General features: G+C 44.4%; 2 protein-coding genes across 5 annotated transcripts; both read left to right on the forward strand.

Annotated features, from left to right (window-relative positions):
- The first annotated feature begins 11,727 nt into the window (after window positions 1-11,727).
- Window positions 11,728-15,703, forward strand: LOC146059796 (uncharacterized). 2 transcript variants are annotated; one of them, XM_083172329.1, is made up of 3 exons: window positions 11,728-12,295; window positions 12,403-13,779; window positions 14,490-15,703. In XM_083172329.1, exons 2-3 carry the CDS (start codon window positions 13,288-13,290, stop codon window positions 15,138-15,140), a joined length of 1,143 nt encoding a protein of 380 aa, XP_083028455.1. In that variant the 5' UTR covers window positions 11,728-12,295; window positions 12,403-13,287; the 3' UTR covers window positions 15,141-15,703. The 2 variants fall into 2 exon arrangements, with proteins under 2 accessions (XP_083028455.1, XP_083028454.1); XM_083172328.1 differs by having other exon boundaries at window positions 11,728-13,779.
- A 2,736-nt stretch (window positions 15,704-18,439) lies between these two features.
- On the forward strand, window positions 18,440-56,377 carry NUFIP2 (nuclear FMR1 interacting protein 2). Of its 3 annotated transcripts, none has more exons than XM_083172330.1 (4): window positions 18,440-18,978; window positions 48,736-50,421; window positions 53,600-53,632; window positions 54,933-56,377. In XM_083172330.1, the coding sequence occupies exons 1-4, from the start codon at window positions 18,753-18,755 to the stop codon at window positions 54,983-54,985; spliced, it is 1,998 nt and encodes a 665-aa protein (XP_083028456.1). In that variant the 5' UTR covers window positions 18,440-18,752; the 3' UTR covers window positions 54,986-56,377. The 3 variants fall into 3 exon arrangements, with proteins under 3 accessions (XP_083028456.1, XP_083028457.1, XP_083028458.1); XM_083172331.1 differs by having other exon boundaries at window positions 18,441-18,945; XM_083172332.1 differs by lacking the exon at window positions 18,440-18,978 and adding an exon at window positions 19,505-19,556.
- The last annotated feature ends 4,571 nt before the right edge of the window (window positions 56,378-60,948 follow it).

Genomic DNA, 60,948 nt, shown 5'->3' on the forward strand with positions numbered 1-60,948 from the left:
GTATTCACATTACACCACATGTAGTGCATTTGTACCCTTTACACACAATAGTGCCCCTTATAAATAATTTCCAGAGTAATGCAGGTTACACCTAATGCCCACAGTAGTGCTGCCTACACATAATGCACAGGAATTTTACTTTCATACAATGCCCAGGCTAGTGCTGCTTACACAAAATACCCAGAATAGTGTCCTTTTACATAATGTCAAGAGTAGCGCCGCTACACATCATGCCAACAATAGCAGTGCTTATGCATAATGTCCACAGTAACACAGCTTTCAATAATGCCCAGAGTAGTGAGTTATGCATAATGCCCAGAGTAGTGAGCTACGCATACTGCCCAGAGTAGTGAGTTACGCATAATGCACAGAGTAGTGAGTTACGCATACTGCCCAGATTAGTGAGTTACGCATAATGCCCAGAGTAGTGAGTTACGCATAATGCCCAGAGTAGTGAGTTACGCATACTGCCCAGAGTAGTGAGTTACGCATACTGCCCAGAGTAGTGAGTTACGCATACTGCCCAGAGTAGTGAGTTACGCATACTGCCCAGAGTAGTGAGTTACGCATACTGCCCAGAGTAGTGAGTTACGCATACTGCCCAGAGTAGCATTACTTAGCCATAATCTCAACCATACTGTAGTGTTGTTTGCATATAATGCTCAGAGTTGTGCCCATACAATGCCATCCCTATAATATGCAAGTGTCTCTTCATGCGCTTAATTTTGAGAGTGCCACTGCCAAGCTTGTGTTAATACAGATGTGCCTCTGACTTCATGTCAGGGGAATGCCCTGTGTGTGTCTTTCATAGTGGCGCACCATACTGGATCTGGGTAATTGCCCCTTTTATTTACAGTGTCACACACCTTTGTTACACACTGTCACACAAACTACCAGCGTTTCCTCCTTAACTGTGTACCGGCTCCCTCTGTGTGTCCTGACTCCTGCGCCTCTCCAAATTATGCTGCTGAGCTGCTCCAAACAAAACCGTCCGATGGCTCTTCCTCCCTGCAGGGATGCGTGCGTGGTGACAGCGTCATGATGTCACCTGCCCGTCTTTACTGGGGAAACAAATCCCGATGTCCCTCCAGCACTGTGACTCAACAAGGTACAGTCCGCCGGACAGGAGGCGAGCAGCGGTACTCAGCAACGCGGGACTGGGACAGCTTCTTCCCGGCTGCCTGTCATATACTTTGACAGGCACCGGCTGTAGCTGGCAGCTACATTGTTAAAGGAGGGGAAGAAGCGCCTCTAAGGTCCGGTGCCTACCTGCTTTGCAGGCTGTGCTGAGCGGGTAGCGCCGGCCCTGGCAGGGCATAAAGTGGTCATGCAGAGGTGGGGGAACTCATTTCTCTATGCCACCTAATTACACCCCCTCCCCTCCCTTCCCCCCATTAGGCAGAGACAGTACCAGTGGTAGGGTTTTTGGCCTCCCCCTGCAAACTAGAATGCTTTTCTGTGATATTTACTGTGCAGGGCCAATGTGGAGGTTAAAATGTTCCACCTCACCACTAGAGGTGGTGGAACTCAGTTCCACCCTGTTCCCCCTCACTTTAATCCCTGCTGTTGGGGCACCTGTATGTGTTGCTTTAACCTGCAGCAACCAGGCTCCAGGCACATTGCCCTTTATACTTCCACGCTGCCTCTCCAGATACCACCTACAAGTCACCCCAAGTGCTTTTTATCACAGATGGGACACCTACGGCCCATCCCGAACCCCTATCTCCATCCAGGCACGGCACAACACATTGGAGGAAAGCCACCTCTTTAAAGACCTGCCTCAGAGATCAAGTATTAATGTAATGTATTAATAAATGTACATTGTATAATGGCATTGTACATGGTATTACTTTTATATTATACAGGGGGAGCAGCCTGTGGTGTCATGGCATTATTATTATACAGAGGGAGCAGCCTGTGGTGTCATGGCATAATGCCATGACACCACAGGCTGCTCCCCCTGTACAATAATAATTATGACACCACAGGCTACTCCCCCTGTATAATATAAAAGTAATGCCATGACACCACAGGCTGCTCCCCTGTATAATATAATAATAGTAATGCCATGACACAAATTATTATACAGGGGGAGCAGCCTGTGGTGTCATTGCATTATTATTATACAGGAAACAGCAGAAATATTGTTTTTTTATTTGTGAGTTTAATGCTCACTTACTGTATTTTCTCCCTCCTGTCCTGCTGCTGCTGCGGCTCCCAGAATTTCACTTCTACTTTCTGCAGCAGTGCGGCCTGTCCTACTCCGCCCCCCCGACTCGTCCAGCCTGCGGCCTGCCTTCCTTCCTCTGCAGACGCGTGGGTGGGAGGCATCATCGTCATGACGTCCACACCCAGCGTCTGCCACTGCCGACGGGGAATAGAGGGAAACAGGCGGCCGGACCCTCCTCCACGTAGTCGTGGAGGCCGACGGCCATGTTCCTGTGGCCGCAGACATCTTTTAAAAGACTACAGGAACATGACCGCCGTCAGTGCAAAAAAAATGGTAAGGCGGCCGCGGACACGGCCGCGGCCTGCAGCACACCTGCCAGAGCGGCCTGGGGGGCAGATGGCACCCTGCCCCCTGGCCTAGCCCGCCCCTGGCGCTGGGCGGTGCTGCAGCTGGCAAATAGGAGACGGCCTGAACGGAGGAAGCTGCATACGGGCCTTCTCCATGCATAAAGTGCCCCGGGTCGGGTCATTATCTATTCTGGGAGCTGTTTAGCATTCTGTGGGGCATTATCTACTCTGAGAGCTGTGGGGGCATTATCTATTCTGGGAGCTGTGGAGGCATAATATATTCTGGGAGTTATTTAGAATTCTGTGGGCCATTATCTATTCTGGGAGCTGTGGAGGCACTATCTATTCTGGGAGCTGCTTAGCATTCTGTATGGGCATTACCTCTTCTGGGAGTGGTTAAGCATTCTGTAGGGGCATTATCTATTCTGGGAGCTGTTATGCATTCTGTGGGGCATTACCTATTCTGGGAGCTGCTTAGCATTCTGTGGGGGCATTATCTATTCTGGGAGCTGCTTAGCATTCTGCATTGGCATTATCTATTCTGGGAGCTGCTTTGCATTCTGCATGGGCATTATCTATTCTGGGATCTGAATATGAAAGAGGTTTTTTGACTCTGAAACAAATTAAAACATATTTAAGGAATCGCATGAAGCAGAGCACACTAAATAACCTGATGCTGATATTCACTAGAAGGATCAGATCCTACAGACTTCAATTTTTACGAAAAAGCTGCAGATGACTGGGGGGGGGGGGGGGGATTTAGTAAGATCAGCCAATCCCTGTACGATCGCGTATGACCAGGATTGTCTGTGATTGGCCCAAAAATACAACCTGAGAATACGGATAATTTACTAAGCATCCGTATTCTCAGGATTAGTATTTTCCAATGGTGAAGTAATTTCACAGAGTTTACCGGAAGCCAAATACGGACAAGCATGAAGCATTGCAGGGATCAGTCAGATCTGTACAATGCTTCCCTGTGTAAAAGATAGAAGAAATTAATAATTAAATAAAACAAACGGCGTGCGGTCCCCCCCTCATGGCTATAACCAGCTTCTGGCTCTTAGAGATGGTCCTGGTTACAGAAACCCAGGGTAACAAAATATGTGGGGTCCCCCTGTATTTCTTAAACCAGCAACGGGGATTCCCTCATTTTTGAGGAGAGAATGCAAGTGTCAACAAACTTGCAGCTCTCTCAGTCCACTGGATACAGGATTCGTTTTTGTTTTTTTTAACCCTGGATGCTACTTGGACCGAAGAGGATGGAAGAGGAATGGTGAGTATTCACAGGTACTGATGTGGATTCTACTGGACAAGAGGACAGGTCTACGTTTGACCCTATAGGTAAGTATGTATTAATGTATATATTAAAATGTTATTTTTACAGGTGTGTGTGTATGTTTGTTCTTGGGGTATTGGTTCTGTAGAAGAACTACAAGTCCCAGTGGGTCCAATTAAGGCCCCGCATGCTGGGACTTGTGGTTCTCCAAGAATAAGCATGTGGGGGAGGCTTTCTAGGCCCTGAAGTACGCAGCGCTGGTTATACTCAGGAGAGGGACCCCACAATATTTTTTTTTTTTTTTATGTTTCTATTTTTTACACAGTGAAGCCTGCATGGATCTTACTGATGCATGCAGTCTTCAGCCAAATATATATGGAAAATGAGGAGCATCATTTTCTGCTGAATTACTGGCTGAATTCAACAATACGAATGATAATAAATGAGCACACCACCTTAGAAATCATGGCCATATACGGCGAGTTGTAAATATGGCAAACCAGGCGAATTTGGCTGATAGTAAATCAGCTGATTCTAATTTACCAACTGGATTTTCCATCAAATGGGTACGAATACGGGCATTCGTACCCATTCAATCTAAGTAAATTTCCTCCTGGGCCTCTAAACTGAAGATAATAATTAATATATGACATTTTAATCTCATGTTTAAATACAAAGTCATAATTTAAATACTTTGTTATTGTGCAGACTCCCACCCAGCTACTTCTTCATGCCACCCAGCTGTAAAAACAAATTCAAGGGAGAACACTGAGGTTGTATTTGAAAAGTTCACTTTATCACTCTCCAAGGTTTACTACATCTCCTACATAGACTATTAGAAATGTGTTGAGAATTGTACATTTGCATTAATAGACAGTTTCCAAAAAGGGCACAAACCCATAAAGCAATAAAGTTATTTAGCCAGCTATGTTCATTTATTAGCAAATCCATAGGGATTAATATGGGGCTACCATTAGCAATGAATTAGCAATACAGGTTTAACTGGTCCCCTTCTAATATAGGGCAGTATTCAATGCAGGTACGAGCATCCGGTGAGGAAGTTAAACGGCGCGGATCGCAGAAAACTAGTGATCCTCGCTGTTTAACCCCTGCGCCGGCCGCTCTCCGTATTCAACGTTCTGGGGGAATCCTTGCTGTCACAGGATGGCGAGGATCACCCCAAACAGTGAAGCTCGTGGCTAATGCAGGGAACCCGCTGCATTTAGCCGCGAGTCTCGCTGCTTCTGCGGCAAAATACGATTGTGGGTGGTCAAATGAATACGGATGGGGTGAGCCGTGACAGTGAGCTGGCAGCACTGTTTGATGTTACCGCTCACCCCCGGCATTGAATGGGTGTGGTATGGGACTCAGACAGTCGGGATCCCGACAGTCATTATCCTGACATCGGGATCCTGACTGCCCAGAGTCAGACAGCATGGCGAGCGCAAAAAAGCCCCTTGCGGGGTCGCTACGCTAGCCACGTTGCGGGCACGGCAGCGATCACCTTGAAAAAGCTGACACAGCTCAGTGAAACGCATTGGTGGCTACCTGAGCAGACCTCTAACAAATATTTGGCATTACTCCATCCTCTGCTGACAATAAGAGCCTTTGGTCGAGACTGGATACCCAGCACAGCTTTACAAAACTTCACCACCAAATCGATTGGAAAGCCCCACAAGGTCTGAGAACTTCCTCCAGCGGTCTAATACCATCAAAGCACAGCCGCATCCATAGTGAGGACAACTGGACCCCATCTGGAAAAATCCCTTTCAAAAATTGGTGAGACTCAAACATCTTGCTATTAGCTGTGGCTCCACACATTGCTCCATAACCCTCAGAGGACTGTCCAACTTGCCAACAATATCCATATGAGGCTGCTCACATGAATGTTTAAAATTTTATTTTAATAAATGTAAAACTTTTTTCAGACAATCCCTACTGTACATGTTTAATTTGTTTAAAGATACAGCGCTGCTTTAATATATAGATGTATATGTTATTTTTCTCCTGGCTCGCTACGCGAGCCACCTATTCTATTCTCCCTCTATGGGGGTCGTGGGTCGGCATTTTGACAGTCGAGATCCTGACATCAGGTAAACGACTGTCGGGATCCCAACTATCGGGAACCCGTCCGGCACCCCATTGAATTCACCCCATAGTCTGGCATGCTGGAGTCCAGGCTATGGCACGAAGATCTATTAGGAGTTAACAGCAAAATGCATCAGCAGTCTGCACTGGTTGCTGACCTTATTACTAGGAATTCAGGGAACTAAAGTGTCAAGTTTGGTAAATTGTAAATTTGGAAAAGTGTACAAAAAATTTAGTGCTGAGATTTAGAAACCACAGATTAGGGTTGAAACAAGCTAAAATAAGTTACAAACTATCTTTACTCCGTGTTTCATACTTATATAGTTATTTTGTGGTTTAGTTTAGAGCTGCAATCTCCTGTCTTGTTCTAAAAATGCACACTGGGTCAGGCAGAATTACATAAAGTTACTTAAAAAGAATTCTGAAAATGTGAAATTATTTGTTTTTCCATATCCTTATGCTCACAATTACATATTTGTAGTTGCATGTATAATTTTATTTGGGAGTAAGTTGTTATGATTTCCTATTCACTCAATAATGCCCCTTTCAGACCGCACTTTTAAAACGGTAAATTGCCGTTTTTTTACCGTTTTAAAACGGTAATGTGTGCGGTCTGAAAGGTCCAGTCCCACTTAACCGGTTAGAAAATGCCGTTTTTTCTAACCGGTTAAAATGCAGGGTCCTACCCGTTTCTGAACCGGTATTTTAGCGCAAAAATCGGCTCAGAAACGGTATTTAGGACCCAGCCAATGAGCTGGGTCCTAAATTCAGCACAGTGAATACTTAATGAGCGCTCATTAAGTATTCACAGCACTGGAGACCCCCCCGCGCGTGTCGACACCCCCCGCGCGCGTGTCGACGCCCCCCCGCGTGTCGACCCCCCGCGCGTGTCGGCGCCCCCCCCCCGTGTCGACTTACCCCGTGCCGGTATCTCCGTTGTGGTTCCCGGCACTGCAGCTCAGTATGCTCGGAAAGCACTTATGAAAAAAGTGTCTTTCAGAAAATGGCTGCCCCCCATACGGAAGACAGTTTTTTTAAACAGGGTTTCCTATGGGGCAGCCATTTTCTGGAAGACACTTTTTTCATAAGTGCTTTCCGAGCATACTGAGCTGCAGTCCACAACGGAGGTACCGGCACGGGGTAAGTCGACACGGGGGGGGGGGGGGGCGCCGACACGCGGGGTGGGGTGGGGGGGGGCGTCGACACGCGCGGGGGCGTCGACATGCGCGGGGGGCGTCGACATGCTCTCGGTCGACACGCGAGGGGGGGGGGAGCTGCACGGAGGGGAGGGCTGAATGCTGCACTGGCTTTGACCCTGTATTTGGAAAGTTTCCAAAAACGGGTCTGCCAGTGTCAAAAAATCGGCACTTAAACGGTAATATACCGTTTAAGTGCTGCGGTGTGAAAGGGGTTTTATCTGGCAGACCCGTTTTTGGAAACGTTTCCAAATACAGGGTCAAAGCCAGTTATGCGGTCTGAAAGCAGCATAACAGGTTCCATATTAAAAAATAAACAGCATATACTGAAATGCTAACGCCACATTTCTGAATCCTAATAATTAGACCGTGGGGTCACTTGTAAATACACAGAATACCATCCTGATTGCCTTAAATATGGCCGCACAGTGGGAGCAAGAATGGGAGGGTGGCAAAACATACTTGAATTTTTCTTCAGACATGCTTGACTACTCTGGAAGAATCGTGTAGCCTTCAATGCCAACGGAAGAGTGGCCAGATCTCACGTATTCTACTTGCTATTAAAGTGAGCAGGATGAGGAGATTATAACTGGTATTTGTGGGTCTGTATAGAGGGGAGAGGCTAAATTATGCAAGTTTTGTCATTTAGCCCGAAACCTATAAATTGTGGCATTCTGATGCAACGGGGTCGAGGCCTAGTGATGTGACAGTCCAGACTGGCCATCCAAAGTTCCCCACTTGTTATATATGTGTGAAGGTCATTATAGCGTCTACTGACTAAAGGGTAGATTAAAAAAAAAAAGTACTTGTGTAGTTTCACGGCGCCAGTTACGTAGTTAGTATAGCGTCCCTTCCAGAATCGGGTTAGCATAGCTCTGCTGCCGGCGCTATGATGATAACGTAGCATCCCTGTAGTCGCGTAAGCATCCCTGTCAAAACCGGCATAGTGTTCCCGCGACTATAACGTAGCGTCCCTGTAGTCCCGTAAGCGTCCCTGTGAAAACCGGCATAGTGTTCCCGCGACTAGCGTAGTCAGTCATAAATAGCGTGCTGTCTACCAGTTTAGTCAGCGTAGATGTATGATATGGCAGATGTGATTGTGTTCCTAAAACACCCCCACTATCCACGCCAGCCCGAAGCATGGTGAGCGAAGCGAGCCCCGCAAGGGGACACGGTACGTGTCCTACCGACCTTTTCATACCCCCACTATCCATGTCGGCATGGAGTTGACCTTATAAAGTGTGGCGAGAGCAGCGAGCCACCGAGCCCGAAGCGTGGTGAGCCCCGCGAGGGGACGCAGAATACATAGGAAGTTACCCACGTCCCCTCGTGGGGCTCGTTGCGCTCGCCTCGATGCGCTCTCCACACTTTATCAAATCAACTCCACGCTGACGTGGATAGTCGGGGTATGAAAAGGTCAGTATGGCGCGTACCATGTCCCCTCCCGGGGCTCACTGCGCTCGCCACGCTTCAGACTGGCGTGGATAGTGGAATAAACAAGGTTGACAGCGGTTTGCAGAGCATATAAATTTAGACGCTAGGGCGTCTAAATTTTAGACGCGCCCTTTTGTTAGCGGTTTGCCAGGGTGTCTATTTCTCTGTGGAATTACAAGTGCCACAATGACCTGTCAGCGCTGGGCTGCCGCAGAGTCACTACGCTGACAACGTAATTCAAGCTGCCACCGTGAAACTACACAAGTAAGGCAGACTATGAGCTACGCTGATAACGTATTCTTTCTGTAGAAAATGACAGAAAGAATCTGATTGTAGCTATCGGCAACATCTTCACTTGTCTGTTTTTGAAACTTTAGTAAATATATACCTAAATGAGCAATGCAGTAATGCCAGCCACATGATCTAACTGTATTTGATTGAGCCCCTGGCTGGTTAGGTTATCTCGCTAAACACAAATATGTTTTTATTCTAATGAATGATCTCGCTTTCATAATATGTGCTCCTCTGTGGAGCAGTCTTCAGAGAGGGAATTTTTTAATCTTACCAAAACGACAGTGTTATTCCTGGATCAGTTCTTATTTCCATTAAGAAAGAGATGTTTAAGGAATATTTAAATTTGTGACTGAAGCAGGAGAAAACGAATTGTGTGAATGGATCCACCAGCATGGGGGTGCGGTCGGCAGGTCGACACCATTAAGGTCATATGTCAACACATGAAAAAGATTGACATAGCTTAGGTTAACACGGTCCAAAGGTCGACACAAGCAATAGGTCCCACCCAAGCCTGCCCAGCTCAGATGTGATACAATAGATCGCTTCTGCAGACCGAGCATCGCATCGGACATTATGTCAATCATGACATTTTCATGCGATCGATCGCCAAAATGGGAATCACCTAGTCGTGTATGGGCACCTTAAAGCCTAAACTAACAGGCTGGGTTTTATAAATATTCCTGCTTAAGCACAGATGTAATAAGTTCCTCTGTTAGTTTTATTATATACCATCTGAGGACAAGCATAGGTTTCCTTAAAACATGTTATTTTAGGGTACATTGAGGACAGAGGGGTGCCGGATGGCCCCCCACGACAGTCGGGGTTCCGACAGTCATAACTCCGACGTCGGAATCCCGACTGCTCCCTCGTGGGGGTCCACGACCCCCATAGAGGGAGAATAAAATAGGTGGCGAGCACAGCGAGCCCGCAAGGGGCTTCATTGCGCTCCCCCCCGCTGTACAGTCGGGATTCCGACTTCTATGTAATGACTGTCGGAATCCTGACCACACCCGGACAGAGTTTGAGAGCCACTTCTCTAGGACACTATATTGACAGCATGGTCCGTACTAACAACTAGATCGGATGACATATGATATCATCTATTGCACAGGTTCTCTCAAAGTCAGTCCTCAGGACCCCACACAGTGCTTGTTTTTCAGGTTTCCTCACATAATCAAGGGAAATAAGTAGCTCCACCTGTGGATCCTTTAAAACATGTCAGTCAGTAATGAGGGCACCTGTGGGGTGACCTGGAAACCGTGAACTGTGTGGGGTCCTGAGGACCGAGTTTGAGAACCACTAATCTATTGTGTACCCCATATACCATCTAATAGCTTTCATTTACCAGAATACCAATAGAGGGAATCCTGACAGGGGTACTGGTAAGTATACTTACCTTCCCCTCCCTATGCCTTCCTTCCCTGCAGCCTAAACGTACACCTCCCCCCAAGCTTAACCCTCCCTGCTAGTACCTAAACCTAAAGCTGGGTACACATATGTACAATCGTCGGGCCGTTCTTCCGATCTGCGGACGAACGGCCGTTCGATTGTATATATGTGTACGCTGTCCCGATCCCTTCGTTGCGATCGATAAACGGCCAAAAACGCTTTTGGCCGTCCACGGTCGGTCGGTCGCAGGTTCTTTGCTGCTTAATATTCTTCCGACAGGACGGCTCCATATCGAAAGAAAAGTGACATGTGTACGCACGTTCGATCGATATGCAGCCCGTTCCTGCGATCATTCCTCCCAAACGCAGCACGCCCATGTGGGTGTTGACTAGCTGCGTCATCCCTCCATCAGCGCAGCAAGTAAACAACAGGAAGTCTTCTCCCCCGTACTTTCCGCCCCATGCTGTTAAAGAATATTCGTTGTGTGTGCATTCGTTTTGAAATAAATAATCGTTGTGTGTGCATTCTAGAAGTTATAGAAGATAGATAGATAGAGATAGATAGATAGATAGATAGATAGATAGATATGTGATGTTCATTGTTCTGCATAAACACTTAACATTTATTAAGAAATACTGACAAAAATTACTGTGAACACATTGTTTATTTGGGTGGTCGGACCTGAACAGAGTATCACATACAGGTGCTTGCGTGAAGGTGTAGCAGGAACGGACACCCACCCACCCAAAAAACATAAAACCACATTTGAACATGGTGGTGTATGTAGTGGGAAGCGGTCCCACGGCAGCAACGCATCACATGGGAACATCCCGGCCTGCTCACATGTGATGCATTGCTGCCGTGGGACTGCTTGCCATGACATAAGTGCCACGTGTGAAGGTTTAGCAGGAAAGCCCACCCACCCACCCAAAAAACATGAAAACACATTTGAACATGGTGGTGTATGTAGTGGCAAGCGGTCCCACGGCAGCAACGCATCACATGGGAACATCCCGGCCTGCTCACATGTGATGCATTGCTGCCGTGGGACTGCTTGCCATGACATAAGTGCCACGTGTGAAGGTTTAGCAGGAAAGCCCACCCACCCAAAAAAACATGAAAACACATTTGAACATGGTGGTGTATGTAGTGGCAAGCGGTCCCACGGCAGCAACGCATCACATGGGAACATCCCGGCCTGCTCACATGTGATGCATTGCTGCCGTGGGACTGCTTGCCATGACATAAGTGCCACGTGTGAAGGTTTAGCAGGAAAGCCCACCCACCCAAAAAACATGAAAACACATTTGAACATGGTGGTGTATGTAGTGGCAAGCGGTCCCACGGCAGCAACGCATCACATGGGAACATCCCCGCCTGCTCACATGTGATGCATTGCTGCCGTGGGACTGCTTGCCATGACATAAGTGCCACGTGTGAAGGTTTAGCAGGAAAGCCCACCCACCCAAAAAACATGAAAACACATTTGAACATGGTGGTGTATGTAGTGGCAAGCGGTCCCACGGCAGCAACGCATCACATGGGAACATCCCGGCCTGCTCACATGTGATGCATTGCTGCCGTGGGACTGCTTGCCATGACATGCACCATTTTAAGGTGCATGCTGCTGGCCTCCAAATAAACAAGAAGGAGAACCAAGTAAAATAAAGTACACAAACTATTTTTTGACTTTATAATGCAAACCGTTATAAATTTTTTCATATAAAGAGTGTACTACTGCTACGCCTTTTTGGATTTTCGTAATTTTTTGGGCTACGGTATGGACTTTCCCGCTTAGTTCTTGTAGACATTTATGGACTTGTGTCATGTTTTCTTGCATTGTGCTTTCGTCGCTGGACGTGTCAGGTGATGGTGTGTTCTTCTCCCCCTCTGCACTGACATCTGAAATCTCGATGATATCTATAATAAGTACAGATAAAGAAATGTTTACCTTTCCACAAATGATACGTCACTATCCCATAAAGATGATTTGCAGTATACACTCACCATCTACACTGCTGGTGATCGCAATCACTTGGTGGCCCTCTGTGGTCCCTTCCATCGGCTGCGCAGCCTGGATATCATCTATAGTGACAAGGTAAAGTGACATATTACTACCCCTTGTTGTGTGTATAAAACATGTGTTGTTCTGTTGGTGTGCTGGTACAAAACCTTACCTGTTGTACTCTCCTTCTTTATTTTTAGGTTGGAGGCCCTGTCTCTGCCTTCCTCATGCCTTCTCCTGGATTGGATTTCCTCTGAGTAAATAAAAACAAGCAACATGTCAGCAAAACACTCAAAATGTAATGGATCATGACAGTATATTAATAAAGCCACCTAGGGCATTGGACTCACTTCTTTTAATAATTCCACGAATTTTCTTCAGCTTGGCCTGCTCCTTGTGCTTCAGGTCCGACCACCGTTTTTGGAGCTGGTATTTGGACCTTCTTTTCCCAAACTTCTCCTTTATCTCCTTGCATACACGCTGCATAATAATTTCTTTTCTGTAATTTGTCTTGGGGTATGTTTTTCTCGAACAATCGTAGTCCCTTCTATCCAGCATTTTGACCATCAGTTCCACCTCTGCAGATGACATGGCGGATGCGCGCGTCACTTTTTTCTCCTTGTTGTCCTGTCTGTCAGCGATTTCTTTATCTGTGGTTATCACTGATTTGGAAATCAAAGGTTCTGTACTGGCCTCCCCCATATGCGGTGGCGCCAGACCCTCCGACATGGCTCCTCGATGTCCCGTGTCTGTGTGACGCGAAGCACGTGAGTGGGGCGGAGATTCCTGTGCTCATCCAATCACTGTGTTTCAAGCCACGTTCTGCACGAAAGAATATTCCGTCGTTGCTGTTGGATTGATCGGAGCAGCGCAGCGAATTTTCCGGACTGTATCGACATTTATTTCGGTGAGTATTAAAACAAAATGTGTAGTTTTCTATGACAGGGACTTCAATCTGTGGGCCAGGGGTATGCTGGGGCTTGTAGTGACCGTGTATCCTATGTTCCACAGACTTTCAACTCCTGTACTATAGCTACAGTATATCTAGTGGCCCACAGACTGAACACCTGTACATTAAATGGTTTATGGTGTGCTTTTTGTATCAAGAAAATAATATGCCTTTTTATTTTATTTTTTGGCACAGAAATTCAACCATGGCAGAAAAAAATGTCGAATTTATGAAGGATTTCATTGAGGCCTACAGGGATCAGAATTGTTTATGGAACACCAAATCCAGAGACCATTCGAATAGGCAGAAGAGGCTATCTGCTCTGGAGGAGCTGGTGAGGGTGAGCCAGACATACTACCCCATAGCAAATGTGGAGTGGGTCCGGACTCGCATTGCTAATATGAGGACCGTATTTAAAAAGGAATTAAATAAGGTTGAGTCCTCAAAGCGGTCTGGGGCAGGGGCAGACCAAGTGTATGTGCCCAGGCTGTGGTACTATGACCTGCTGGCCTTCACGGTGGACCAGGAGCTGCCCAGGGATTCGGTCGGCAACACTTCAAGGAACCAGCCTGCACCCTCCACCTCCGCGTGCACCCAAGAGGTTTCAGATGACACCATTTGCGGCACAGTAAGTAGACGGATTTTTTTTGAAAAATTTTTTGCACACAAGATAAATATAACAGCAAGTACAGTATAAAAATTGTGAACATGTAAAATTAAAAGGGGGGGGTATCGCCCCCTGCAACTGACCTCTCTGTTGGGCACAACAGAGAGGTCAGTTGCAGGGGGCGATACCCCACCCTTTTGGTTCTACATCGTCAATTTGACCTTCTCTGTGGCCCTAATTCTGGTTCTTCTCAGTGGTGGAGCTATACTCTTATCCGCCTGGGAAGACAGTGATCAATATTCAGACATCGCAAGTGCATTTCCCACATTTTTTGTATTTGGAAGTTTTGGTTGCCATTGGTAATCCCTGGTATCTACACTGTTGTAGTCTTTCTGGCGCGGATTATTGTAATATTTTTTTGTGGTGTAAAATTAACGAAATAATATCATTCTGCCAATCCACAGCGCCAACACCAATAAAATACTGCATGTATTCATACCTGGTTAATTTAGCACGCATAGATGCATTTCTGGTGTTTAAATTAGTATTTGTTATGTCTGGTATCTAAATAATTAGTTTCCAGAGATGCCAATCATAACGCCTCTTCAACTAGCTCACTTTCATCCATGGCAGCAACATGGTGGTGTGTGGGCTGCGTTCTTCTGCGTAGATATAAAAATATATGGAAGTCTTAAAAATCTATAGTGATACATCATCTTGTTTTGTTACAGCCATCGCTATTTGAGGAGGAGTCTTCGGCATCGCTGGAGGTGGCATCACAGCTGCCTTCACCGACCCTCTGCTCCACCCCCACACCAACCGCCACGACCAGCGGTGAACCTCCATCAAGCGCTCAAAGTGCAGCAGAAGCACCATCAAGAAGAGGGCGCAAAAGGCCGAGGCAGACTCCAGATGCTGCGGACGTGGCAACCACCAAGATCCTGGAGTCTGCCAACAGATTGATGAGCATGGATGAGGATGATGCGGACCGGGTGGGGAGCGTATTAGCGGACAATTTGCGAAAGTTGGACCCGGCTACAAGGGTGGAGGTAGAGCGCATATTTTATGAGACGCTGTACCGGGCCCGTGTGGGGACTCTGACCCGGCACACACGTCTCACCGATGAGACCCCTCTGCCTAGGGTTGAATTTCAACCCATCAGCCCAGCTCCTATACCCCAACAAGCTGTATTTCACCCGGTGCAATATCCCCAGTATCACCATTTACAGCCACCAACTGGGCAAAGGCAGCACCAACCGGCAACGGCGGCTAATACGCTCCCACCAGGTCCACCTGGTGGCCCCTTCCAAACTCCATCTCCCTCCCAACCACCGATGGATACAGGGGATTATGGGGTGGGCCAAGTTTACCACCAGATGTAAATATTTTATATAGTTGATTTAATTGCATTTTTGTTTTAATAATATAGTTTAAATATTTTTATGTTTAAGTATTTCTTTATTATTTATTTCCTTGTTATTTATGTTATATTTTTTATAAGTTTATAAGTTAATAATTTATACAAAAATTAAAAATTCTGTAATCTAGTTGGTGTCCGTGTGAAAATATCATTTACCATGCAGGGTGACTATAGGGCACAGATATACATATGGGGTACATGCATGTTGTTTCAATATTTACCTTCATGTATTGCTCCTGGAGACTGTACAAAAGTACCAGGAGAAATTGGCATAGAAATAGGTGTGGTGGAGCAACTACTTGCTAGTACATAAACACCAGTACTGGGTACAGTCTGCACTCCAGGTGCCGTGGCATTGTGCCCTCCAGGAATGCCTGGCACCTGAGTACTACCACTCACTTGCCGTGATTCGGCCTCCACCTCCCCCTCCTTGCTGCAATAAGACGCAGAGGACAACTTGTGCGGAACTGTGAGTATACAAATTTTATTGGCAAAATATTGATTAGTACACACCAAAAAACAATATATTTACATTGACAAAAACGTACATTTTTAAGCAATCATGTCATTCTGCCACTCCACAGCCCCAACACCATTGAAATAATCCAAGTACTCGTCTCTTGACAACTTTGCTTGCGTTGATGCATTTCTGGTGTTTAAATTATTTGCCAAAGCTGTCAGACCAATAGGCTCGTCAACAACTTGGCTGTCGTCCACTGTAGCCCCCAGTTGTTGTGTGTGCACCGCTTTTCTGCGCATGTAGTTGTGCAGCACACAGCAGGCCTGCACCACTTTGTCAATCTTATCTAGGCGCAGATTGATGGCACTGTGAAAAATTCTGAATTTATTACTCAGAATCCCAAACGCATTTTCAACCACTCGCCTGGCACGTGACAGGCGATAGTTAAAAATGCGCCGTTCCCTGTTCAGTGCCCTTTGTGGGTAGGGTTTAAGGACATTAGGGTGCAATGCAAAGGCCTCATCCGCCACAAAAACAAAGTTCAAACCGTGCTCATTTTCAGTCCGCTCTGGCAGATTCAGTAGATTTTTTTTCAGTTGGTCGTGGAAAAAGGTATACTCCAGGGCTCCTCCATCTGAAACTCTACCATTTTTCCCAATGTCCACAAATACAAACTCGTATCGAGCATTAGCGATGGCCATTAGAACAATGCTGAAGAACCCCTTATAGTTATAATAAAAAGAGCCACTCTTTGCAGGGGGCATGATTCTGACGTGTTTGCCATCGATAGCTCCACCACAATTAGGGAAATTCCAAAGATCACGGAAATCACGTGCAATATTTTGCCACTCCTCCTTGGTCGATGGAAACTGCAATATAAAAGTATATGCGTATTATTAATCTGTTGGGTTGATTTTAGACACATCAGCCCTCCCCCATTGCAGCCTCAAAGCTATTACCCGCCTTATCAAAATGACCCCCCACCCACTGGTGTAAAGATTACATTAACAGGCATTGTAATGATATACATATAGGGTACAGGTATGTGCACAGCTATACATATGGGGGACATGTATGTAATTTCTATATTTACCTTCATGTATTTCTCCTGTAGAACTTGGACGATGGCATCACAGGTGTCTGGTATTATCAACCCCAGCGCTTGAGATGATATTGCGGTTGTGAATCTCAGGTCGGCAAGGGTCCTGCCTGTTGCCAGATAACGCAGCGTTGCCACCAGTCTCTGCTCTGCAGAAATAGGCCTCCTGAAATAGGTGTCCTCTCTCTCTATTAAAGGGGTAACCAGTGTCAGCAGCTCCATGAAGGTAGCGTCATCCATACGGAGATAATTCCTGAAATCATCAGGATTGTTCTCCCGTATCTCCTGTAGCAATGGCATGTGGGAGAAGGTGTCTCTCCTCAGAAGCCAGTCTCTGGTCCAGCAGCTCCGATTCTTGGTCCTTTTTCTTTTTTTAATAGCCCGCAATCTGATGGCCATAGCAGCCAAAATGCACGCACGAGCCTTCCTTCTCCTCAAGCTCATGATTAAAAAGGCCCAAATGCACCGATAGACGAACGTACGTACGTATATCCAGTACAGCTAGCAATGGATATGAATAGTCACGGCTCTATTCACTGTACTACACGAACGATTCTTTGTTCCGTGATCACGCCTCGTTTTGCTATGCTCTTTTAATCCAGCCCATTATGATAATGTTGTGTACATTTTTATCGTTCGAATAGCCAGAACGGGAGAGTGTGTACGGTGGTACAATCTTTTTCTTGCGATTGTTTGGACGGGAGTACATCGGACGTCGCCAGTAAAATTGTACATATGTGTACGCGCAGATCGGTCGTATGTTTCGGACGGCCGAACGTGTATACGGTCGATCGAACGGTCGCAAGAAAAATGAAATTGTACATATGTGTACCCAGCTTTACCCTCTGGCCCCACAGCCTAACCTCCTCCTAAGTACCTAACCCTCTCTCACTCTGCAGCTTATCCCAAAGTCCCCCACTAAACCTACACTCTCCCAGCCTAAAGCTAACCTCCCCCATATACTTACATTCGGGATGCCATTGTCGGCATCCTTATCGATGTTGAGATTCCGGCGGTGGTCTTGTGTCTGCCAGTCGTGATTCTGCTGTTAGTATTCTGAGTGGCAGCCTACCGCCTTCCGGGATGTTAACCACATTCCCATACCTCCCAACATGACCCTTTCCAGGAGGGACAGAATGCTCTATTCCAGGAATGACCTCTTTATTTATGATTACCAGCACCTGTGGTGAAGCGCCTTTCTTATCAATTAAACTGTTCAAAACAGGCGATACCAATAATAACTGAAGAGAAAAGTCCAGAAACAGCATTGTGTCCCTCCTCCTGGAGAGGGTCATGTTGTGAGGTATGCATTCCATATAACAATCCAGTAACAGAATTATATTTACAGTGATAGGTTGCTTCCACAGTCTGCTTATGTGTTACTAGCAAAAGCTTTGAAAGCTAGTCTGCTACCTTCTGTGTTTGTGCATGTGTGAGAAAGAGATGTAGTTTCACTCTCTGCCAGCAGATGGCAGTGTTCTGGAGACTCACGGACACTAGACATATATAATCCTACAAGTATATTAACAGATAAAAGTCAGTTGTATGCCAAAATATTTATTTGATTCAAAATTTGGGGACTTTAAAGGAGTCAGTCTCTAATCTAGAGTATATGTGTCCACTCAGCATAGTTAAGGAAATAGGGGGAGGGGGTGGAGACTGGAGGGAAAGGGGAAGGGAATGGAAAGGGGAGGGCTGGAGTAGTTGAACAGTGCATGCAGCAGCAGGAATCTAGTCACCACTCTAGCTTTTTTTTTTTTTTTCTCTTCCTTCCAGACTGCACAAAGAAAATCATACAGGGACTTTCATTTTGTAAGATCTGGCATATAAAGCGTCTGTTGTAGTGTTTCAACCAAAAAGGATGTTGAGATTTTGACCAGGAAAAACCAGGTCTCACCAGGGAATTCCGAGATTTTAAAGTGGAAACAGTGAGTGTAACACATCATCTGCACACTCCCAGCTACAGAGGGGCACTGTGCTCTACATCCAGCACAGGGGGAGCCCAGACGCCTTCAATGGAGGAGCAGCCTGGCCAGCAGCACAACCACCACCACCACCTCCACTCGTCGGCTTCGCACAGCAGCTACTACTACTATTCCCCAAGTTTGCAGAATGGAGCAGAGGGCAGCGCAAAATCTTATCCAAAGCCGTTAAAACATGACCACAAACACGCCCTACAGCAGCAGGAAACACACCAGAAGAAAACAGGTCCGGTAGAGGGAGAGGACGGGATCAAAGGGGGTAATGGGGTCTATTCTTGTGATCACAGTAGAGTGTGGCCTGTGTAGCATGGACGGCCAGTATTGATATGATAGATGCCGGGCATTAGCACTGTCTGGCAGGGTGGGCATTGGTCCTTTGCCATTACTTGGTAATGCATCGGGGTGATGAGAAATGACATGCAGCAGGGCACTGTATTTTAAGTTTATAGTCAGTGTAGGCATAAGACTGGTATACAGTATACTATAGTTCTACTCATCCTGCAACTCTAGTGCAGGGGCATTAAGCATGTGGCCCTCCTGCTGCTGTGGAACTACACATCCCAGCATGCCCTGTCACGGGTTTTAGCATGTCCTAATACCAAAACTGTGACAGTGCATGCTGGGCTGTGTAGTTTCACAGCAGTTAGTTGAAGGGTGCTGCATGTTGATTGCCCCTGGTCTAGTTATGGTCGCAGCAATAGTTTCATTGTATTTGTACTATTCAGTGTGTCCCCTGTATGTGTGTTAGATATCATGCAGTGTGTGTCTTATATGTTCCTTGTATGCCAGTAATGATGATCATGAACACCAGGCTGGTGATGTGTCCTAAAAGGTTAGGTATGTAGAAGGGGAATATGAAGGTTTGGCAGATGCTGTTGCATGGATCTGGTTATAGATGGTCACATATGGATAATAAGTTCTGGATGGACACTTTGGGCCCTGGGTGACGGCTACCGGCACTACACGCTCCTAGCTATACATATACATGTGTATTCATGGTGCCGGGTAGTTGTGTAATGCCGGGTTATAGGGCCTGGAGCCGGGTAGTTGTGTAATGCCGGGTTATAGGGCCAGGCTGCTTGCTGCAGGGGGTTAATTGAATTCTCCGAGCCGGCTACGTTTATTCTCCTCCCCCTCAACTCAGCTGCTCGATGTGGCCTAGTCCCAAGATCTGCAGCCGGGGACTCGATTGGGAACGTTTACCGAGACTAGATGGTCCTGGGCCGCCTGCAGGCGATGCAGCTTGGCCCGTTTAAATCCACTGTTGCCTGATTGTGGCCGGTATGTGTGAAACAGACACTTCCAGGCCGAACAGCTGCTTGTTAGGGCCAGATGTACTAAGCTTGAAAAGTGATAAAAAGGAGAGTGATAAACCAACAGCCAATCGGCTCTTACCTGCCATGTCACAGGCTGTGTTTGAAAAATGACAGGTAGGAGCTGATTGGTAGGTGGTTTATCACTCTCTTTTTTATCACTTTTCAAGCTTGGTACATCTCACCCTTAGTATGTCACAGGAACTCCCTTACATGAATATTCTAGAATAATCTGGCAACATGGGCCTTTTTGTTCTCATTATATAACGTGCCTTGACTGGTTTTCATTTTTTTTTGTAATAGACCAGATCATAAAACTTTACAGGCAATAAATTAGTGTGTAACATTGTTATTTTATACCCAAATAATATAATTTTAATGTTTTTTTGTGTGGTATGTTCTTTTTGTAGTATTTATAACTAATCTAGATTAAAGAGTAGCACATACAAACACATTGGCAGACATAAAAAGAAGAGGACGTAAGCGTTCCCTGCCCCCAAGAATTTTAATCTTTATGGGAAAACAACCAGTAGGTGACAATCTAGTACAAATATCAACCTGGAACGTGGGGTCAAAGTGTGGAGCAGAGGTGAAAGGTTTGTTTGGATTGCTTTGCTCTGCAAGACTTGGTTAAGGGGACTTTTGAATGAGGGGGTTTGAAAAGGTATTAAGTTTGAGAGTTTTCAGTATGACTTTATAAATATTGTGATAAAGCAATACTTGATGGTATGAAGATGGTCAGCAATGGAAAGGATGTGCAGAACGCAATTTAAGTATAAAACTGGACATCTTGCCATATTGGCCTAATATGTGTTTTCTTAAATTGATGAAATACAGATTGTATTGACTGTAAATGAGGTGTGTGTGTGTGTGTGTGTGTATATCTATCTATCTATCTATCTACCTGCCTGCCTGCCTGCCTGCCTGCCAGTGTTTGTGAGATCCTGTTACAAGAGTCCTCTGCTTTGACAGTGCTGAATCACATCTAGAATCACTAGCAGATATTATTAGATTGATCATAAAATGCAGTTTTTGGCCTGAATATAGTGTAACTGCCAAGGAGGTTTGTGTGAAGGAGCATAATATTTATTTACAGTTTATTATATAGTGCAGCAGATTCCGTTGCTCTTTACAATAGTAGACAGTGATAAAACAAACTGGATAACAGACAGACTTGGAGGTAGGAGGGCCGGGTGTGGTACGGGACCCCGACAGTCATTATCCCGACTGCCCGGAGTCAGACAGCATGGCGAGCGCAAAAAAAGTCCCTATTCTATTCTCCCTCTATGGGGGTCGTGGACTCCCATGAGGGAAAATAGCGGGTGGCTGTTGGCGTTTTGACAGTCGGGATCCCGACGTCGGGTAAACGACCGTCGGGATCCCGTCCGGCACCCGGAGGGCCCTGCTGCAAGATTACAATCCATAGGGACATAGAAGAGAAACACAAGGACAGGCACCAGTAATGGTAGATGCTAAAGGACCTTCCACACCCAGGGGGAGGAGCAAGGCCGGGGGGCTTGCTCGTTCACTATCCATGCCACCACTGGTTGCCTTTAGTAACAAGGTGGCGAGCCACCGTGCCCGAAGCGTGGCGAGCAAAGCAAGCCCGCGAGGGTCCGTTTGGGACCCTTTTTCCGACCTTGCTCCTCCTCTCTCCGCCCCCTCTCCTCCCTGAGGTCCTTTAGCCCACTTGAAAGTTTGGAAGCTAGTGGAGAGTCTTATTGTGGGTGGAAGGGCATTCCATAGGATGGGAGCAGCCCGATGAAAGTAATAGTGAATGAGAGCTAGTGATCCGTGCAGAAGAGAGACGCAGATCTAGTGCAGAGCGTAGTGGTCGAGATTAAGCCGGAGCGGGTGATGTCACCAGGAGGCGGAGCGGTGCTGGGAGATGACAGCATCTCCCAGTGGCGCCTTTATAGTACAGTGATCGGAACACGGGTAGCAAACGGGACCCGTTCATACTGCCCCTGGACCCACGATGGTCCGGGTCCAACCATGGTCAAGACCGCGTTTGAAATACAAGGAAGCTGGGGTAAGGACCATTTTTTTAGGATTCTTTCACACTGACCAATTTCCTGGGTTTTTGCATGTTCGTGTGCAATAACCCGGGAAATATTTGTCAGTGTGAAAGGGGTATTACGGATGGTGTAATGGTTAGCATTACTGCCTCACAGCGCTGAGGTCATGGGTTCAATCCCCACCATGGCTCTAACTGTCCTGAGTTTGTATATTCTCCCCGTGCTTGCGTGGGTTTACTCCGGGTACTCCTGTTTCCTCCCACAATCCAAAAATATACAGATAGGTTAATTGGCTTCCAACAAAAATAAACCCTAGAATGTCTGTGTGTGCGTGTACATGTGGTAGGGAATATAGATTGTAAGCTCCACTGGGGCAGGGACTGATGTGAATGTTCAAATATTCTCTGTAAAGCGCTGTGTAATATGTGTGCGCTATATAAGAAACTGTTAATAAATAAATAATATTACTGGGGCCATTTAACATATTTTGACAGTGGACACCCCTGTAGTTAACACCACCTTTATATAGTGAAAGGGAGTTTTACCCTATTGATATGCAGCAGTCTTTTGGCCGGGCTTTTGCAGTAATATCAGGCCGGGTATGTCATGAAATGAAGTCTCATATGTTTGCGGTGAAAGGCTTCAATGGGACAGTTCTTTTAGAAATGTTGTACCACAAAGAAAATGCTTGTAAATAGTTCAGGAACATTGGAGTTATTCATATATTAATTGGTAAAACAAAATAGGATCCTAAGGCTAGTCTCCTATTAGGTCAGGCATGGCCAAACTGTGGCCCTCCAGCTGTTGTGAAACCACATCCCAGCATGCCTTGTCATAGTTTTAGCATTCTCTAACAGTAAAACTGTGGTAAGGCATGGATGGGACTTGTATTTTTACAACAGCTGGAGGGCCATAGTTTTGGCAATGCCTGTATTACTGTAGGTGCACTAGTTTTTCAACCAATAAATATGGCCTGACATTGCCATTTTTGACTGATGGTCATTATCATGCTATCCAATTATACTCCATTTTTGTCAGCCAAAATACAATAACACAAGTAGTTCGTCATAAGTTCCCAATCCCATCTTTTATCATGGATTCGGTGACTGTTCATTACAAATTTATGCGGTACTTGTGTATTATCACGGCGCCCCCTGATGCAATGCGATTTTAGCCCCCTATGCGATGAAAATGGGTGCTTACAATGTTAAATTCACCCCCACGCCACCCCCCAGTATAAACGTGAACCCGAAGTGTGGCGAACGGCGGCGGTACGCGTCCTACGACCTTTTCATACCCCCACTATCCACGTCGGCGTGGAGTTGATTTTATAAAGTGCTGTGCTTGCCACACTTTATAAAATCAACTCCACGACGACATGGATAGTGGGGGTATGAAAAGGTCATAGGACGCGTACCGCCGCCCCTCGCGGGCTCGCTACGCTTCGGGTTCACGTTTATACTGGGGGGGTGGCGTGGGGGTGCATTTAACATTGTAAGCACCCATTAGGGTGCTTATACAAGTTATAATCACATCCCATCACATTGTATGCCATATACAATGCCATACAATTTTAAAATTGTATGACATTGTAGAACATTGCGCGATATCGCATACCTTATGGTATGCGATGGGCACCGTGATAATACACAAGTACCATTTATGCTTCGGGCCTCAGGCATATTGGGGCTAATTGGCTAGACGTAATTTACCGCAGCTATGTTATTTGTTGGGGTTATACAATTAGCCCCATTACCCAGCACATATTTAGGATTACGCTTTGTGTGACTCTGGCAACAAAGTATAATATTCGATAAGCAGCCCTCATGATAAAACATGGGATCCAGATACTTTTTTTTCCCAAAAGAACAAACAAACCAAACAGGCAGACACGTCAATATGTAAGTGGAATGCATCAAGTTAGTGATATAGTACAGCGTAAAAAGCAGATACCAATTACAGGTTTTACAGAGCACTTCTTATAGATGTTATAGTAAAGTAAATACCCGAAGGTGCCGTTCGGGTAGGTATCCAGCAGACAGGAACAGCCCTAACAATGGCCAGTATTCAATGAGAAAAATTCGCTGTGATTTCTGGAGAGTTTGTGCTTTTCACGCGGTGGAGAGAGTTTTTTTTTCTCCAAAGGCGAGCCACCCTATTCAATGTGAAATATTCTCCGTCTTTCTAAGTGATTCTCGCCGTCTCTCTCCGTGTAGAAATTCTCCATCTTTTGATGGAGAGCAGGAATGTGAACTTTTAAACTAAAAGGGTGTTTTTTTTAATTTTGGTGTCAAAAAATCAGGTTTTTTTTCCTGTGAAGGGCCATGTTATTTTTATTCATGTGCCTATAGCACATGAATATATATTTAATGTAAAAAAAAATATTTTTTTACAATTTTTTTTTTTTTTTTACACAGTGCAGCCAGCAGGGGGCCGGAGCGCTCGAGCCGCTCATTAGATATTCATATATTCACTGCACCCGAAGCACGTTTGGGTACAGTGAATACTGGGTCCCCCGCTGGCTATAGGGGGGGCAGCCTGTGCTGCCTGGGTCCCGGGGAGCCCTGCTCCCCTCCCCATATCCCCTGCAGCAGCCAAGAGAGACTTTAATCTCTCTTGGCTGCTACGTCCCCCGGCTCCCTGACAGCTCCCTGCCGCGGACGCTCGTCCGCTGCAGGGGTTAAGACTCGCCGCGAGTGGCGGCGAGTCTTTAACACGTTGAATAGTGGGAGCAGGAGGCTCCGGAACACGGAGAGTGCATGGCGAGAGAAAAAATCTCTCGCCATGCACGGAGAACATTTCTCATTGAATACTGGCCATAGTTAAATGTACAAAATCACGCATCATGAATTTCAAACCGAATAGCCACATATCAAATCAGAGTGGAATATCAAAGTGAAGTACTGGTAGTAACGTGTCAAGCGCAAAACAAAAATTAAAAACCCCTTTCAAAACAACCCCCCCCCCCCCAACCCCACACCTTTCTAACCTACCCTCAACCTAGGCATACTTGAATCCTGAAAATTCTAAACCCCACACACACACACATCACACGAACTATACCCCCACCCATATACAGGGAGAAAAGACAATGATCTCAAATTAGGACGGCACTGGTTCTCCCATCAAATACATGCATAGCAGGATATAATAATGTACATCAGCAGAGAAATTAAACAAATAAGCGCAAAGCAGGATAAGGTAATGTACAGCAATAGACAAATGAAAAACAAGTGCGCGCATTTGGAAAGAGCTTCCTCGTTAGTTAAATGAAGGGTGCCTTACTTGTGTAGTTTCACGGCGGCAGCCTAAGCTCGTTATCAGCGTAGGCTGCCGCCATGAAACTACACAAGTAACTACCGTACTGTTGCCTGGAACTGCATCTCTGTCCCTGGCAAGACTAGTCAGCGCCTCTCACACCGCCGATGCCAGCATGATCCCCCTCTCTTAGATGGAGCGCCTCTCCGCCAGTTTGAGATGCAGGAGCATCTCGGACTCTCCAGCAATTAGACGCTCTAGCGTCTGAGTAGCTATTGCGGCAGGGTACAGCAACCCTGCTGACAGGGTTAGGGGTTCTGTAGTGCGTGCGTCTACTGTCCAAAGAGGAGGTGCGGACGCAAGTACGCCTCATTCACAATGAAGGAGGCATTTGCCAGTGCTCCATGGTACATACTGGCAAATGCCTCCATTTGAAACCCCCACTATCCACGGCAGCCCAATGCATGGGAGGTATTTGCCAGTGCTCCATGTTACATACTGGCAAATGCCTTCTTTTCAAACCTCCACTATCCACGGCAGCCCGAAGCGTGGCGAGCGGACGCTTTACGTGTCCTCCCGACCTTTTCATACCCCACTATCGGCATGGAGTTGATTTTATGCTGAAGCATGGTGAGGGATCGCGGATTACATGTAAGATCATCTGCGTCCCCTTGCGGGGCTCGCTGCGCTCGCCACACTATATAAAATCAACTCCACGGCGACGTAGATAGTGGGGGTATGAAAAGGTCGGGAGGACACGTAACGCGTCCCCATATGGGTCTCGCTGCGCTCGCCACGCTTTGGGCTACTGTGGATAGTGGGGTTGTTTCAGGAACACATTCACACCTGCCATATCATACATCTGAGACAGTCATGACGACATGTGTTAACTTGTAACTGGATTTTAGTTAAGAAGAAGAATTAAAGCAACTTAACACATCACTGACTACGCTAACTATGTCGGCTGCGGGAACAATACGCTACTTCTGACTGACTACGCTGGCCGCGGGAACACTACGCTGATTCTAACAGGGACGCTACGCTGATGGCGTAACTGCCGCCGTGAAACTACACAAATACCAAATGAAGTATAATATCAGTCTGGCCACCTGCAAGCGTTTTGGTATGTGGTAAATATAGTACAGGTCCCATCCCCATATAGTCCAGAAAATTTATCATTTATCTGTATATTTGGATAGTAGAGGTTTCAAAATATCCAACAAAAACAAGGGTAGTATCATTGGAAACAATGCGGCCATCCCATAGTATTTAAATGCGGAGTAGCAGGAAAACCCCATACACACTGAGTGGCTTTCAGCAAAATCGCCCAGTTTGTATGGACCTTAAGCCTGGAATCCAGGTAGAGTCATGGAAAGAAGCTGGTTCTTATCGTACTTAGGCACAGGCTTAATATGAATTGCAGGTAGATACAGTAATCACATCAGCATCGGATGCCTCAAGGGTGCATATAAGGAAAGGTGTATCCATATACAAGGCTGTAGGATTTGCAGGAAACACCGGAGTTCAGTAATAGAAGAGAGAATTTCCATCCCTGCCTTCCCCTTTCACAGAAGTGTAGGAAACAGAAGTTGTTTCCTTCTGTATTTTTTTAAGGATATATAGGATTTGCGAAGTATAACAGATAGGTAGTATCCATAACCCCTCATCAACTTTGTCAGGGGCAGAGGAAAGCGAAATTTATCCAAGTGTATTACTTCAAGTTTATGAAGGAGTTTCTGGGTCAAGGTTTCAAAAATTTGAGGAGATGAGCGATATCCAATGGCTGTGGTATAAAACATGTAGTAAGTTGTCACACAGAGGGAGTAAAACCAATATATGGGACAGTGTCTAGCACTATAATGGCAATTCACAGCCTGGTGCACAGATGAGGTAGATGGCAGCAGGAGCACAGACCTCAAAATATATAAGAAGGACCAGTCTGACTCACCGCCCCAGGTACACCACATGCTCCTACAGAAACATTGAGCCAGGAGGCTCTAAGATGGCCGCGGACACACCCTGATCACCGAGTCACTTCAGGTGAACGGCAAGGGAGCAGCCTGGAAAAGAATCCAGCAGCTCCGCCCAGCGCCCGGTGATGGCTGACGACGCAGCCCGGAGCACCATGTTGAAGGGCCCACCTCTGAGAATACTGGGCCGCAATGAAGAGGGACACAAGGAAGACTCCACTGGGATGCATGAGAGGCTCCCCAATACTTATAACCTGAATGCAGGGGGTAACACTGCCTAAAAAGGATTCAAATACAGGATTTTAGGTTAGGAGAGCCAGCAGGCATGTATACTCCTAGTCACTCCAGGACACACCCCCTCAGGATCCAGATACTTAGCCAAAACCATATACAGTATGTTATTGCACAAAAATAGGACATTTTTCTCCCTAAAATAACCAGATCTAATTGTCAAGCAAGATAAAGACAATCCAGGTTGGGTGGGGGGAATAATTGGGATTCATTAAATACCCCCCCCCCCCCCCCCCCCCCCATCACCCTTAAGACACCCATACATTAGGTTGACTTGAGCTCTCCTGGCACTTGATGTGCCTTTTTTATTATGTGATTTATCACATGTACGCCTGGGGAGTTGCCTACCTGGGGTTGTCCGAACTCAAAAATCCTATTCAAATGACTGATTGGCTGACAGAGCTCTCTAAGCAGCTGATCATCGGCTGCCCAGTCCTTTGAATGGGATTTTTGCATTCTCCCCGCCTGCTGCATGGTATCGGATATATGTGCAGCCCGTCCAACTCAGCGCATTGGATCTGTTCAGATGCCATACACTTGCGAATTGGGTCGGGAGATCCGCCAGAATCTGGTAAAATCGGGCCAAAATTGCATCGTTTTTGGCTGCCTTTAGACATCAATTATGCGGAACAGGCCATTACTGTATAGTTAACATAGAGGGTTATTTCGATCACTGATGTGTGAATTCGTGGGTGGGTTTTCACTGGATGGCACCTACCCATTCGCAGTCATCTGCAAATTTGGAGTGCAGCTATTCTAGATGGTGCTAAATACAAAAGGTAGAATCTGATTGGTTGCTGTGAGCAATATCTCATCTTCAAGATAACTTTGATTTGTGCTGGCAGCCAATACATGCTCCCAACAGAGCTATTTAATTGTTGCTTTGTTCGGTGTTGGCATCTCAGCTTGCACCCCCTGGGACTTTTTGCATTGCACCCATTATATTGGTCGTATTTAGATGCTATGTGTGGTTATAAAAAGATTAACTGAATATTGCCCTGCAATCTTCCATAACTTTTAGATGGGAGATCGGGTGCGATATAACATTTGATTACCGCTCTTAGAGCCTGATTCAGCTTTATTGGCAACGCAAAAAAGCACCCAACTCGGCAAAACATGTGCAGAGTTATTTACATTTGGGTGGGTTACGTTTTTTCTGTGCAGAATAATTACCGGTATTGGCTGCTTGACTTTGCACTGATATACCCCTTTTACACCAAAAATCCTGGATCGGACCCGGCATTTGGAAGAAAGATCCAAGCCGGGTCAGATCTAGGATTTACTCCATTTACACTGCGGTGCCCACCCCGCAGTGTAGACAGAGGCGGCGCTTGGAGATTACATCATCTCCAAGCGCCGGGACAGTGGTGATCCCCGCAGATACACCGATCGCCGTGCTGAGGGCAGCCCAGCACCAAGGTAAGCAGCTGGGCTACCCACAGCCCCTGTGCGCCCCCCAGCCGTCGTCTGGGAGGTGAATGGATGCCGCACACAGGCATCCATTCACCTCCTCCCCTGCCGCCGCTGCTGTCTGCAGGGAATAGCAGACAATAGCGCAGGCTGTCTGTCCCCCCCCCCCCCCCCCCAACTGTCCAACCTGTGGATTCTGCAGTCCGCAGGTTGTACGTCCCCATTGATGTCATCCGACCCGGCATACCCATTTACACCGCCCTCTACCCAGGTCCTGGCCGTGTTCTACCCAGTTTAGGACCTGGGTAGAAGTCCCATGTAAAGGGACACGGCGTGTCGCCATTTACACCGCCACTGACCTGCCGAAGACCCCGGGTTTTGAGGCGGTGTAAAAGGGGTATTATTTAGATTTCAGTTTGCACACACCCCTCCCACATTTAAGGATTACATTTACTAAGATGGGAGTTCTATTTCAAATGCGATATTGTCCATAGCAACCAATCACATTATATCTATTATCGGTACTTGTTTCCTAGCACGGCCACATATCTTATGGATCGTGTACCTTTAGTTAAGGTACATGATCCATAAGATGGACCCGATTTCCTTTGAAATCAGGTCCATTTGGCCGGCTAGGATAAAATATCGGGGGCATCGCGTCGGTCGGGACCGTTAACAATGGTCCCGACGCGACCGACGCGATGCCCGCGATTTCCCCATAGGCTTCAATGTTAAAAAATATTTTAACATTGAAATCGTGTCGGGAAAGGTAAATATCGGGGGCATCGCGTCGGTCGGGACCATTAACAATGGTCACGACGCGATGCCCCCGATTTTTCCATCGGGTTCAATGTTAAAAGATTTTTTAACATTGAAATCCTGAAAAATGTGAAAAATGTGAAATGGGCCAATATGACCCATTTCACATTTTAGATGTCCCTGTCGTCACCCCACGATAGACGCCAACCCGAAGCGTGGCGAGCGGCGGCGGTGCGCGTCCTCCGACCTTTTCATTCCCCTACTATCCACGTCGGCGTGGAGTTGAGAATAGAATAGTGTGGCGAGCGCACCGAGCCGAAGCGTGGCGAGCGCACGCGGATACCTTCACAGTTATACGCGTCCCCTCGCGGGCTTCACAGGTGTCCGTGGCGACGCGGACACCTGTGAAGTCCGCGAAGGGACGCGTTTGCCTGTGAAGGTATCCGCGTCCCCTCGCGGGGCTCGCCACGCTTCGGGCTCGGTGGCTCGCTGCGCTCGCCACACTATTCTATTCTCAACTCCACGCCGACGTGGATAGTAGGGTAATGAAAAGGTCGGAGGACGCGCACCGCCGCCCCTCGCGGGCTCGCTGCGCTCGCCACGCTTCGGGTTGGCTCTATCGTGGGGTGGGGTGTACGCCGTGACATTTGGGGGGGTTGGGAATATTTTACATTGAATCCAATGTAAAATCGGGTCCCAGGGACCCGATTTACATTTAATAAAAAAAAAAAAATCGGGTCCAAAATCGGTCGGTCGCGACGATCGCATGCGACCCCGATGTAAATCGGTGTGGCCGTGCTAGGAAACAAGTACCCTATTATCTTCTAGAAGGTAAGAAGTATAATCTGATTGGTTGCTATGGACAATATGCCATCTTCAATAAAACTCCCACCTTTACCCCTAAATTTCTGCACCGTTACATCTGCCCCACCTGTAGTTTTGATTTTGTAACAATTTTTTTTGCGTGATCCTTTCCAAAGGATTCCAGCTCTGCACTAACCAGTTTGAGTGTAGGTCAACATTATGGCAGGCTCCCCTAAACTGGTTCAGCCCATTTCTGGTCATTGCAAAATATGGGTAACCCTACACCATTTTTTTCCCTTGAATTTTCGTATACCATCTCAGATGCAGAGATCTGGGGCTGGTTATTGATTTGTATGGGCCCCATGCATTTTATTCTTGCATTTTGCCGCCTCATGTAAACCATCGGCTCTCCGACGCCAGATGCCGGCTTTTAGCAGTATCTCATCCGTTTGTCATGCGGCTGTGTCATTTTAATATGGCTGTAGACCAGGGGTGGCCAAACCTGTCCTCAAGATCTACCAACGGTGCATGTTTTCCAGGCAACCTGTGGATCTATAGTAGGAATGAATGCAGCAGGTTGAGAATGTGAATGTTAGTATTGGCTACAGCTGTGCACCAGCTAGGTTATCTGGAAAACATGGACCGTTGGTAGATCTCGAGGACCGGTTTGGCCACCCCTGCTGTAGACAGTTTAAATGTATTCTTTATAACATTGCTGACATTTATTTATTCAATGTCTACTTTTGACTGTAGACCCCCTCGCTGTATTCAATGTTAGGGAGAAATCCTTACCATTTTAATGGCCACACTCGCCATTTCCACCTCGCGGAGCTGAACCAGTTGAATACTCTGACGGCGAGCTATCGGCACTGCTCGCCATCAAAGCATTGAATACCCTTCATTGTCTCCATATGAGATCAGTGACTGATGAATCTCTATCATTGCTGCTACCATATTGTTATTTATTCACCAAGTGTTTTTTCCTCATTTTATATTTTTCAGTTTTAGAATACTTGCAAAGCATTTGACTTGATTATCCTATTTGGGATTATGATCTTAATTACAAAAATAAATTAAACCTATTATACATATAATAATTCTTTTTTTTAATTTGCCAGATGATGGAATTATGTTTTACATGTTATTGCCGATAGGCCCCTTTTTGGATTTACTGGCCATTACTGCAGCTATTTTTACACAAAGCAGATGTTTTACTTACAAGCAGATTGGTTCTCTTTAAAATGAGCCACCTGTTATATTGATATAACGATTTCAGAATTCATTTAGGTTGTGTCTGACTTCACCATCTACATGAAATACAGAGACTTCTGGACACTATTGGATATGCCCAGCTTTAAACAAAGGGGAGCTGATGGTACTTGTTTCCTAGCACGGCGCCCATCGCATACCATAAGGCATACGATGGTATGCGATGTTACACGATGGCAGCCGATGTTATACAATTTTAAATTGTATACCATCGCATTGTATGCCATATACAATGGTACAGGTCGAGTATCCCGTATCCGAATATCCGTTATCCGAATTATTCCGAAATACGGACATTCCAGAAAGTGAAAAAAAATTTTTTTTTTTGCTAAAAACTCACTGGGGACATTTGTAACGGCATCACTGGGGACATGATATGTAACTGGCACTATATATGTGCAAGACAATGATTGCTTGGCATTCAAATTCAGTGCTGAGATAGTACACACATTTTGTTTCACGTTTTGAAACCTTGTTTTTTGAACAATTAAAATATATTTGTGTGTATTTTATGTGGTAATAAAATATATTTGTGTGTATATTATGTGTTTATACAGCATAAATGCAAGATACTTCAAAATACATCATTGAAATATTAAAATATTCCGAAATACGGAATAATCCGTTATCCAAAATTCTCCTGGTCCCGAGCATTTTGGATACGAGATACTCAACCTGTATACGATTTTAAAATTGTATAAGCACCCTAATGGGTGTTTCCAATGTTAAATGTGCCCCCTATAAGATTATTTATTGTATAAGCTCCGTAATGGGTGTATATCAGTAGTCTGTGTATATCTATTGTATCTTTCTATATTATACACATTAATTTTAAGGCCCAGACACACTTGAAGTTTTTCATTTCAAAAGACTTTGCTAAAATCTGTGATAGATATATCTGTCACCAAAGTAGTGCGTACACACTGAGCTATTTTCCCCAAAGAGCGAGAGATTTTCAGGAGGCGAAAGACTTTGCTGAAAATCTTTCATTATAAGGCTATTTACATAATGGGCTGGCTTTGAATTCCAAGAGTGGGAGCAGGGGCCATTTTATTCAGTGCATTTCTGTTCTTGGGGCCTGATTCAGAACGGATTGCTGGGCTGCATATATTTGGAGCCCAGCGATCAAGTAAATGCCGCCCTGAGGAACAAAATCCTGCCCATGTGCACAGCTACGATTTAATTTGCAGTCGAGCACATAGGGAGAAATCTGTTCACCTGCGCCAGCAATGTATACATTACCGCCATAACAAAATATACAATGGGGGTAGTGGTGGCAGTAAGGTACACATTGCTGGCCTGCACCAGCAATGTTTACGTCAATGCCTATTGTTAATATACATTGGTGGGTAGCAGTGCTTAAAGTGGTCCTGGTGAGGTGGTGAAACTCACTTCCCCCACGTCTCTCCCCCCCCCCCCCCCCCGTACGTCACAACCAGGGTGGGTGCTAGGGTGTTCGGCACCCCCCTCCAAGCTTTCAATTGATGGCCCATCCCACATACTCATTAAAAGAATAATGTGGGCCACCTAATACCACCCCTAATTCAAATTATACCCCACAGTGCAAACAACCCAACACATAATAAAAATGGAACCGTTTAGGGCATGGCTTTGTGGGACAGGGGATTGGCACACAATAATGTCCATTACACATTATGCCACACACTGTAATTCCCATTACACAATGCCACACACGGTAATGTTAGGGTTTTCTTGCTAGATGCCAGGGGTTACATGCACAGTGCCAGGGGAAAGTTAATGTGTGAACTGCACTGTGCGGTAAAGGAGACAGCCGGGCAGAGTGGTGGAAAACCCGGCTATCTCAGAGCAGGTCTATCCGTCCGCGGCCTGGCTAGTTCAAATGACGTGCCAGCTCGCCAGCCAATCGGAGCTCGGCAGCGAATCAGGCAGCGGTGGCTCCTGATTGGCTGCCCGGCCACAAGCTCCTATTTGCTCGTGAGTTGCAAGCTGGCACAGACAGATGGACCTGCTATGAGACAGCTGGGTTTCCCACCTCTGTGTAATAAACCCTCATTGGTGCCAGTAATGTATACATCGCTGGCCTGTGCCAGCAATATATATATATTACTGGATAATAAACCCTCATTGGTGCCCGTAATGTATACATCGCTGGCCTGCGCCAGCAATATATATATTACTGGGTAAAAAACCCTCATTGGTGCCCAGTGGTGCAAGTAATATATACATATATTATATATGTATATAATACTGTCTTATAACATTGGTGGCCAGGGCTCCATGCTGAGCCGTGGGGGGGGGGGGGGGGGGGGCGATCAATGTACTGAGCAGGGCGGGGGTGGGTGGGCGGTCAGCATGCTGCACTGCACACAGAGGATAATAGTTACTGTGTGGCCGGGCGGAAGGAGGTAGCAGACTCATTGTGACTGTGGAGCCAGCCAGCCTGACGGGGCGGCGCTGACGATCGGGGGGTAGCGCGGCGGGTGAGTAGTACTAGTGAGCGTGGGGAGGAGGGAGAGAGAGGGACAGACAGCCGGGCTGAAAGTGTATCATCTTTCAGCCCGCGCTGTGTACACACCTAGCGATGATGACTGAAAAACCAGCCATCATCGCTAGATGTGCTGGTAAAACCAGCAGACTGCACACCTCGCTGGCGATGATGCGGAAGCATCATCTGTTGGTTGCTGGCGATGATGCGGAAGCATCATCAAACAAAATCTGTTTTGAGCGATTTTCACCTGAAAGTCGTCTAGTGTGTATGGGCCTTTATTCTCTGTATATAAGGTCCTTGGGTGTGTGGCTTCAGAATATAGGAGCTCAGTTTGTGTCTTTGGCAGTTCTGGGTAATGACTAGTTTTTGTCCTGATTTTTATTCATGAATGGTGGTTGGGATATGTTAACCAAAGGTTGGCAAGGAAAGCCAGTGAAAACCTATTGCTTTTAATTAAGTGTGGTATTATGGGTTGACAGTCACATGGACAAAATGTCAACATGCTTAGCATGTTGATAGTGACTATATTGACATCCATTATGTAGTGTTCATTCTAGCACCCTGCATCTTTCAAAACCCATGTAGTTCTTCCTCCTTGCCTGGGGTGCCGCTCTCTGGGGGGGGGGGCATCGTTTACCATTAGGAAAAAATATTTATTGCCATTTTAATGTGGATTGTGAGGGTCTTTAGGCACATTATAAACCCAAGCCTGGTTACAAGTAAACCCTAATGTGCAAAATGTAGATGGTTTTTGTTTGAAAGTTCTATGGTGGAGGTTGCATTATGCGCAGATCAAAGGGTGCCAAAGGAACATTTCAAAGTAAAAACATTAACACCTCATTCTGAAGATATGTAACACAGTATGGGGTTACTTGAGGTTCTGGTAATCAGCTTTTTCTTCTGGCTTCAGGCTGAAGTTAATTTCATATCTTGTTCCTTTGTTATAGGAAAATGCTGTTTTTGCTATGCTCTTCCTGATTATTGTAGTTTGTCTTGCAGTGTTTTATTTTTATCATTTTGTTGATGTAAGCCAATTGGATTTCTTGCTGTGACAAGGGGTAATATAATCTGCTAGGCAACAGGCTGTTTAAGGCCTAAAGGTCCCCATACATTAGTCAGATTTGGCCTGTGAGGAGCAGTGGGGTGGGCAGCGGTGTTTCCTGTGAGGAGTAGTGGCTGGCAGGTGCAGCGTGGGGTGTCATTGAGGAAGCAGTGCGGCTGCGGTGGTGATCAGAACAGTGGGGTGGGCGGCGGTGATCATCAGTGTGCAGTGGGCAGTGCCGGCTATTAGAATTTTAAAATAATGTGTCAAATGACTGTCCGGCTTTTGATTGGCTGAGATAGAGCACTCTCAGCCAATCAGTGGCCGCCCCCGGGAGGGAGGTCACTGATTGGCTGAGAGTGCTCTATCTCAGCCAATCAGAAGCCGGACAGTCATTTGACACATTATTTTAAAGTTGTAATAGCTGCTGCTGCCTGCCCGCTACACAGCACACTGATGATCACCACCGCCCGCCCCACTGTTCTGATCACTGCCGTGGTCGCACTGCTTCCTCATCTGCACCCGCCGGCCACTCATTTGAGAGCAGCCGCTGCCCGCTCGCAGCAGGAGGTCGGACGTCATCCTACATGATCCGGTCCGGCACGAGACCACGGATCGGATCAAATGTCACACACATGCGACTTTGGTCAGATTTCACTCGATTTATCGGCCCAAGTGCTGAAATCACGTGGAATCGGCCCAAAATCGCATAGTGTATTTTACAGAGGGTCAGTTTAGATAACTGGGAGACTTTGAGGGAAATCTGAAGAGATTTGTACCTTCAGATATGTCTGTGTAGTGTATGGGGGCTCAAGACAGTTGTTGACTAGTAACCTAGACCGGTATTATCACAGAGAGCGTAAGAAGGGCCTCCACCAACCCATTTTGCCATAGCATCTGTCTTCTTGGCAGCCATGCCCTATGAGTATTTAAGTACTTGCTTGAAGGTGAAATGTCCACACCTAATTTCTTCTCTGATAAAGTGGACTAAGGACAGGCGTACTCCGATATTAGATTAACATTCATTATGTTGACATGAGCATGTCGACACAGATATAATAACAAGGATGTCTTGTTAGTTTAGTCCTACCAAACTATGGGGGTTATCCTGGTTCACTCCTTCTGCCAAATTCCTTCTTAAATGGACAAAACCATGTGCACTGCAGGGGTCAGATGTAAAATATGTAGAGAGAATTAGATTTGGGTGAGTTATTTTGTTTCTGCGCAGGGAAAATACTGACTGCTTTATTTCTACACTGCAATATAGATCTCACTTTGAAGTAAAACCCCACCCAAATCTAACTCTCTGCACAAGTAACATCTACCCCACCTGCAGTGCACATGGTTTTGTCCATTTGAGAAGGAATTTGCCAGGAGGAGTGAGTCAGAATAACCCCTAAATGCTCTACATTTTGGAAGTTGCCATTTTGAATGGTGACTTCGTAACTGCATACCAAATAATAACTTGTTCTCTTAATCTGAGAAAATGGGGAGGAACAGGCCGGCTGTGAGTGTGCAGTGGAATTAATATTGAAGGATATAAGAGTTATTTGTGGATAATTATTTTGCTAATAATGATGTAGGGGATGATCATGAAAGATCAATAAATAGAGAACATGGGAAGATGCATTATGATTTGAACAAGAGTATTAAAAGTAAATGAATGTGGGTATAATGTCTGTAAGGGATGCGTTGTGTGTATGTCCTGCTACTTTTTTATTTATTTTATTTTTTAGTAAGCCTCCTAAATTTCTGAAAATAGTTATGTCGTTTGATTTTTCCTTTGATCCTTTTGGTGTGTAAATAAGTCTATTTTGCTTAGGGCAGGCATGTCCAAACTATGGCCCTCCAGCTGTTGTGAAACTACACATCCCAGATGCCTTGCAATAGTTTTACCATTCCCTACTAGCAAAACTGTGGCAAGGCATTATGGGACTTGTAGTTTCACAACAGCTGGAGGGCCATAGTTTAGACATGCCTGGCTTAGGGTGATTTAGACCTCATTTTATCAATGTATGTGATCTCTTGGTAGCAAGTAATGTATTTAGTTATTTTGGCCATATTCTGTCCTATATTATAACTGGACATTAGAAAAGCTGGTTTATATTAAGCAAATGAGTTTTACTCCTGATCATCATCTCAAACTCTATTTACAACTGGGGATTCCAGTGTCCAATTGACTGTAGACATGTTATTTTGTTATACATTAACTTCTATAGCCCCAAATGACCAAGAGAATTCTAATTCAGATACCCTTGCTCATATATGGCCTTATGTCCAATACACACTAGATAATATTGCTCCATGAACAATATAGTGTGTAAAAACTGGACAATACACACAATAATGTCATTGTAATATGTCGTTATCGTGCAAATCGTGTAAAGAAAATTCTAGTGTGTACACACCTTTTGGTCTTACAGTAAGACACATGTATTATATACATGCTACTAAATTATCTAAGCATTTAACTTAGGTTACATTCAAACCTATTTCATACACACTAGCCGATCCCTGCTGCCGCTGGTATTGGTAGCAGCGGATATCTGGCAGTGTACCGGCATCAGCAAATGCACACAGTTCCCGGTGACAGCGTTAATAAAGCCCTCACTCATCTGTACATACAACAGACAAGTGAGGGGGTTTCTAGCAATGCACGGGAACAACCTGGATTGTGAATTCCATTGAATGTTCTATATTTTTTTTTTAGCCGTAGTAAATACTATTACAATATAATATCTTTGCCATTATAATATATAAAAAATGATTGCTAACTTACTTAGTTGCCTGACAAAATAGAAATGTCAGGGCCTGCAACTGTGCATGCCTGAATGGAGCAACACTTAAAGTACTCCGTAGGGCACCATCTAGTGGCTGGCTCACAACACACTTGAATTCCTCCTTTGGAGAGAAGGAGCAGTGTTAGCCTTTTATTATATTGGATAAATGTAATCTTTAGTAAAACAAGTAGCTCATATATGTTGATGGTTTGTATGGAGTAGGCTCATAGGTCATCATATTAATAAACTCCAGTACCCACTGACCTTGTTTTTGTACAATATTTTGAGTTGATTTTGCCACAGTGTTTAACATTCATTGCGTAGATGTGATTCTACAAAAGAAAAAAGTGCAACTTATGCAAATGCTATTAAAGGAATGAGTGGGTATAGTGACTTTGGTACGTAGTTAAGCGTAAGCGAGCTGGTATTGCTCCCAATCCAAGGGTATTTTTTCAATCCCGAGATTGGCATCCCTAAAAAAAAAAAAAAAGCACGCCCCGTTTCCCCCCCCCACACCAGCAGATTTGATTTACATGGGTGGGTGGCCAGGAGCAGGGCAGAGAGCAGTGGTGTATGGGTGTCTGGTGCCTCCGAGTGGGTGGCTGCAGCATCAGCAGGGCGGGAGGTGGAGATGTGACGATGCGGCCAGAGGTCACACTGTGCAGGCTGCACGCAGAGTCACTCAGACGCTGCCTGGCATTAGACTGCACATGTGCAGTCTCCTCCCAACATCCTGGGATTGGCCACCCTAATTGACAGCCACAAACAATGGACTATTGCCCTATGATGTAGAAGAGATTAATTCCAATTATTATTATTTATTTTATGTTGGCTCAGACTTGTAGATGAACAATGATTTCTGTGAAGCTGCCTGAGTTAATTCGGTTTTCTTTACTTGTGAGTTATGTATCTTCTTAACCTGTTGTGCACTAAAGCCCCATACACACCACCTGATGCTGGCTGCGGCTGATATAGTTAACAATATCGGCCCGGGGGTCATTGATGTTACGTGTACACACTGAACAATATCAGTATAGTGTAATTGTTCAGTGACCTCACCGGGACACATTGAACATGTGGTTCATTGGCTATATAGCCAAATTGACCTGGACTAAGGACAGGCGTACTCCTATATTAGATTAACATTCATTATGTTGACATGAGCATGTCGACACAGATATAATAACAAGGATGTCTTGTTAGTTTAGTCCTACCAAACTATGGGGGTTATCCTGGTTCACTCCTTCTTCAATGGACAAAACCATGTGCACTGCAGGGTGGCAGATGTAAAATATGTAGAGAGAATTAGATTTGGGTGAGTTATTTTGTTTCTGTGCAGGGAAAATACTGACTGCTTTATTTTTACACTGCAATATAGATCTCACTTTGAAGTAAAACCCCACCCAAATCTAACTCTCTGCACAAGTAACATCTACCCCACCTACAGTGCAGTGATAAAAACCAGACAGTTTATCACTTCAGTTCACCGAGCTTAAGAATACCCCTTTTACACCGCTGAAAAATCCGGGTCAGTGGCGTGTCAGACCCGGACCTTCGGCGGTGTAAATGGGGTCAAGCCGTGTCCATTTACACGGGTCCTCTACCCAGGTCCTGACCTGGGTAGAACACGGTTAGGACCCGTGTAGAGGCCGGTGTAAATGTTCCCGCTGCGGGTCCAGGCACCCGCAGCGGGTCCGTGCACGGCATGCAGCGCTGGGGAAGCTGTCCCCAGCTGCTGCAGGAGGAGAGGGGTGTCTGCGGCTGCTAAGGGCCTGGGGTGAACTGTCAGGCTGCTGAGGGGGGGAGATGGAGGGGATGCTCCCCGCTGCTGTAACTCCCCCCTGCAGCCGCGGGGCCGGGAGTGGAGGCAGCGGGAATCAGCAGTGCAGGTGGGCAGGGGACATCATCACCTGTAGAATCATATCATCACCCCCCCAGCGCGGGGTCCAGCCTCCAGGCAGCGGGGTCCGGCAGTACAGGCGGGATCCATTCAGCGTATACGAAGTTGCCGGCGGGGTCCCTCCAGCATATGGGAAGTAACCAGCGAGCGTCCCTGCGGCGGCTGGGAACTGCCGCTACTAGTTCCCATACACTGGGGGGACCCCGCCGGCAACTTCGTATACGCTGAATGGATCCCCCGCCTGCACTGCCGGACCCCGCTGCCTGGAGGCTGGACCCCGCGCTGGGGGGGTGATGATATGATTCTACAGGTGATGATGTCCCCTGCCCACCTGCACTGCTGATTCCCGCTGCCTCCACTCCCGGCCCCGCGGCTGCAGGGGGGAGTTACAGCAGCGGGGAGCATCCCCTCCGTCTCCCCCCTCAGCAGCCTGTGATTTGATGCTGCAGGGGGGTCATAAGGTGCAGGGGGTGATGCTGCTTCAGGGGGTGTGTGATTTGATGCTGCTTCAGGGGGGTGATGATGTGCAGGGGGGGGGGGGTGATTTGATGTTGCAGGGGGGTGATAATGTACAGGTGGGGGGGGGGTGCTGCTGCTGCTAGGGGGGGTGATGATGTGCAGGGGGGGATTGATGTGATGCTGCAGGGGGGGGGGGGTGATGATGTGCAGGGGGTGATGTGGTGCTGCTGCTGCAGGCCATTTGTAATGACAAGGCAGGGCTGACCCAGGTCCAGTGTAAATGGTGCAGACCCTGGTCCGACCCAGGTCGAAGTGCTGTGTAAATGCAGTATAAAGCAGGGTCAGACCCTGGAAACTCCAGCGTTCAAAGACCAGGGTCGGACCAGGGTTTTTGGTGTAAAAGGGGTATTAATCTGCCCCACAGTTTGGGAACCACTCCTCTAGTGTGTATGGGGCTTGAATCTGTAATTGTCCTTCACTGACTGCCTATGTATGCAGTGGGGAAACTGGAGATCTGTCACACCTGCCAGACTGCTTGACCTCTGGAGAACAATTTTCCCAGGGGAGCTATTTACTAATGTAATTTTCTGTTAAGTGAAAAGCATCTGACTCCTGACACTGACAATAGCAGATAACTATGTTTAGCCATAGTATACCCATAAGTCCCACTATGTCACCTCTTGCATTATGTTATGTATAAAAAATATATTTTTTGTATAGTCAATCGTATGTGCAAATTTCAAGCTGTGGCTTCCTCCCATTGATGTAGCTGAATTTAAAGTGACAGGAGTATGACTGCGGAATACAGTAAATGACAGGGACAGTACAGGTAGTAAGTACCTAATTGAATTTGTGCATCTATAACACAAATGTAAGGTTCTCCCCCTTTCCCCAACACATTATTTGGGAAAAACAAGTGTGCACTGGGGTACAAAGGCACCTTCAAAAGACTGTTTCAGTAGATTTCGCATACAAGACTGGATTTTGACTACAGCAGACTGACACCCAGGGACAAGAGAAACTTCACGGGTTTCAAATGTGTCTGGGTGCTAGAATGTGTACACTATCCAATGGTGGTGTTTTAGGGGGGGTGGGGGGGAGGAGTGCCTCTCCGATAGTGGGAGGAGGGAGTGAGTGTGCCTCTTGGATGGTGGCGTTTGTGGGGGGAACATGCTTTTGTGATGGTCAGTGATTAATGAGTGCATGTGGGTGACCTAGAAAACGTGAACGTTGTAGAGGTCTTGAGGACTGAGGTTGAGAACCTTTTGATTTACCCCAAAATCGTGTTCTTGCCCCTAATTCCTACACACTCCCCTTTTAGGTTGACTTCATTGATCTGTCCTGTTCCCAATGCACTCTGCTTCACCTGAGGTCAGCTTCCCTTCTCCTGACCTATGACTCATTCCCCTGCAGTGTGCCCCCTTCTCCCCGCTGCTCCAGCATGACCTGTGTATGTGGCCTCCTGATGGTCATTGACGGGGCGACCGGGCATTACTGGGTGTAACATGGTGCAGGAAGATAATAATGATGTGGCAGCAGCAGTACGCAATGTGCCAGCCAAGCCGGTACGTACGCCCCTCGGGCGGTATCTGATCTCTTCCACGCCAGCAATCAGTGATTGGAGCAGTTGGAGAAGGGGCGGGTATATTGCTCTGCGCCTGCGCAGTGGGTGACGCCGGATGTTGGTTTGTAGCTCTAAGGGGCGCATGCGCCGGCCGTTCCCTAACTCTCGCGGCTTTACAGCAGTAAGTTTTGGTGACGCGAGATTCCCCGGCTCACGGTCTGCTCCAGGCTGATGATCCGGCCCGCGGACGGGAGTGGGGTCACGCACACCCTGGAGTGCGGCGTCAGCGATGTGATGTGTCCCCCGCAGCCACCGGGCCCGTGACCGCGATCCCACTGACCGTGGCCAGCATGACTTGCTGTATTCGTCCGAGAGTGCCTGCCCTCCCCCCACCCGCCAATCTGCAGCTCGGACCCGGGACCCTGCTGTCAAGGTGACCGATGGGGATTGCAGAAGGGACCAGGTAGAGAAGCGTCCTGCAGCCCCTGTGTCTGTACTCCTCCTCCCCAGCGCCTGCTTCCTGTCAAGCTCACCCGTTGGGGGTGTGATCATTGTGACCCTACTGTATATATGGATACCCCAGCCTGTGAGAGGGTGTCCCCAGCTGCTGTTAACTATAGTGCCCATCGATATACCCCAGCTTGTGAGGGAGTGTCCCCTCAGCTACTGCTAAATATAGGGCCCCTCTATATACCCCAGATGCTGTTGTTGACCTTAGTGCTCTTGTATATAACCTAACTAGTAAGACATATGGGTTGATCTTATTTGTGAATGGTGCAGTTGCCAGCGTTTAAACGGCAACTCGCATTCTTCGGAATAGGATCGACCCCTATGTGTGATCATTAGTGATGGGTAGTTCGTGAATGATTAGATCAAAATGAACTAATCTTCAAAGTGAACTAAATCGTTCAGATCACTGCTCTGGCAAAGATTAGTTCATTTAGTTCACCAGGAAGTAAAGCAAGTGGGAGGTGTAACACAGACAGACAGAGCCCAGCAGCTCCACAAGGCTCATTTATTGGATCTTTACTTCCTGAATCTAAAGTTAAAAGTACAACAAAGCCCAGCAAATACAGATCTAATAAAATAAAAATATGCACTGCCTAGCCAAAGTTGTGTGGTGTGTCTGTGAGTGAGCATGTGTGCTCATGCTGCTCACCTTTATGTGATGCTATCATTATATGATTAGTTCAGATGTCCAAACACTTGCTGCTGCTGGTACTGCTGCTGCTGCTACTGCTGGTACTGCTGCTGGTACTGAGTCCTGAGCATGCTGCTGTGCTAAATCTGCTGCTGGGATCTGTGTAGGAGCTTCTGCAGCAGCCATGTTATCAGCTCTCATGCAATACACAGGAGGCAGTACATGGTAGCTGCCAAAGATGGCAGTGCTGAGCTCAGACATGGTCTGGACTCTGCGGATCCAAATGAACTACATTGTCCTGATGACTCATGAGTCCTGCAAATAGTTCATTAGTTCATTTAGTTCACTGATCATACAGATCCCTGATCTAATCTCTGACTATACAGCCATAATGAGACTGTACAGTACCTGTGAGCTACCATGTGTGGCACTGCCGTGCTCAGGCACATGTATTGTCTGTATGCAGCCACAGACACAGTGCTGGCTGCTGCATGTTATACAGTATACTGTAGTAGCTCTGTTTACTCCACATTACAGTCAGAGATGGATATGTATGAACCTTCATGATGCATACAGTGGAGCAGTTGCCCCTAGCAACCAATCAGCAACTGGTTACTTTGCAAAGTCTCTACTTTATCTCTCTCTAAGGTCAGCTAAATTGGGGCAAGGAGACATGTTTTTTTCTAATTACTGTATTTTAAAAGCAGAAAAAATTTGACTTATTAAATTACTCTGAATTTGGGTATTTTACTTGCATATTATGGAAGGTAAAATAATAACCACAATGGGATTAATATTGCAGAGCTAAACAATAAACATGTCACTAGAAGGTTGCTGTATAACTTATTGCTTTTCTAAACTAGAAAATAATCTGATTTATTAAACATACAGTATATGATCATTCTAACAAGACTATAACTCCTACAATGAGCTGGTATTACAATGCCTGCTCTGTGTGTCATAATCTAGTCTAGTTCATCTAGATCCATGCACTCCTCTCAGTCTCTGAGTCAGTGCTGGAATAATGAACTAAATGAACTAGATGAACTAATCTTCTGATCTAATCTTTTGGGTGAACTAGATCATAATGAACTAGTCACCAAAACGAACTAGATTTCCCATCACTAGTGATCATCGACCACCAGGCATGGCACTTTTTTCAATCGGGAGGGCACATTTTATATTACAAATTTACATTACAAACAAACAAAAAAAAAATTGCACACTGCACTAAGATTACGCCCATTAAACATTGTCATACTTTGCTATGCCCATTACATATTCTGTCATAATGACAATTACATATTCTAGCACACACTGTAATGCCTCTTACACATTATACCACACACCAATAGTAGTAGTAGTACGTTTATTTATAAGGCACCGTACATAGCAAAAAAAAAAAAATGACAAGGTAACGTACAGGGTGTGTTGAAAAATACAGTATAAATAGGGGTATGGGTGGTAGAAATAAAATCAGCATCAGTTCAGAAGTAGGTGTCAAAATTGTGGAGGAGACTGAAGATGAAGTAGAGGAAGGGAAGAACAGGACAGGAGCACAGGTGAGGTAAAGCGGTAGGGTGAGTACGTGAGGCAGGAGGACCCTACTCATAAGAGTTAACATACTAAAAATAGGTGGGTGGACGAACGAAAAACAACAGGATAAGTAGGACCGGAGGGGAACGGAGGCAGGATAGGAGGTTCAAAAAAGGTTAGGAGGAGGGATAGGCTAGTCGAAAAAAGTGGGTTTTGAGGGAGCGTTTGAAGGAGGTAAGGGAATCATGCCCATTACACAAGATGGTATACACCGAAAGTTCTTAGCGGCATGTCAGCGCAGTGGGGGGCAGCGAAAGGGTGCGCTGTGCCACACATAAAATGGCTGGGTGCATTTTAAAAAAAGAGCAGGGTTCTGCACCCTGCAAAAGAATCTCTCTGGGGACTATTCCATTGCAAGCCATTTCTTATCAGGCATTTTGTTTCACCTGACTCAAGCAGGCAAAGCAAAGTCCCTGAAAACGAGGCTGTTTCTAGAGAAAATACAGGTGTCACTGACAAAAATAATATCGGACAAACTGAAAATTTGAAGATGTTGGTTTTTCACCCCTGATGTTTCGTTGGGGTTTATTGAATACCCCTTATGTCCAGAGCTTGTGAGAGGGTATCCTCCAGCTGCTGCTGATTTATTGTGCCCATCTATATACCCTGGCTTTTGAGACGAGTTGCCCAGTTACCACTGATTAGAATGTCCCTCTATAGCTGCTGGTCAAACTATTTCCCCAGCTCCATGTCCCTTCTATATGCCTCATTGGTTGTGGGAGGGTTGCTGCTGATAGTGCTGCTCTATACCCCGAGGTGAGTGTAGCGGTATCCGGACTATTGTTAGACAGACCTTACATCGACAGCCATTACATCGACACCATTAGTTCGACAGCTCAATAGGTCGACATGGTTTTAGGTCGACATGGTTTTAGGTCGACATGGTTTTAGGTCGACATGGTTTTAGGTCGACATGGTTTTAGGTCGACATGGTTTTAGGTCGACATGTCATTAGGTCGACATGTCATTAGGTCGACATGTCATTAGGTCGACATGTCATTAGGTCGACATGTCATTAGGTCGACATGTCATTAGGTCGACATGTCATTAGGTCGACATGTCATTAGGTCGACATGTCATTAGGTCGACATGTCATTAGGTCGACATGTCATTAGGTCGACATGTCATTAGGTCGACATGTCATTAGGTCGACATGTCATTAGGTCGACATGCTTTTAGGTCAACACTACCATTCGGTCGACAGTGTCTATGTCGACAGTCAAAAGGTCGACATGGGTTTTTTCACTGTTTTTTGAGCCGACATGTGCTGACAGGCGGTATTTCATGCCCTACTATCCACTAGGGCGTGGTGGGAGAATAAAATAGTGTGCCGAGCACCGTGCCCGAAGCATAGCGAGGGGCTGCGGTACACTTCAAACTGTGTCCATGTTTACTGTGTCGACATTTCGGCCAAAAAACAGTGAAAAAACCCATGTCGACCTTTTGACTGTCGACATAGACACTGTCGACCTAATGGTAGTGTCGACCTAAAAACATGTCGACCTAATGAGCTGTCGACCTAATGGTATGTCGACCTAAAACCATGTCGACCTTTTGAGCTGTCGAACTAATGGTGTCGATGTAATGGCTGTCGATGTAAGTGCTGTCTAATATCCGTCCCAGACCCGAGTGTAGTAGGACGACACATGAAAAAGTCAACTTGAGTCTTTTTTTTTTTCTGTCCGTGTCAACAACTGAGTAAGTGGACCCCATTAGTGTACCGTGTTTGCTCACCATGCTTTGAGCAACTTCACCACCCTCAATTGAATTCCATGTGTTTGGTAAAATATGTTAAAGTGGAAAAAAAAGAAGCAATCCCCAAAATCTCATGTCGACCTTTTCATGTGCCAAACATATGTACGTTGGCCGTATGTTTTTGACCTAGACATCGCTTGTCAGCCATCCGGATATTATACCCCAGGTTGTGAGTGGTTGTCCCCAAATACTGCTGGTTATAGTGCTTCTCTATATACCCCAGCATGTTAGAGAGTGTTCCTAGATGCTATTGATCATAGTGCCCCTCTGTGTACCCTTTCTGATGCTGCTTTCACATTGCCTAAACATTAAAGACCCGGTATGTAAAACGGGTCTGAGCTACTAAAACCCCTTTCACATTGCAAGTGAAAACCATTTTAAATAGCATGTAATACAGTACCATTCATTCAACCCGTTTAACACCCAAGGAACACATTTCAAGCCATAGACATAGACCCTTTCTCACTGTCAAAAAAACGGCTCTGAAACGGCTGGGACTCTGCTTTTTAACCGATTAACAAATACCGGTATTTGTTAATCGGTTAAAGCACCCTGGAGCTTTCACACTGCAGCTCTACCCATTTTAAAAGGCTAAAAAAAAGGCAATTTACCGTTTTAAGAGCTGCAGTGTGAAAGGGGTATTCAGACCTGTCACACCTACATTATAGAAAAGTGTTTCACCGTGGAGTATGTACATTGTAAAATGCATTTATTAATAAATTGTGTTATATACCCCTTTCAAACCGCATATCAAACCTGGATTATTACCAGATTCGACCCGGTATAAACCTTTTTAATGTGAAAGTGCCAGACCCGGGATCAACCCGGCTATGTGGTTTGAGCACATTGTATTTTCACATCCCAACCTATCCTCTAGCTTTCCCTGCTCTCTTTCAGTTCAAAAACATACTTCCCATTTGAAGTTCTGGAATGTAAACTAAACTTGTTTAATATGGATGTGTTTTACTACCAAAATGTAAGGGAAAAGTAAAAACTGTAGCATTGGGATTTTGACGTGAGGGTTTTTGGAATTAGACACTAAAGAACCCTTGTGGTACCTTTTTATAAGCAAGGTATATAATATCCCATACAACCAAATTAGGGGTGTGTACACACTCTTAAGGGACAGTTAATTGTAATATTTTTATTACTTAAATTGAGGCATGCTACTCGAAATGTTGTAGCAGCCAAACTGTTCCCAACAGCCATGCTACAGGCAGGGTTTGAAAAAATGTCAGGCAGGAGCTTATTGGCTGGTTTTTTATCACTCTCCATTTGGGTGTGGATCATTAGATTGACAAGCATTAGGTTGACAAGCCTTAAGTCAACACATGAAAAGGTTGACATGGCTTTAGGCCGGTAGGGCCAAAAGATCGACATGGGTTTTTCACATTTTTTTTGTCCCAAATGTGGACACAGTCGAAATGGACACCAAAAAAGTGCACTTCGTCCCCTCGCATGGCGATCGTACACTCGGCACACTATTATATTCTCCCCCCATGCTTTAGTGCAGCGGCCCCCGGAGCCGGTCTTTATGGATCACCCGCCCGCCCGACGGCTGTACAGTGAGTCAAGTACAGGGGAAATCTCGCGAGAGCTACCGACCTCTCGCAAGATTTCCCCTCTATGAGACTCCCCGCACAGCCACCGGACTACACAGACCGGCATCTTGTAAACTGCGGTAGCCGCCAGAGCATGGGATGGCTGCCGCAGGACGATTGGTAGGGTTTTTTTAATGGCCCCCAAGGCATTATGTCTCAATGCAAACAGCCATTGGACCCCAAAAAGTTCCCCACCCCTGCTCTAATGGATGGTAAGGCATGAAATACGGCCTGTCGGCACGTCTGTTCAATAAAACTGAAGAACCCATATTGACCTTTTGACAGTCTACCTTCCCAATATCTACCTAATGCTTGTGTGAACCTGTCAACCCTTTTCATGTGTCGTCCTAGTGCCTTTTGACCTTCAGTGGTCGACCTAATACATGCTAACCTAGTGACCATATACCCTCAACATTACCACTTTATGATGCTTAGTGCATCTTGCCCACTGCAGAAACATATAGTGGCCATCACCTAAATTCTCTTCATATGGCATGTAATGGACGCCTTCCCTTTGTTTCAAGGGTAGTTTTACAACTTTTTGTTTGTTTCCCTTTTAATGTATTTACAATTAACATTACTGAACTTAATTATGCTATTTTTTTCCCTTACATAGGACATGGAGAGCTAAATGGTACTACAGGAGACCGCCACGTCCCTGCAAAGATCCAGGGCTCTGACAAATCTGCAAACCAAACTGCATCTCGGGTTGCTAACGGCAACCAGCAGCCCACTGCTGACATCAACACAAATGTTAAGTACCTAGCCAAGGCTACTCATTTTGGGAAAGCAGGCAACAAAACGAAAGCCTTGCTACGGAAAAACAGTATGGACAAAAAGAATGAAAAGTCTTATGAAAGCAAACCTAAAGATATCATATGCACAGACAAGGTAGAGGTTGGTCCCATTCACAATGGTTCACTCTCCAACAGCTCTGCATTTATCACAAATGGCTATGTGAGCAAAGGAGCAGAGAACGATGGCAGCGGCTCCGAGAGCGGCTACGCCACTCCTAAGAAAAGGAAAGCAAAGTGCACCATTGCTAAGGCTGCAGAGAATTCCAGTTTTCTGATAGGCAAAATGTCAGACTCTGATATTAAGCTGGATTCTGATAACTTTAAGCCCGATTTGCTTGCAGAGCAGAAAGCGGGAGCTCGTATGGACAACGGTAAAGTAACGTGGAAATGTGAATCTTCATCCACAGGTGCCAGTCGGATTAAAGCAAACTCTGCAGAACTACAGCGGAAAAACTCAGATGCCAAACTTGTCACAGGGAAAAAGTTTGATGACCGTCCCAAAGGCAAATCTGTATCGGTTGCCACTTCTAAAGAGGACTCTTGGACATTGTTTAAACCACCTCCTGTTTTCCCCGTGGACAACAGTAGTGCAAAAATAGTTCCCAAAATAAGTTATGCAAGCAAAGTTAAAGAAAACCTCAACAAAGCAGCCCAGAACAACGCTGCTTCTCTATCTTCCCTTTCATTCTCACCTCAAGCTGGGGAGACTACAGCTTTGAACTGTGTGTCCCAGGTTCCCATGTCTGCCATGAAGTCTGTATCTACAGTTAACTTTGCCAATGGGCCCCTTTTAGTAGGAGCTGATGGCGGTTTTATGGCTGCTGCTAGTACTGTTTCACACACACTGCCTGGAGGAGCAGAGCCTTTGCCCACAGAATCCTTTACTGCCTCTGCAAACTCTTCTGAACAAAAGAAATCTGGCCTTTTTACATATCCTTCTAATATGCAAAATGCCCTGTCGGATACCATGCAGGGAGAAGCATCTGGAATATCAACTCAGCATAGCTTGGGAGAAATCTTTCAGAATCAATGGGGCTTATCTTTTATAAACGAGCCAAGTGCTGGCCCCGAGGCTGGAGCAAATAAGCCAGATATTGGAAAGATGGTCTGGGAGCCCCCAGCCCAACCACTTACACAGGGTGCTGAAATTGTTGCCTCAGGAAATGAGCGCCCAGTTTTCCCCAAAGCTTATGAGTTGGACAAACGGACTAGCCCTCAAGTTCCAGATGGTTCCACGCTGAAAGTAGCTCACGGATCTGGGGTAGATGGGACTGCGTTATCCTTAGAGCTACAGCATTTGGGGGAGCTGCAAAAGCTGGAAGCTGCTAGCCAGGGTTCATTAGTGTTTCAGTCCAAGGTCTATGAAATAGAATTAACTCTTCAGACCTCTCTGAAAAACACTTTACAGACTTCCGCCAAAGATAAGAGGTACCAAGGAGATCTTGAATGCAAAGATATCTGGGGTTCTTTTGACCTGAGGGCTGCTATTATGTATCACACTAAAGGTAAAGATTGCATTGGCATTTGTGGGCTTTACTGTATGTATTTGCTGAAATGTTTGTGCAATGAAAACAGTTTAATTGTATTTGGTATATGTAAACAGGCCTTTTCTGGTGTCACAGGTAAAAATGTTAGTCATGGTCTTCTTGATTTAATGTTGTTCCGGTATTGTCCATTTTATTTCTTCTCTGATGACAGCCAAAAGTTTATGACCAACTCAAGTGACAAAGCATAGTCCTTACAGTTAATCTAAGCAAATGATATTGAGAATCTGGGGGACAGGTGCCAACATCTGTGAGAGATGTGCAAAATATCCACAAAAAATGCCAGCGTTACTCACATTTGTTATATAAATTCAAATAAAAAATGTTGTGAAAAAAAGATATTTCCTACATAAGGTAAACATTACAGGTCATTATTTAAAATATAACTATTTGTTGGCAGTTTTCACGCCTGTTTTGACAAATTCACTTGGCACTCAAGTTAAACCAGGAGTTAGTAAATCTTGTTAACCACAGTGTTTGCTAAGTTCTAGTTAATATATTGATTTAATGATACATTTTGTCCGTTCTGTTTTTCTCCCCCACCTGAAAAAAAAAATCAGTTTGTTTTTTCGTTTTTTGCCACGTTGCTTCTTGAGCATGGGTAATTGTGTGGCTGGCAGGAAAAACCATATTCCCAAACACAACCCCATTTTTGCAGACCAGTTTACTTGGGCACAGACATACCAAATTTAGCAAACAGGCATTTGTTCCAGTTTATAGCTCTACTTGGTGTGTTCCTCTGAATGCAATGATGAGTGTCCTGTTATCCAGTTTGTGCCCTATTGTACAAGCTTTTACCCTGACACCCTCATTTTCTCCAAAGCTGAGCCACAAGACACTTCAACACAACAACTTCTGGACACCTGCCTTAAGCACTTGAATGCAGGGAGAAGTTCCCCCCACCATATGCCTGATTTATTTTGTATTTTACAGTATCCAAAAAATAGTTACCAAATGTGTTTTATCAATTTGTGACATCACTGTCGGTTTTGGTCTTGTCTCCAGCCATATGACTAACTCTAGACTGGATACCTGTGTGGATTTAGACTGGATACCTGTGTGGATTTAACTATTATATTAAAGTGAATGTTTATCCAATACATCAATAATGGGGAAATGTGTATTTCTGATATTGTTCAGAAAATCGAATATTATAGATACTTTGCTAGAGAGCTTTTATAATGCAAAAAGAGCCTTTTATCAGATCGGTTTGTTGTAAAGGCTTTCGTTGATGATCAGTTTGCTACTGTTGTTGATTTGTCACTAGAGTGCTAACAGAACTTTAAGTTGTCTTTTAATTTGTGAAAACCTCTGTGCTTTAATTCTTTTATTGAGGATTACTTAAACACAGCTGTTTTCTCCAGCATTATGACATCTGCAAAGTTTACAATGTGATTATGATCTGGAACTCTTTTAACCTTGCTTCTGATGAGTAATTTACCCAGGGTTCACCTTGATGACCTTTGTACTTTTGATCTGTTGGTTTACTGTGATTTACTTCACAGAATCAGTTTGAGGAAAATGGAAGAGCATAGATGACAATGAGAAAAGTAGTTATGGGGCCTACACACGTAGCGACTTAAGGGCATTTTCTACCTTTACATCGCTCCATGTGTAGGGACCATGGAGAATTGGGCCCCGTGCAATGCCATCGCCCGTTGATTAATATCCATGCTGGATATTAATCGGTCAGGGCCATTGTTCTCATCGGAGAATATGGGCCCTGAGAGATCACTCAGCACACAACGCTGTCTCCGTGTGACGGGAATACAGGGCACAGGATTTGGGGTGGACAACCTGGGTTACCTGTTGACACTGCCCTGTAACCCTTCTACTTCCAGAACCAACCCAGGTTGGATTCCCAGGTCACTGGAGACAGTTTAACCCTTTAACACATAGAAGCTGAATATCCTGGATATTTGCTGTGGTATGAAAGGGGTATTATCATTTTCAGTGAAATGTTTCATCTTGTTAAAAAGTCATACACACCTTATCTGTCTTATTTCATTCCGATACAGTGATAATAAGTGATTCTGAACCACGATTGTGTAATGTAATTCTGTTGAAAAATACAAAAGTGATTTACCAGCTAACTTAACCTTTTTTCCCCAAATTTTTTTTTTCTTTTATGTGCACAGTGATAGTAGCCATTTTTTCTTTGTTTCAGGGCCTCTTTTTTTAGTTTTGGTTTGTTGTCTTTTTTTATTTTATTTTTTTACTCAAGCAAAATGGCTACATCCACGTTTGTTTTTACTTTTTTATTTTTTTACTTTTTTTTTTTTAATTTATTTATTTTGAACATGGGTCAAGGTGACTTATTAGGTATACCGGCTTTATGAACTGATTCCTCAGAAGAATGTGGAAGATGTACCACTACCTTCCCCCAATGGCCCACACATCAAAATGGGTTCAAAATATAATGTACCTCACATCCTGTTAACACTGGTCAGCACTCCTTTTATTGTCAATCATTGGTTTTGCTCGATTGGATCTAATATTTGTGATACATGGATGAGAACAAACTTCTCAACTGATCAAGACAGATCACTTATATACAGAGGGGGATAATTCTGGAATAATCAGGACGTTCACACCTCACCTTCTAGAATGTTTCGTAAGATTCCCATATAAATGTGTTCTGGCTAAATTCTCTATTAATTGTGGGTTTTCATTATCTAAAACTAGTGCCAATTCGAAAATAAATATTTTAATTTTTGAATTCAATAACTCTGAAATACCATAAATTCATACAAATATACTTGGTAAATGTCCTGGTGGGGAGACACATTTCTGATGCCAGAATCTAACGGTGGTGAAAAGAATTGGTCAAATTGTGTTGATTTAAACAAAAAAAAAATGTTATGTGTCTAAACCTGTATATTTTGGCGCAACAAACAGAGTAATTGCTCCATCAGGTGCCTATTAATTATAGTGGAGCCAAAAAACATTGAATTAATACCCAAGAACACTGTTTGTCAATGACTGATATTTGAATCTTAAGTGACTTTAAGTTGGATTTTGCTGCTTGATACATGTTTCTTTTAGGATAAAATGTTTTTTCAAATACTAAGAATGCACTTACTTTGTGGCCTCTGTCCTGATAATGCGATGCCCTTACTTTCTTTTCCTTTCTTAACAGAAATGGAATCTATTTTGAACTTGCAAAAACAAGGTAAGCACCAAATGGAGAAAAGGGCAACCACTTGAATAAGGCTACTGCATCTGCACAGCATATTCTGCCCGTTTTCATTAGTTTATATCTGTTGCCTACTCACCGTCGAGGTGACCATTATGTTGGTTCTGTGTTAACTAGGAACCAAATATAGGCTTTGGAGGGTTATTCAATGTGTGCTGATATTTCCAACATTTGGAAGTATTGGCATACATCTATTCAATGGAGTTGTTTCCGACATTAAAGGATGTAGATTTGAGGTTTTAAAAAGTGGACTCTGAATTGTTGAAAATGTCCGCTGGATTGTCGAATCCACGGCAGTTTTTGACAATCAACATATAGAAACAGACAATATTCTGACTGTCGGAAACAACATCGAAGACCCCCATATGTCTGCTATGCGGCTCCTTCAATGAGCCAAAGAGGGCTCAGTTCCGCCACTCGTTCACCAGAATAGCTAATTTAGCCTTTATAATATGTTTTTTTAGATGTCTAAAATCTGAATGTACATTAAACATCAAAATTTTATACCCCTTTTACACTGAGAAAAAACCCGGTCAGCATCGGTGTAAAAGGGGTAGCTGAAGAAATAGCCAGGACCATTTCCCCACGAATCTGGTCCTAACTAGGGTGGAACACGGGGAGTGTAAAAAGATATGCCGGGTCATCTGACCCTGCTCCCGCTTTTACAGCAATGTGGAAGTCTAACCTCCATTCTGCAATGTCCTGTGGTCAGTATGGAGGTTGGACGGGAGGGGCAAACAGCCTCTGCTGATGTACTGTGCAGACAGCAGCGGAGGCAGGGAGGAGGTGGTGAATGGATGCCTGTGTGTGGCATCCATTCACTTTGTGGATGGGAGCGAGGAGGGTGCACGAAGGCTGATCGCAGGCCAGCAGCTTATCTTGGTGCTGGGCTTGCCCCCAGCACGGTGGTCCTGGTGCTTGGAGATTATGTCCTCTCCAAGCACCGCCCCCGTTTACAGTGAGCTGGAACTGCAGTGTAAATGGACCAAATCCCGGATCCGACCTAGCTTGGAACAGTGTTCCAAATACCGGGTCGGATCTGGGATTTTGGTGTAAAAGAGGTATTCGTGTTCATGCTTGTGTAACAGAGGGTGATGGGATTTGTGTGTGTGTGTGTGTGTGTGTGTGTATATATATTATATTTTTTTTTGTTTTCATAGGCTATAATCTTTTTTTTTTTTCTGTTTTCTAACAAAAAATAGAACTGTCAAACTTTGTAAAGAGTTATTCAATGTTTTTAACAGCCCAAAACTATTCTACTCATTTTGTTTTTCAGATCCCAATAGGATAATCACTTATAATGAAGCCATGGACAACCCTGACCTCTGAGACTGCTGCCAGGGGAAATTGCTGGCTCTTCTTTTCCTTGATGCATGAAAGACATTACCTGGCTGTCATGCCCCTTTTTAAAATTAATAAATCTTGCATAAAGAAGGGGGAAGGGAGGGAAACAAGAACATGAGTAGAATCGAATCAGTGGCTATATAATTATATAAATATATACATACAAATATATATATATATTTTGTTTAGATAACTATGTATAGAAAATTCTATCCATATAGAAATATATATATATTATAGTTATTTAAACAAATTGAAAAAAAAGTGACAATGTTATTCAAATAACTTTGATCTAATCAGGAAACAAAACATTATTTCCCGGTTTAAAAACAAAAACATGCAACCCTGGTACAATATTTTTCCTTTTTTTTTTTTCGTATCCCCACTTGGATGTTTTTTTTTTTTTTTCTCATCTTCAAACAAGACTGAAGTGCTTAAAGTTGAGAAGTAGCTAGCATGGGCATACACATCATGTTATCAAGATACATGGAACGGCTAACACTCTTATCAAAGTCACAGCGAATAAACATTCTAGTGTACTGATTTGTCAAGAAGAGGACAGCACATATTTAGGGGAAATGCAGATGGCCCCAACTTTTATTCCTCATCTTGGTTGTATCGATCAATGGCTTCTACATAGGACATATTTTCCTGCTAAACAACAATGGACACATTTTTATGCTCAAAATAAGTTTATATATTTTTTTTTTTTTTTATTATTCCTTATTCAGTTTTCTTCTGGAACTTAGAAAAGCAAAGCAAAAAAAAAAACGCAAGCTGTCTTAAACAAAATATTTCTCTATTTTTGGAACTGGAGACAGATGCACTTTTACAATTCTGAAAATAATTCGGGCAAGCAGGTGTCTTAATTTTTGAGCATTGGAATTTGTGTCCCATCAAAGATTAGAAAACATTGATTTAAAAGTAAAGAACAAAAGTGAAAAAAAAAAATTAAAATAAAAAAAGCAAACGCAAAAGAAAGTTATCTATTTAGGCATTTAATATATTTAAAAGTTATATAAAAATTGTAAAATCTGTTTCCTGTTAGTCATTGTATGAAAGCTGAATGAAGTCTCTCTGGACTATGGCTGCTTCATCTCACTGTATGTTGCTAATACCTGTCCTTCATTTTTTTCTGCTCTTAACCTGTGTTTCTATGTCTATGGAATATCAACTGATTGCAAATGGACATCCTATTGTAAACCACCGTGGCTCTGCCAGGGGTTTAAATATATATATATATATATATATATTTGTTTTTCTTTTTGTTATTTTAACTGAATGCATCTAATGTCGTTATATAATTTGGCCTTGCCCTCTCTGTAAGAGGGACATTACTGGAAGCAGGACTTTAGCAATAAAGGTATTGACCCTTTCCGTAAGAGAGTGGCCTGCAATGCATTGGTTACTCCTAGAAGAGGTGTTGAAGCCTATCTGTATGTTGGGAGCCACCTTTTTCATTTCTCTGTAAAAATGACGCATTTTGTCAAGTCTTGTCCTCCGGGCTGGTTCATTTAATTACCAATATAACCCGTACAGGGTTCCCTGAAAATACAAAGTACTGAGCTTTTTTTTCCCTGCAGGCAATAGATGTTAGTGCCTCTGCTACGGAAATATATTATGTTCTTTGGAATGGAATGGTGCTATATAAATATAGAATATATCGTTTATATGATCACGTAGAAGGGGTTATTCTCTTGGTTGCCAGAAGTTCCCCCAATACCCAGTTCAAGCTTTTAAACACTTTCTGCTCCAAGAGATGGTTCACTTACAAGGCAGCTAATGACGCATGAGTGTCATTGGGAAACATTTCATTAGAAAGGATGCTTATTTAATTCATTGACAGCCTTCTTCTTTTTTTTTACAATTTTCAGAAATGCATATCACCAAATGATGGCTTAGAATTATTTATTTTACCACAGGAACTTGCACAGTGTTTATTTGATAACCATATTGTACCTGTCCTTTTTATTTTATTGATATTTACTAGACGGGCACTTGGGTGTAGATTTAATAAAGCTGCTAAAACATAGCAGCAATTGGATTCTGTCTATCATTTTCTATGCTATCAAGAAGTAATAGCTAAAATCTTAACTGTTAAACGCAACACCTTGTTTTTCATTTTAAGAAGCTTTTGTTAAGGCACCCCTTGGAGGGAATGGGTTATGCCTGTCATTCCAATGGCCATGCTACATACAGACTAGATGCATCTCCCATTAGGCCTGGTACACATGAGAGCAATAGCTGCTTGATTTGCTGTATCGGAATGACATATTGACTAATGTGTATGCTCAATTGCACTCTACAGAAGGTCGTATGCTACCACTTCTGGTTGGCCATGCTTCACAGCCTATTAGACGATATTGTTTGTGACCTTGTGCAATATAATGGACAGAGCTAAATGTTTGTTACATTGTGTAATGGCAATCTGTTATGGTCCAGGCCGAAGGGGAAGTGCCACAGCCGCTTGCAAAATTGTCAGTTGTGTTCTTGGCCCCAGGGTTAGATTACCAAAATTTATGTGGAAAAAGTGCACTGAAACGAACGCTTGGTGACCCATCAGTCAGCAATGTAGGTTTATAAATGTAGTAATTGGTTTCTCACTGATTTATGTATTTTAGTATTTGTTCTCTTACTTTAAATGAAAAGAAATAAGAAAGGGTCTGTAAAAAACTGCAATCTAGAAAAGTACTTTAATCACTTAACCTATAAAAATATGTTGATCTGACCTGAAAATTCAGAATCCTTCTAGGTCCTTTGCAGAACATTTTAATATTGTTTTCATGCTTGCAATTCTGCATCAGAGTAGAGGCTTCTATTCTACATTTCAGAAATGAGACCAAACAAGGCCCATTGTTGGATCTTCTAGTAAAATTAAAGACGAGCAGTTTCCTAACTTTATGGATATAAGAAAACTGCTTATTGGATTGGTTTGTGATTTTAATGCAAATTCTACAACCTGTAGAAGGTTAGTAAATGTGTGTGTGTGTGTGTGTGGGGGGGGGGGGGGGTAGTCCATTGTCTTGATTTTCCAAACTGAATTACCCAAGGGGCCTCAAGTGTTTTTTTTTTTAAACTCAAACAGTGGGAAGTGAAATCTTGTTGACCAGCTCCTGTCATACAAATACATTTGGGTATTATCAGTGACTCTTAGAAAACAATTGCTATTCTTTTATTAATCTTAATCAGGACATTAGGTTGACATAATTGGCGACACCGCATATAGTCTACATGAGTTTCTCACAATTCTTTTTTTGTTACTTTTTTTTATTACGTTACCATCCACTAGACTGCGATTGGGAGGCATGTCAAGTGAGGGGACATGGTACACTATTTGGGAGTCCATGTGCTATATTGACATACCAAAAACTTAAACTCCTTGACCGTTTCACATTTTAACTATTATCATTTCAACCATTTTTTTCCATGTCAACTTTTTGGGATCAACCCTACCCTAATATCCAAATCTTGCATTTTGGCTGATATTTTTAATTTGAAGTTTTTCCAATCATGGAAACCTAACTAGTTACATACTTGCTAATCTATTGTCACACATCTGGATCTGTGCAAAGTTTCACCACATTTTTTTTTTTCTTTTCGCTTCTGGACCTTTAATGCAGGAAATGTTTTAGTGTTTGTGTAGTTTAACAACTATATATATATATATATATATATTGCATTACACTGCTGAATGCGAGGGCAGCGACCTTTTTGTTTTGTTTTTATTTTTCCTTGTTACTTCACTTTGGATAAAATTGGACATGTATGTCACTCTGTTATACATACTGTGCAGTATTATGTTCTCATTTCATTGCTTGGTAATAAAACATTTCTCTGCAATGGGATCAAGATTGTTTTCCATATGGTGGCTGTAAAGAATCTTAAACTTTTAAACAACTGTATTTTTCTTTTTCCGCTTCGTGGCAAGATTGCGGAATTGTTCCACCAAATTCTCTGGAGAATTTTGCTATATAGTCGTGACTATCGTATTACCCTTGTTTGGGTAAAACTTTTGTAAGTCCTCTTATTAAAATTATGTTGTATTTTTTTTTAAATGGTTAAATTATAGTAATATTGTCTCATTAAGAAATTTACATTTCCATAAACAAAATAAATCCTGGTTTAGATAGGCATTTTGGAGACTTGACTCTTGGTAATCTGATGAGGAAAATCATTACCTATTGCCTATGTTTTTTCACAGCACTTTGTTATTTGGCATCAATTGTAGTGTTTTTGTATTTTACATAAGTACATGCTACAGGTGATCTTTTACCTGATTTTCTAGTATTTTTTTCCACATGTCAGCAGACCGTGTGACTTTCACATGGGTTTTGGAAATGCATAGAATTAAAATGCGTTATCTGTGTAAACTTTGGTTGCACTTCACTGTCTTAGTTGTGGATTTACTGTAGCCAAGAAACCAAAGCAGCTGGCTACTAATTGCTATAGAAAGATATCCAACTATTTTATCCTATACTGCTCTTCTCAAGATATTGCCTTCTGAGAGTTGTAGTTCAACAGCAGCTGAAGTTGCTAAAATAACTTTTTCTGTACATCTAGACCTAAACAAATGGTAAAGAAGTTCACTGCCAGCTTGAATTGCTTAAATATCTGTTTGTTCCATTAAGATTGGTCATACAACCCAGCAGCAAAATAAACCTGACTTTTAGTTTGTAGTTATATATATTACTTTATTGGCATTCTTCCTTCAAATTATTCTTGTTGTCTTAGCAGGGAAATGGATATTCTATTCTCCCCTTTTCTCATAATTTTTGGGTTTTCATGTATATATATTTTTTTTCTTTTTACGTATGTGAAGGTTATTGCCAATGAATAAAATTGTGGTTTTTGGATAGTCTATGCTTATTATTTTTTATTTTTTTGTGATCGGAGAATAAAGGCCATTTAGGCTAAAGGCAAGGGCTAATTATATATTTGTCACTTGGTGAAAGCCCAGCAACAAGAATTCTAGGGATTTCTCTACTAACAATACTAACTAGGAAAAAGCAAAGATAGTATTTCTTGTGTCATTGAGAGACTGTGTCAAAAAATTGTGTTCCAAAGAACCTGGTAGCATGTCGCTTACGTCCCGTGCTAGTGTTGGAGTAGACAAATCTGGAGACTTACAGAATGCACTTTCATCCACTGCTGTCCCTTTGTCTTCCTGGCAGAACTGGGGGTAGCCACTGGTAAATGTAATTTTCTTGGCATCTGTTTGAGTGTGCATAGTTCCACTCCATGAGTCAAACTTACAAACATTTTACCCCTAACTGTCCTAATGTAATGCGCTTATTGTACACATACACTAACTCATAGCACCAGATTACAAGTGAGTAATGAGGACATACTCTGATGACATCTTAATTGTTGACCTCCCATGCTCAACCCACCTTGTCTGTCAAAGGATATGTAATGCCAAACAGTTTATTTTTAAAATGCTAAAGGACCTGTAACCTTTCCGGGCTTGGCACATACTGTTTTAAAATGTTTTTTTTGAGATGGACACAAACCATTTAAGAATTTTGTTTTTTGCATGATGTAGCTTGTTACATGATCACTGTCTTTTCAAAACTTACGTACAATTCAAAATAACCTTTTATTGAAGAAACCTCTGTATGCGTGCCATGATATGATTTACCTTTTTTATCTTCACGTGTCATGGGAGCGTAGTGTTCATTCTAGCACCCGCCATCTTTGAAAACCCATGCAGTTCCTCTTCCCTGGCTAGGGTGTCACTGTCTGCTGTGGTGTTTCTAGCACAGGTCTGGCTTGCATATCAGTACTGACCTACAAACAACACTGTAGTAGAAGCCCTACAGCAGACAGCGACACCCCAGACAGGGAAGAGGAACTGCATGGGTTTTCAAAGATGGGTGCTATAATCAACACTGAGTGTGTAGTGTAGGTTGAGTCACTCGGACCCTTAGATAAGCACCTTTAGCTGTTTC

This window comes from Crinia signifera, chromosome 2 (genome assembly GCF_055691185.1).
Source record: "Crinia signifera chromosome 2, ASM5569118v1, whole genome shotgun sequence".
NCBI lineage: Eukaryota > Metazoa > Chordata > Amphibia > Anura > Myobatrachidae > Crinia > Crinia signifera.

Coding starts and splice junctions, on each gene's coding strand:
- LOC146059796 (XM_083172328.1), top strand. CDS start 13,288: ATGGTGTGCTTTTTGTATCAAGAAAATAATATGCCTTTTTATTTTATT. Junction 13,780..14,489: donor ATGACACCATTTGCGGCACA/GTAAGTAGACGG, acceptor GTTTTGTTACAG/CCATCGCTATTTGAGGAGGA.
- NUFIP2 (XM_083172330.1), top strand. CDS start 18,753: ATGGAGGAGCAGCCTGGCCAGCAGCACAACCACCACCACCACCTCCAC. Junction 50,422..53,599: donor TATTATGTATCACACTAAAG/GTAAAGATTGCA, acceptor CTTTCTTAACAG/AAATGGAATCTATTTTGAAC. Junction 53,633..54,932: donor TTTGAACTTGCAAAAACAAG/GTAAGCACCAAA, acceptor TTTGTTTTTCAG/ATCCCAATAGGATAATCACT.